Raw genomic sequence first — 69,278 nt, 5'->3', positions numbered from 1 at the left:
GGAGGTGCTGGGATCAGAGCTGTGGTGCGATGGGCATTGAGAAGACCCTCTCTGCTGGCAGCGGGGAGCATATAAGGAGGCCAATGAGCCCCATAGAATGTCAGTGTCAATTAACCTTCCCTTCCCTTCCCTCCCCAGGCCCACCCACACCTCACGGACAGCTCACAGCCTTTCCCTAGCCCTGGCGAAGGGCTGGGTCTGCCTTCTCCTCAGGGCAGGCGTCTGTTCAGTACCTCTCCATCCGCTGGATATGCGGGGGTGGGTCTCAGCCCAGTGGTAGGTTGGTGTCCGCAATGGAAGAGCCACCATTGGATCCCCTTGCCGACCATGCAGCAGTGAGGCCAAGGACTGACCGGGCTGTGATCCCAGTGCTGTCCCTTCCCAAGTCAGTCCAGGCCCATGGCTGGGGCGGGCTATGGATGTACTGCGCAGAAGGGCTGTTGCTCTCCAGCGCCGCTGACCGCATACTCTATGTTTGTTTCAGCCAGTGCTTCCCAACCTGTTCTGTCTCGGGGTCCCGCCCACACAAAGCCAGGATTCCCCTCCCACCTAGCAATATGGGGCAGGCAGGGGTAATGTGACCCTCAGGATGAGAACTCATGACTCAGGTCAGCTGGTGGTTTCCATCTCCAGGTGCCCAGCCTGAGATGGCTGGGGAGTGCTGGGCACCCAGGACCCCAGCTGGTGTCATTGGGCTCCGCGGCTGCTCACCATCTCTGAAAACGACACCCATGGGCTGATGTCCTGGCCCTGCAGAAGCCAGTGGGAGTTTTGCCATTGACTTCAATCGAGCCGGGATTTAGATTCATAGAGTTTAAAGCCAGAAGGGACCATTAGAACATCTTGTCTGACCTCATGTGTATCACAGGCCAGAGAATTGCACCCAGTTATCCCTGTATTGAGCCAAATCACTTGTGTTTGGCTAAAGCAGTGGTTTTCAACCTGGGGTCCGCGGGCCCCTGGAGATCCGCAGACGATGGGGGTCTGCACTTCCATTCGAAATACTTTAGGGGCCTGCAACTGAAAAAAAGTTGAAAACCCCTGCGTTAAAGCATCTTGCAGAAGGGCATTGAGTCTAGATTTGAAGACATCCAGAGGTGATTTCCACCTGGTAGCTTGCTCCAGTGGTTGATCACTAGGCTTCCCTAGGTGTCTGAAGTTGTGATAATAGAAGCCAACAGAATCAGGGGCTGCTTTGGCAAATTTGGGTCTAAAATGTTAGAGATTTTATTTCTAAATAGGAAAAAAAAACAAAAAAAAACAAAGACAGAAGAGATTTAAAGTCACAAATATGATTTTATATATTTCCTACTTCGCCCCTTCTATTTGATTTGGGATCATAGATTCAAGGCCAGTTGGGACCACTGTGGATCATCTAGTCTGACCTCGTGCATAACGAACTGCCCCAAAATAATTCCTAGAGCAAGTCTTGTAAAAAAACATCCAATCTTGGTTTGAAAACTGTCAGTGATGGAGAATCCACCATGACTCTTGGTAAATTGTTCCAATTGTTAATTACGCTCACCATTAAAAATGTGCGCCTTATTTCCAATCTGAATTTGTCTAGCTTCAACTTCCAGCCATTGGATCGTGTTAGACCTTTCTCTGTAGATTGAAGAGCCCATTATTATATCTTTGTTCCCTGTGAATAACATCTTAACACGTAGAGACCTAGATCTTTGCTGTCAACTCGCCTTGCAGGGCAGAATAATCCCGAGATGGAGGGCGTCTCAGATACTTAACTTACCTTCTACATGCCCAGGCTAGCAACTATTTGTCATGGGCAAGTGAAATATCACTAGTTCCCCATCTGCCCCCCATGATTCTGTGCTATTTAGGTTCTGATTCCTTACCCATCACCGTGGTATCTGAGCGCCTTTCTCCGGAGCGTGTTTATTATGTGTATTACACAGGAGCATCCAGAGGCTTTTATCTTCCTCCACTGCGCCTCCCTGCCCCCTCACCTATCTCACCTGCAGTTGATTTTGTGCCTGGGCTGGTACATTTTGCTAGGCTGCGTGGGGCTGAAATTGTGCCAATCTTATCCAAGGCTCCATGCTGCCCCCTGTAGGCTGGAGTGGGACTTGTCTGGCCCACTCCTAAACCTCTAAACATTTGTGGCGGCACCCGGCAGTGACAGCTGGGGAAGGGAGCAGCACCCAGACCGCCTCATGTTGTATGTGCCCTGCCCTAGAGACTGCTGTTCATCCTGCCTGCGGTTAGGGCTTGCAGGGGCATGGCTGAGTTTGGGAACCAGCAGCTGCTGCGTAAGCTCTCTGCACAGCCGGGAGCTTCGCAGCTGCCTTCGGAATTCCTGTGTCACTGCCTTTGTTCCTGACGGCTGACATGTAGTGTGATGCCTGTTGCCTGGGCCACCTTGGGCATTGGGTCTCTCAAACTGGGTCGCTCTTTGGATCGGAGATCTCCAGAGGTCAGTGACTCAGCAGGGGGCACTCTGCCCTCGGAGGCAGTGCTGCCTCACGCTGTATGGGTGGAAGTGGGTCTTTCTGTCCATGTTAGACCTGGCTCCTGGTCCTGGTTGAATCCTTGCTTAGGTGGTTACCTTCTTCTGAGGCCAATCCTCCCTGCAGGGTATTCCACACTTCCTGTCCTAAACGATTACATAGCGTGCCAGTACAGGGTTAAACAGCTGCCGTGTTCCCACTCCAGAGGTGGGTGCCTCTTAGTGGTGGGTGAAAAGGTCCCAATCGGTGTACAGTTCCTGCTTGTAATGAAACTTAATGAAAGGGCGTTTGTGAAGGGCTTTGACAGCGTTAACAGCATGAGACTAAGGCCATGTCTATGCCACTGCGCCACTGTAGCATTGTAGTGTAGATGTTTCCTATAGCAGTGGAAGTTAACCCAACTCGCTAGGTTGATGGAAAAATTCTTCTTCAAGTAGTGTCCCTGTGGCTGCTCTGCTATAGGTGCCTCTTGAGCCCTTGGTCGGAGACTTTTCCGCTAGCAGTGTCCGTTTGGGCCACGCGTGCACCCTGTGCCTCCTCCTGCCGAACACCGAGGCCTTATAGGGACAAGCGGGTGAACCGCCCTCAGTTCCTTCTCTAGCCTGAGACAGAGCCCTAGCGTCCTCTTGGGTCTCTCCTCGGCCCCAAGGGTGTTCTCCGAGGTCCTGGTGGTAGTGGCTGCTGATCCCCGACAGGAGGCAATCCTGGATTATCTGCGGGATTTGAAGAAATTGAGGTTATCAGTTAACTCCGTTAAGGTCCATTTGGCTGCCTTTCATCCAAATATAGAGGGATTTTCCATATTGGCTCATCCTGTATCTGGATTTTTTATGGGTTTGGGGAATCTCTATCCCCAGACTAGAGACTCAACCCGACCCCAACCCGGGACCTCAATCTGGTACTCAGTTATTTTATGAAACATTTGAACTTATGGTAACCTGTTCTCTACTCCATTTATCTATGAAGACAGCCTTTTTAGGAGCCATCACAATGCCTGTAGAGTTGAGGAGATTGGCACCTTGATGGCGGATCTCCCCTTTACAAGAATAAGGTTTCTTTACGCCCACGCCCCAAATTCTTACCTAAGGTTCTCTCAGAGTTCCACCTCAACCAATCTATTCATATGTCATTGGTTTTCCCAGAGCCATAGACCTGTTCTGTTTTCATACCCTGGATGTTTGAAGAGCACTGGCCTTCTACTTGGATGGGACCAAGTGATTTCAAAGGTCTCCCAGGCTGTTCATCTCCGCAGACATATCCAAGGGATCTGCGATTGCTGCTCGGAGACTGTCGAAGTGGATAGCTGGATGTATTGTCACTTGTTATGAGATCGCAAGCATTTATCATCCTCAAAGGTGACAGGACATTCTACCAAATCACAAGAAACATCCACAGCATTGCTTAAGAACATCCGATGTCTGAGTTACGTAGGGCTACCATGTGGGCTTCAGTACATACATTTTCGAAGCACTACACCTTGATACAGGCCATCCGATCTGATGCGGCTCAGGGTATAGAAATACTATTTTCAGTTCTGAAGCTCCCTCCTGCCTGTGGGGAAATTGCTCAGAAGTCCCCTGAAGAGGAGCACCCATAGGGACACTACTTGAAGAAGAGATTACTCACCTTGTGCAGTGACTACAGTTCTTCGAGATGTGTGTCCCTATGGGTGCTCCCCTACTTGTTCTCCTTCCCCTCTGCTTCGGACGGTTCTCTGCGGAGACATTTGAGTGGAGAAGGCACGGAGGGCGGTTTGCCGACGTACCCCTGTATAGCCTCAGTGTCCAGCAGGAAGCGTTTAAGGGTGCATGCGCGGGCCGAACGGGCATTGCTATCGGAAAATCTCCGATCAAGGGCCCGAGAAGCGCATGCACATCTGAAGTGGAGCACCCCTACGGACGCACATCCTGAAGAACTACAGTTACAGCTCAACGGGAGTAACTTCTTCAGTTGCCCTAGCCTCATCTATGCTGGGGGTTAGGTTGGCTTAACTACGGCACTCGGGTCTGAACTTTTCACCCCCCCAAGTGACGTGACTAAGTCGATCTAAATTGTAAGTGTATAGCAGGGCCAGCAAAGAATGCCAGATGATACTAGAAAGGTTTTCTCAGCCTGAGTTTGGAAAGCCCATTACACAAGTAAGGTATATAGAGTATCCAAATGAGTGCTAATAAAGCCTACACCCTGTTCCCAACTATCATGCAACCTGTGTATACCACGTGTCACAGGAGAAACTACAGTAGAACCTCAGAGTTCCAAACACCTCAGGAAGGGAGGTTGTTCGTAACTCTGAAATGTTTGTAATTGAGCAAAACGTTACAGTTGTTCTTTCAAAAGTTTACAACTGAACATTGACTTAATACAGCTTTGAAACTTTACTATGCAGAAGAAAAATGCTGCTTTCCCTTTATTTGTTTAGTAGTTTACGTTTAACACAGTACTGTACTGCATTTGCTTTTTTTTTTTTTTTTTTGGTCTCTGCTGCTGCCTGATCGCGTACTTCCGGTTCCAAATGAGGTGTGTGGTTGACTGATCTGTTCGTAACTCTGAGGTTCTACTGTATGCTAGAAATAGATTTAGACATTTTAATGGGACTTATTTTTTGGTATCCCTCCACCTGTAAATTCCGGCGCCCGAGGCCCGCTCTGCACACAGAAACTACAGTGATTTTAGCTAAACTAGATTCTGAATTTGGTAACAAACCAAATGAAGCTTTTCCCAAGAGGAGGCCCTCTTGAATATGATTTAAGAGTGTCCACATCATAGGGCTGTTTGATCTAAATTGATTTAGAAACCGATTGACTTAAATCAGCCCAGTTACTGTGTGTCTAGATTAAAAGCCCTTTGCTACCATGACCAAGATTTCTAAAAACAGCTCAGCTTCCCATTTAGGCTTTAGGACCTGACTTTAAATGCTGTGTCCCGTCCTCCCCCGTTCCCCCCTGAATCTTGGTCCTTGTGTCTTACTGCAGCACGGCTCAGAAGGGGCCAATCACACCCTCCCCCCCCCACACACACACCCACATCCCCTCACGCCCCAAAAATAACCTCACATAGTTTGTCTGTGCATAAGCATCTTGTGGCTTTCACGTGCATGATCTTAGGCCCTTCTGAAGCAAGAAGTGAGAACTGTGTTTTCAAGTAGTATAAACCACCTGCTGAAGCAACATTGCCTAGTGGGTAGAGCGCTATATTGGGCCTCAGGGGACCCGGGTGTTCCTGGCTCTGCCACTGATCAGTGGATGACCTTGGGCAAGTCCCTGCCCCTCCCACGGTTTGTCTGCCTCTCTGTTTAGGTTGCAAGTTTTTTGGCACAGGGACTGTCTCTTACTATGTGTCTGTGCAGTGCCTAGTACGATAGAGCCCTGATAGAGCTCCTGTAGTACAACTCATAAGTAATAACAGCAGTCAGACCTTAAACTTAAACTGGTGTAGGCCCAAGTTTACCCATCATGGGCATCTGGCCAGGGTAAATTGGGTATAGCAGTGGAATAATTTTTGGGATGGCTGCTCCAGAGGAATGAATAAACTTTGGGGCAGGTTGGTTAATAATCTCTAGTTTCTACATAGCACTTTCCATCAGGAGATCTCAAAGCGCTTTACAAAGGAGGTCAGTGTCATTCTTCCCATTTTACAGATGGGGAAACTGAGGCACAGAGAGGGGAAAGTGACTTGTCCAAGGACTCCTGTCAGGCCTAGTGGCAAAGCTGGGAGTTGAACTCAGGGCTCGATCCAGAGTGCAGGTGAGGAGGGCAAAGGGCAGCGATAAGTGCAGTGTATGTGGGGTGATGTGTATCGGTGTTGGCCTGATTGGCCAGGGTCTGCAGGGCCGGGGCGGCGAGCTGGAGCCTGCCCCTTGGCACCTGACTTTGGCTGTGGGAAAGTCAAGGGCTCTCCCGGCTGCCCAGCGGAAGACGGTGCCCACAGCTGTCGTTGAGAGGAGCAGGAGGCATCGTGGCCGAGGCACCTGGAGCACAACTGAATTCGGCTGGGCCGGCCTAAGCTGCCGGCGTGGGGTGGGGGGGGAACCAACCCAGGTGCTAGGGAGTGAGGCCTGGACCAGGGCAGGGGGCATGGGTGAGAGAGCCTGGAATCCAAAGGTCACCCAGCCAGACCGTACCAAGGGTCAGCTGGACCGTACCAAGGGTCAACCGGACCAGATCACACCAAGGGTCACACAGCCAGACCGTATCAAGGGTCACCCAGCCAGACCGTACCAAGGGTCAGCTGGACCGTACCAAGGGTCAACCAGACCAGATCACACCAAGGGTCACCCAGCCAGACTGTACCAAGGGTCAGCTGGACCGTACCAAGGGTCAACCGGACCAGATCACACCAAGGGTCACCCAGCCAGACCGTACCAAGGTTCAGCCAGATCACACCAAGTGTCCCCCATCCAGACTGTAACAAGGGTTAGCTGTACCATATCAAGGGTCAGCCAGACATTACCAAGATTCAGCTGGACCAGCCAGACTGTACAGGGGTCAGCCAGATTGTACCAATGGTCAGACAGATCATACCAAGGGTCAGCCAGAGCAGCTGGACCATACCAAGACAGCAGCGGGGGGAGGGGGAGGGGGACAAGAATTGAGCTGAGCAAAGCAGAAGTGGGAGGTTTTCGTGTCGTCCATTTCTGATGGTTTGAAGCCGTGGGAGAGGTCTGGGGTTGGATGCTGCCCTGGGGGCCGCACTCCCAGCCAGGCCACCTGCCGCCTGGCCCCCTTCCCGTCCCATCCTCCGGCACGGTTGGCGCCGATGGGCGGCTCAGACTCTCCGTGGCCGGCGTGAGGTCACACTGCCGTCTGTCAGAGACACCCGCTCTGGTCAGGGTTCGTTCCACCTCGCATCCAGGCCCACAAGCCCCGGACTTTGGGATGTGTCCGCTGGGACCCTGGTGCCGCCCGTCTGTCCTGTGGGGCTGTGCTCCTGCAGGCAGCGCTGGGACCTGGTGGCGGAGCAGGCAGGGCGAGGGGGGACCGGGGTTAGCAAAGAGGAACTGGCTGCCCAGGAGTGCCATAAAGAGCTGATCTAAGCACAGACCTGCCCCCGCCTTTCTCTGCAGGCTCCTGGGTTTAGCGCACCGTTAGGACAGGCCGGGATTGCAGGGGATTTCTTTGCCTCTAAGCCGACGAAGTGTGTTAGCACCTGGTCCGGCTGCAGATGCCGCCGGCCAAGCCTCTCTGCCTTGTCAATGTTGGTGGCGTCATAGACGCCGGCCCCGTCTGGCTGCCAGGTGCTCGGTCTCTGATCTTCTCTCTGGCTGCTGGGATCCAAGGAGCTTGTGGCTCCCTGCCCCTCCCTTCCCCTGGGCTGTGGACTACTTCGGAGCTGATTTTCCCTGGTGCATTTTGAAGATCTGCTCTCCCCTCAGAGTAAGGCCAAGTCACGTCCCCCGTCCTTGCTCTGAGCAGCATTCACACTTTGATGCTCACAACACGCCGAAGGGGGAGGAGTGCCCCCCATCTTACGAAGGCACTGAAAGGCCCCCACACCCCGCAGCACAACACTCCTAAGCATGGAACTGAGGTTAACTCTGCCCCAGTGGAAAGAGAGACAAGGTGGGCAAGGTAATGCTTCTTATTGGACCAACTTCGTTGGTGAGAGAGACAAGCTTTCCCCTCTTCTTCAGGTCTGGGAAAGGTCCTCCCAGCAAAATGCAAGGTGGAACAGTTTGATTAGCATATATTGTAAGTAAGGGGCCATTTAAGGCAGAGTTGTCCGTTAACACCTCCGCAGTCATAAGACAAAAAGAGGCGGTTAGTGGGTTACAGATTGTTGTAATAGCCATAAATCCAGTGTCTCTGCACTTTGTGATTTTTAGTGTCTAGCAAAGTTATGAATTTAAGCTCCCAGGCTCGTCTTTTGAAAGCGTTGTGCAGGTTTCCTTTGAGGACGAGGACTGACAGGTCAGGTACAGAGTGATCGCTTTGTGAAAAGTGTCCACCCACGGAGTGATAGGGCGTGTTTGGCTTTTATCATTTCCCTGTGTGAGTTCATTCGAGAGCTTAGTGATTGTCTGGTTTCACCCACACAGCTGTTATTGTGGCATTTCGTGCGCTGGATGAGGTACACCACATGCTGTGACAGGCATGTGTAGGACCCGTGGATCTGGAAAAGTGCGTTGGGGTGGGGGTGTTGATCGTTGTAGTGGTGGAGATCTCTCTGCAGATTTTGCATCTGTTGTTCTGGCAGGGTCTGGGGCCGCTTTGCGCTGGTGTGTCCTGGTCTGTGGGGAGCTTGCTTCTGATGATCAGCTTGGAGAGGTTAAGGGTTGAAGGCCAGAAATGAGGGTTCAGGAATTATTTCTTTCAGGATGGGGTCCCCATTGAGTATGGGTTATAGTTGTTTGATGACACCCCGTATGGATTCCAGTGTGGGATTGTAGGTGAAAACTAGAGGTGTGCAGTTGGAGGGGGTTTTATTTCTGGCCTGAAGCAGGTTCTCTTGGGGTTTTTGGGTGGTCCGTTCCATGATGCGATCTACTTCTCTGGTGGCGTGTCCTAGTTTGGTGAAGGCGGGTTTAAATGTGTTAAGGTGTGTATCCCGGACTTTCCCCTCTGAGCATATTCTGTGGTGTCTGAGTGCCTGGCTGTAGAGAACAGATTTCTTGGCGTGTTTGGGGTGGTTACTGGATCTGTGAAGGTAGGTGGGGAGATCCTGGGGTGTCTTGTATATGGTTGTCTGTAGGGTTCCATTCTGGAAGCTGATCCTGGTGTCCAGGAAGTTGACGCTGATGTGGGAGTGTTCCAGTAAAAGCTGTTTCCTCCTCCCCCACCTTGTCTCTCTGGTATCCCGGGACCCACACGGCTACAACCAGTGGGAAGAGTCACCCACTCCCCTCCCTCTAATGTGGTGCTTCTTAGCCCACCCCATGGCTTCAGCCCAGTGTGAACTCAAAGGGGAGAGCGCCACCTAGTGACTCAGCACCACTGCCTGCAGGTCTTCCTTCAGAGCCCACACCAGGCGTGTCTTGCACTGGCCCGTGGGGCAGTAACGACGGAGCGGGGAAGGGGGCAGCGTCCGCTTGTGAGATGTCGCTGTTCATTTCAATGGAAGGTCATTGGTCTCTCTGGGCCCAGCCCCCTGCCCTCACTGGGTCTGCGCCGTCTGACGTGGGCAGCCTCTGGCCTCTTGCCCCTCCCACTAGGAGCATGCGGGGGGGGGGGGGGGGCTAGGATGGGGAGCTGGGCGTTGGGTTCGGTTCTGCTGGAGTTACCTTTCCATCTCCCGCCTCCTCCCATCCTGTTCTCCTCTGGAATGACATTGGCACCGGGCCTCCCCTGCACCCTGGGCTCCTTTGCCCCCCCCCCCCCGGCTCCTCCATGCCCCCTGATCTCCCCTGCATCCTCTTCCCTTCCAAAACTCCCCTCCCCCATACCCCCTCCTGTGGCTTCCCCTGCCCTTGGCTAGCAAGGCGCTCCAAGCGGCTCCCCAGCCCTGTGCTGGGTCCCTGTGGGGGGCAGGACAGTTGGCGGGAGGCTGCAGTGCCCAGCAATGTCCCAGGGCCTCTGGCCGCCCCTCCCTGTGTATTAACCCACAGCTCTGCCCCGGCAGGTTCACGGTGCTCTTCTCCCATGGCAACGCTGTGGACCTGGGCCAGATGAGCAGCTTCTACATCGGCCTGGGCACCCGCATCAATTGCAACATCTTCTCCTACGACTACTCGGGCTACGGCGTGAGCACGGGGAAGCCCTCGGAAAAGAATCTCTACGCCGACATCGACGCGGCCTGGCAGGCCCTGAGAACGAGGTGAGCTCCTCCCGGGGCCGGCTAGCCTCCCCAGTGGCTCCACAGGCCCAAGGCTGCTGGGGAGGGGGAGTAAAGGGAAATGGATACAGGAAGATCTGGCCTTCCCGGAGTCCTGCTCAGGCAGTCAGTGCCTGGGGACCCCAGGCCTGGCATAACAGGGGCTGTGGGTTGGGATTGAGGGCATCAGCAGAGCTGTGGACAGGAAGGACCCCCACAGCCAAGGTAGCAGGGGGCTGCAGGTCAGGACTGGGGGGCATTGGCAGAGCTAGGAGGGATCCCAGGGCTGGCATAGCATGGGAGCTGTGGGTCAGGTTTGAGGGGCCTGGGTGGAGCTCAGGGCCAGAAGCGCGTGGGAAGGGGAGGGCTGCAGGTTAGGGTTGAGAGAGGCACCATGGCCCAGTGGATAGGCCTTTGGAGAGCAGAGTCCCACTCTGTGACTTTGGGCATGTCTCCCCTCCATGCCTCAGTTTCCCCCTATGTAAAACAGGGAGAACGATACCGACCTGCCTCGTAGGAGATGTGATGAGGGGTTTTGCTTATTGTGCGTCAGATGGAAGGTCACGTGCTAGAGCAGGGCCAAGGGTTATTTATGATCTGGACGACTGTCACCTGGTGGGACAGATTGCTCCTTTGGGGCAGTAGGGTGAGATTTCTGGGGCTTCCAGCCGTGTGCACTGTATCGGAGGGCAGCTTTCCCTGCGATCGCAGAGCCCCTCTGCAGGGAGCCAGGGAGCACAGACGTGTCACCGAAATAATGGGGGTGATAAGAGGGAACCCACCACACCTTTGTGAGCCTGGAAAAAGGTTCAAGTTTCAAAGCCTGAGAGTTGGGCTAAAAACGGGGGAGTATTTTGAGGGGGATGGGCAGATTTCTCAGTTATCTACAGAGGAGAGACAGCCTTGTGGCTTAAACCTCAGAGAGCTAGGACTCCTGGGTTCTCTTTCTGTCTCTGCCACCGACTCAATGGATCATGTCACTTCCACCTTGCGGTGCCTCAGTTTCCCCATCTGTTCAACGGGGAGGACCCAGGCTTGGGTGGATGAATGTGCATGGGGAGCCATGTTCCAGGTGAAGGGAGGTGCCCAGGGACTCCTGACTCCCAGCTCTGGAGCGCTCCGCTGGGATGAACTGTCCAGTGTCACTGGGAGATCTCATGTTTCTGTGGAGTCCCACCAAGCTCCATCCTCTCACCCTGCAACATGAAACTGTTGGGGGATCTGGCAAAGCAACGCTGGCAGCAGCATGCGGCCGCCGCCTGGCTCTGCCCCTCCTTGGGGCAAGGAGCCCCGTCCCTCAGGTCTCTAGGTCAGCCAGCGTGAAAGGCCAGACAATGCAGGGTGAGGAGAGCTCTCCTCATCCCAGCATCCCCCAACCCAGGCTACAGGGGGGTTGTTGGATGCTCAAGCAGTGACACCTGGGAGTGCGTGTGTGACGCGCCCTCTCCGTGCCCAAGCCACAGATGGAACAAGGAGAGCTGGGGAAATGTTTCCACTGAAACTTTTTTCAGCAAAAGAGGCATTTTCGGGTTGACCAAAACATTTTGCGAATTCACCTTGAGTTCGGCAAATTGTTTTGGTCAGAAAAAAAAGTCTAAATCCCCCTCCAAAATCCAAACAAGCAGCAATGTTTTATGATGACGTTTTGGAAACCAAATCTTTTCATTTTACGATTGAGAAAGAGTTTTAATTGTACTTAAAAACCAAAAAACCAGGGGTGGGGGAGGGGATGGAGGCTGACGAAGCTCAAAATCAAAAAGTCTTGACTGATTTTTTCGACTTTGCGAGTTGCTGAAAACATCTGAACGGTTTGGGTTTGGGGCGACCCGCAACGATTTTTCCCCAGTGTTTTACAGCTAGCCAGCAACCCCCAAACTCCATTTCTCTCCCAGCTCTAGATCTGAGTCTGTTACAGCCCCAGCTGGGAGCTTCGGTCAAGCGGTAGCAGCCCTGGCACGCTTTTAGCTCTGGAAGTCCCCGGTTTGGCCCCTGGTGTGTTGGCCGAGATGGCAGCTGTGGCCATGGGGACATCCAGGACATCAAGCAGCCACTGCTGCTGCTCGCCAGGGCAGCCGCCCGCCCTGAGGAGGACCAGCTGGCATAGAAGGCAGCAATTTGGTGGCTCAGCATTTCAGGTGGCTGGGAACCCGTCACTCCCGATGAGATACAGACAGCCCAGCTCGAGGTCACTGCAGAGAGTGCCGTGGGGGCAGGGAGGGCCAGGAAAGCCCCGTGGCCTGTGCTGTGGAAAACAGGAAACCTCGCTGGGCGAGACAGCCGCTCGGAAGGGGCTCGCAGGGGAGACCGCTGGTGGGGTGGGGGCAGGGCTGAGCTAATGCACGGGGCAGCGGGGGCGGGCAGGCTCCGGGGGAACCGTAGGGACGGAGCCTTCCCCTTGGGGTGGCCAGTGTGACCGTGGTCCAGGGCTGGTGGGTCCCAGCTCAGCTCCCAGGGGGCAGGGCCAGTGGAGATGGTGGCTTTAACTGGCCTCAGCGAGGAGGACAAGGGCTGCCCAGGCCCCAGAGGCTGACCTCCTCCTTCCTGGGCAGGGTGTGGTCGGGGACAGGGGCAGCATCAGGCATGGGGAAAGCTCACCCCCCAAGCAGCCAGGGCTGCGGCTGGGCTGTGGCTGGAAGGACAGTGTGAGTGGCGCTCAGCTGGTGGAGGGCAAGGCACCTCCTGTGTCTCCCCAGCGCCTCCTGCAGGTGGTTTAATGAGCAGGCTCTGGAGGGCGTTCCCGTCCCACTCCCAGTGCAGGCTGGCAGCTCGCCATGGGAGTGCGTGGGGAGCAGGGGCAGGTGGGCGGGATGCTGGGGGACAGGTGGCAGAAGGAAGCATCCTGGAGAACCAACCTTGATACATGAGCCCTGCTGCCTCGGCACGAAGGGACGGGCCCGGATGCTTTCTCCTGCCGCGCACCGATCGGCACCAAGGGGGGAGCTGTGTGGATTAGATGCGGGGGGCTGGTGGGTGCGAGGCTGAGAGTCTCAGAGGCTGCTCTGGAAGGTGTCCAGCATGGGGCAGTGGGGAGGTTTGTGCCCTTTTTGATACGGTAGGAAGAGGGCCTGGAAGGTTTGGTTTGTTCCGCCTGGTTTTGTGTCTGGCGGGGGCGGCAGGTCTGGTTTAGCTGGAGGACTCCTGGGGTGACTCTGAGATGTGCAGCAGGAGCTTTGAACTGGATGGGCAGGATCGCTGAATCTTCTTTCCAGGAAGTGTTTCTCCTACAGGAAATAAGGCGATAAGGGAAGTGGTGTAAACAGCCTGCGTGGAAGTCCCTTGACCAGAACTCCCCTGGGCATGCTCTGCCCATGTCTAACCCTGTCGACTCTGCTGTTGCTCAGCGTCTAACTGGGGCCAGGACGGCTGAGTTCCCAATGTGACAAACCACACAAGGAAACAAATAAAGCTTCAGACCTTTTCTGCATGTCGTTAGAGGATGCCACACTCCCCTCCCCCCCCACAGGTTCCCTTTATTACTAGTTGTATTAAAGCCCAGCTAAACCTGGGTCCATTGTCCCAGGTGCTGCACAGACACAGAGTGAGATAGTCCCAGCCCCAAAGCGCTCACAGCCTAGCTAGACAACGGGCAGGCAGGGAAACTGAGGCACGGGGTAGGGACTTGCCCATGGCCATTCAGTGGCAGCACTAGGAACAGAACCCAGCTCTTCTGAGTTCCAATCTGCTGCGCTACCACTCGGCCACACTCCTGCTACTGAGCAGGGAGGCGGGTTCCTCCTGTGGTCTTTGGAGGAGGCCGCCTGTCCCTCCTCTGGCTGCCTAGTGCCTGTTCGGAGAGCAGCCTGCACTGCGCCTGGGGTGTCACAGCCGCCGGCCTGTCGTCCGGGCAGTCACAGGCAGGGGCCGGCGTCTCTGCAGAGGGGGAAGCAGGAGGGAGAGGCCGGAGGCCGCGATTTATATGGTGGCACTAGACAGTCCCAGCCCGCCCAGCAGCTCTGCTCTGGGGTGACTCATCGCCCGGTGCCGTGGGGAGCCTTCCGGTTTGCGTGAAGGCAGGACGTGGGCTGGGCTCTGTTAAAAGAGAGAAGCCCCAGAGTGGGGTTGGGCACGAGGAGCCAGCTTCCCTCTCCGGGTTCGAGCTCAGCCCCAGGGCAGAAATGACCGGAAACCTGGCCCACGACACTTTAGCAGGTTGGTCTGTGGCCCAGTCAAGGCTTCCCGCCCTGAGTGGGGGCTCGCTGGCCAGTCCCTCGGTACCAGTATCCCTCTCCAGAGCAGGCTGCACTGGCACCGAGAAAACCAACTGGCAATTCCGTTGTATTTCACCCAGAGGGAAGGCTCCAAACTGGGGGGAAAGACCAAGCCCCCCGTGCTGACTGGGCCTCCGCGATCCAACCGGAGAGGTGTGTCCTTCTGGAGCAGGGGACGTGGGGGGAGGTAGTTTGCCCGATTGTTGCCCAGGCTGTGGGTAAACAGAAGCCTCTATCCCCACGGCTGCCAACGTGGCATCTTTCCCCAGCACCGAACGCCCGGGGGAAATGTACACTGGAGCCGCTGACGTTGCTAAGTGCTCAGCGTCTGCCTGGGTCCCGCGTGCGGCCCTGCCTCCGCCCTCGGTGCTGTGCGGAAGTAGGTCACAGCCAGGCAGGTAACCGGTCCTCGCCCTACAGGGCTCGTAATCCAGAGGATCCCTGCGGCTTGGAGCAGGCCAGGGGGCTGGCGGGTTGCTGCAGCCGTCTGCTGGGGGCGAGGGCTGGGGAGCCTGGTGTTGGCTAGCGGGGAGGCTGTGCTGGGCAGTTCCAGCTACAGGGCTGGCCCCCCGCCCGGGCCTGCTCGATGCCTTGCTTAAATTGATCCTGGGTGGGAGACAGTGAGACACGGAGACCCCAGACCTGATGGCTCGTCCCAGCCATCAATGGCCCCTGCTTCTCCTGCACCCTGCAGTCCCTCTGCTGGCTCCTGGCTGGGCCGCCCTCCTGCCCAGGGCCCTCCCTGCCTTGCTGATGCCTCTGCTCCGGCTCCCAACACTTCCCCCCACCCCCCTGCCCTCAGCAGCTCCCTGGGCCCATGCCTCCAGCTTGAGCAGCCATCCCCTCCGTCTCCCCCAGCTTTCCCTGCCCTACATCAGCCCCACAGGCCTGCACGGGCAAAGGGTGTATACGGGACTCAGTCATGTTCACTGTCGGGAATGAGCCAGGGCCCAGGGCAGCCCAGCCCTGAGGATCTTAGCGTGCCCAGGACCGAGGGGGGGGGGGGCGCCTCAGGCTGGTCTGATTGAATCTGGGGGGCGGGAGGGAGCCAGCCACCTGTGGAAGGGGCGGGGCCGAAACCCAGCGGGGATAAGCTAGTCACCATGGCAACCTGTGCAGTGTGTGTGTGTAGGTTGGCCCGCCGATGGGTGTTTGTTTCCGTTGATAGCGTTGGGGGGAGAGGCTAGAAGAAGGGGGCCCTGCCCTTCGTGCCCTGAGCTCCGTGGCAGCAGCCAGGAGGAGTGGGATCAGGCCCGAGGGCAGGGGGCCTGTGTGTTGGGAGCTGGCCCCTTTCCCCCCCCCCCCCCGCCAGGAGGCAAATCAGTGCCACGAGCCTGAGTCGGCATTTTCGCTGCTGTGCAGGGTTCAGCTCCCTGCTGCGGCTCTCGGGGGGAGCCCAGAGCCCCCCAGCAACACCTCCTGGGGAAGGATGGAAACAGGCTGCTGCGTGGCTGGGACTCAGGAGTCCGGGGTACAAGGCGATGTGAGCGTGGGGGGGTCACTCGGTCTCTGTGGTTGGGGGTGGTTAACCTGCCTTTTGCCCAGGTGGCCTGCAGGGAGACGGCCAGCTCGGGCTGCCCTTTGCATTGCTCTGTACTGGGGTCCCCGATGGGCTGGGGGGAATCCCACCACCTAGTGTCTTCTGCCCAGGGACCCTCAATTTCAGGGAGTCATAGGAGCCGGGCCTATCGGACCTTCTCCTGGCCCGGGCGGGACAGTTCCTTGTTCGCCATCAGCCTGTTGTGTTGGGATCTCCCTTCGGGGCTGCAGGGAGAACGTTTCCCCCCGCTGGACAGCACCTGGGAATTAACCCCCCGAATTCCCTTCCTGCCCAGGTATGGGATCAGCCCGGAGAACATCATCCTGTACGGGCAGAGCATCGGCACGGTGCCCACCGTGGACCTGGCCTCCCGTTACGAGTGTGCCGCCGTGGTGCTTCACTCGCCCCTCACCTCGGGCATGAGGGTCGCCTTCCCCGACACTAAGAAGACGTACTGCTTCGACGCCTTCCCCAAGTGAGTGTGTGTCCCCCCCCCCCCCCAGCTGGGGAGAGAGCTCAGCTCAGGCTGCCAGGGGACAATGGCCCAGGGTCCACATGGGCTCCAACTGCACCCGGCCCTTGGAGGGGTGGGGGGCAGCACAAGGGATTGTGGGTAAAAGGTGAGCCTTGGGGCTGCTTTCTGTGTGGCTGCCTTGGAAGGACACCTGATTATCCCCCGTCTCCGCGGGGGTGCATGGATGTCCGTTGGTGCCAGATGGCAGGATGCAGACAAACTGGTAAAGTGCCTGGGTCTGAAAATTGGTGCCCATCTGGCTGCCAGCCGTCGCTCTGGAAATCCAGCCACCCCTGGAAGGGGGCAGGGAGGCACCGGTTTAATCCTACCCTCCCCCATTCTCGTGCCGCTGCCACACCTGCGGGGCCCCAGAGCCAGCCTGGGGACCGAAGGTAGATTCTCCTCTAGAAGCAGCCACGTGTCCCCCAAAACAGTGAGCTCCCGTGGTGCCTGCACAGCGCTGCTTTGTACCCACAGCACCCCGCTTGCATTGGCCCCTCAGCCTGGGGCCCTCAACCCGCCTTGCAGACATTAGTTGCCCAAGTGGGCGTGGGAGGTTTTTCCTGCTTTGCGCAGCATCAGCAGAACGGGTTGTTACGTTCCGGTCGGCGCCCCGTGTAATCACAGTGACAGCCTGGCTCTGGTTTGCCCTGCCGACCTCTAGGGTACGTCTACAGTGCAGGAAAACACTGGCCATGGTCCGCCGATTCAGGCTGTGGGTCTGTAAAATTGCAGAGTAGATGTTCGGGCTGGAGTCTGAGCTCTGAGACCCCGCAAAGGGGAGAGGGGCCCAGAGCTCCAGCTGGGAGCCGGAATATCTACAGCAAATTGCTGGCCCTGCGAGCCCGAGTCAGCTGACCCGGGCCAGCCACGGGTGTTCCGTAGCCGTGTACACATACGGTCAGTTACAGGCAACGTCGATCACAGAATCATGGAAGTGTCGGGCTGGAAGGGACCCGGGGAGGTTGTCTAGTCCAGCCCCCAGCGCTGAGCCAGGACTAAGTAAACCTAGACAGGTTTTTGTCCAACCTGTTCTTAAAACCCTCCAGGAACAGGGATGTACCGACAGGAAAATCCCTAGGGAACTACGCCAAGAGACATGGTGGATCCTCCACCACTTGGAATCTCTAACTGGCGATCAGTCGGCTCTTTCTAAAGGATGCGCTCAGGCTCCCCGAGTTCTGAGCTTGTTGCAAGAAGCACTGGGGGAAATTCTCTGGCCCGTGCGTGCAGGAGGTCGGAGCAGATGACCACACCAGTCTCTTCTGGCCCTGGAATCTAGGAGTGGACGGGGCTGGCTTGGAGAAGCCCCCTGTTTTTACTTGTAGTCGGAGCACGGCGGAGCCAGAGTCCCTGGGGTTCGTCTTCGCTGCAGAAGAGGTGCGTTCTGAACTCAGGTTAGCGAACCGGGTGAAAACAGTAGTGAGGGCGTGGCAGCTTGGCTTTGGACTGGCCTGGGCTGGATATGGAGCTGCCATGTGCTGTTTCAACCTGAGTTCAGAACACGCCTCCTTGGCAGTGAAGACGTACCCTGATGGCCAGTCCCTGTGGAGCCCCTGCCCCCGGTCTCCTGGCACTCCTAGCAAGCCCATTGTTGTGGCTAACACTGGTCTGTGGGGTGTTAGAGGATACCCAGCCCCTGTTGTGAGGGGTTGCAGTCTAGCTTAGAATTGGGGGGGCAGGAGGGGGGTTTGCTGCAAGTCCTTATTGTAATTCCTCAGGCCCTCCACCCCCAACAGATTGTGCACCGGGCTGTGAGCTAGTTGGTTGCTTCCCCTCCTCCACCCCAGAGGTGGCTGCATTTCAGTGGTGGGGTCTGGGCCTGTTCTGGGGCGCCCCTCGTGGCAGGAGGTGCTTGATGCAGGGCAGCGTTTGCTCAGGGGGTTGTTTGCTTCTCTCCTCCCTGCAGCATCGAGAAGGTGTCCAAGATCACTTCGCCCGTCCTCATCATCCACGGCACCGAAGACGAGGTCATCGACTTCTCGCACGGCCTGGCGCTGTACGAGCGCTGCCCCAAGGCCGTGGAGCCCCTGTGGGTGGAGGGGGCGGGCCACAATGACATTGAACTGTACAGCCAGTACCTCGAGCGCCTGCGGAAGTTCATCTCCCAGGAGCTGGCCAGCCAACGCAACTGAGCCCCAACCGCCACCCCTGACTCTGACCCGGAGGAGGGATCAGGCCATGATGCCCCCATGGAGGTGTAACAAACTTGGGTGGCCTCAGCTCCAGCCCACACTGAGGTTGGCGAGCTGGTGGGATGTGGCCAGTCCTCAAATGTACATTGTGTTTCCAGGCACGGTGCTCCCGGCTCGGCCCACCCTCCGCCTCCCAGCCAGACACTACAGGCGGGACATGCTGGTGGCAGCCCCAGCTAGAGGAGTCCCCGTACAGTGGGGAAAAGACCGGCTCCACCTTCCCGACTCCTGCTCCGAGTGCTGAGGCCACTTTCGATCCGTCTCCGGAGCTTGCCGTGGGTTCTGTCCCCCCATCCCACTGCAAACAGCTCGGGAGCTCTCTGAGTTCTTTTCCCATCATGCAGCTGTTCTGACACTAGCAATGAGATGTCTTGGAGTCCTGGCCTGGCCGCAGATTTGGGGGGGTTAATTATCCCTGCAGAGCCCCATGCCTTTTCCTATCTGGGATCTGATCACTGCATGATACACCCCCCCCCCCCCATCCCCCTTCTGCCTTACCCAGTTCAGTAGCATCAGAATGGAGAAGCAGGGCTCTCTTCTCTTGGATCTAACACCAGTGAGGACCGGGAGGGCAGGGATGGAGGGGACCGAGTGGCGTTTGATCTCCCTGCTGGGAAGGAATGGCCTCGACGTGCAGCCCCTGCTCTCTGAAAGGGGTCGGGCAAGCGTGGCTAGGAGACGTGCGCCGTCCCCGATCTCCGGCATCCGTCCTGTTTTCTCTTTCCGCAAGACTCCCCCTGTATTTGGGGCACCCCCTTTCTTTACTCCCGATATCTACAGACAGATCCCTCGCGTCACGCTGGAAGGAGGGAAAAGAAGAATAAAGATTTAAGATGTAAAATTTTACACGACTTCTCACCAGGTGCCCAGCTGGGGCTTTTTTACACCTCGGGGCGTCCCAGAGCGGGTGGTTTTAGAGCCCAGCACACGGGGCGATTTATGACGCTTCGCATAGTGATGTGTCGTGCCAGAGGCCTGATTTCCCCCTTCCTCTCGAGCTCACAACTGCAGGCCTGTGAGCACAGTACGAGTTCACCAGCAGGGCAGCCACCCTGTGCCCCTCCCCCCCACACACTATCATGCCCCCCTCTCTGAGGTGGATGGAAGCCACTGGGGCACCCCCCCCTTTGCCAGCTCCATTCTGGGCTGTGCTGCCAGGGCAAGGGGGCACAGGAGCTTTATGCCACTTCTGTTGCCCTCCAGATGCTGGGGACTGAACCTGCCCTCAGGCTAAGTCAGAGCCACCCCGGGCTGCTCGAAATCTCTGGCGATCTGTGCTCCTATTTCTGGCTCCCCTCCCCGCAGTATCCGAGCCCCTCACGATCGCGAATGTATTTATCCTAACCCCCCTGGGAGGCAGGGCAGAGCTCTTATCCCCATTGTACAGAGGGGAAACTGAGGCACGAAGCGACTGTCTCAGGCTGATTTTAGTGGGAGTTAGGCAAAGGTCCCCCAGCGAGTGTGTAGCCAAGCAGGGACATGAACTAGCTAGCACCCCAGCCTATCCTCTCCCCAGAAGGGTGGGCAGTGCAGAATCTCTGACACCGTGTGCACTGGGGCTAGTGAAGCAGGCATCGTGTGGCTGCTTACGGCAGCTCTGTGCTGGGCTCGTGCTAGGGAATTCCCCTCCAGAGCCTTGCAACGTAACGGCCCCTCTGTGGCCCCAGAGCAGCGTATGGGGACCAGCGGAGGCTGGGTGGGGAGGGGGCAGACTGGCCTGAGGGGTGCAAATTACCCCACTTTAGAACGTGTCCCCCTGACCTAGACTCCCCCCTTCGCCCCATTTCTTAGAGTCCCCAACAGACTCTCTGCCCCGGGTGAGTTCCTGACGTGCTGTGCGGGAGGTTTGGAGCCTCTCCAGAGCTCTGGCTGTGCTGGTGTTTTCTCCCCGGTGCTGGGCACGGGGCTGGCGCGAAGCAGCCACCGGCCTTTCGGGCAGCTGGGGCCCCGGCCGCATTCCTGCAGGTGAGAAACAGCGCAAGAGGAACAAAGACAGGCCAGGCCTCAGCCCCGCAATTCTGACCTGCATGTGCATCCCCCTACCCCCAGGGCTGAGTTTTAACCCCAAAGGCAGCCAGGACGGCACAGAAAAATAGCGGGATGAATGTGGCACTCGGGAGAACGAGGGATTAGTCAGGCTGGTGTTTGCAAGCGTTCGCCACACAGCTCTGCTGGTGCCCTTGTCCTGATCTGCTCTCCTCTGCCTGGGGTCTCCCCCGCCCCGGCTCTGCCAGTGCCCCACAGCCCCCTGCCATTGCAGCCCCAGCTCTTCTGGTGACCAGCAACCTTGGCCTGGCTATGGGGGCGGGTCAGTGCGACAGGACTGACATCTGTGCAGACATGCTGGGAGCTGGCGCATCCAGCCCTACAGGAGGGGGAGCTTGTAAAGGGGACCCGGTGCAGAGGAGTGGGGATGGGAGAGTTGGGGGAAGGGAACCCCACTAGCAGCCAGCGAAAGCCTTGTGCCCCAGGTGCCCTGACGCCTGGCTCTGTCTGGTGGGTCTGAGTCCCGGCAGGGCTGGGGGTGGCGGGAGGGGTGGGGTCTTCCTCTGTCTGGGGCGGCATGTGGGGGAGGGACGTGTGCAGGGGACGCGGCTACTGGAGTGACGTCCACCGCACACACCTGCATTCCCCCCCACCACAGGGTCACACCTGCCCCCCCCATGTGCCTACTTCCCACGTGCACTCACTCATACGTATACCTCCCTGTGTTCACACTCACCCGTGTGCACGCTTACATTGGCACACACGGGAGTACACACCCACCTGCACTCCCAGCCATAAATATAAGAGCCCACGTCCCCCACACACGTGCCCCCCCATATCCGTGTACTCACACCCACAACCATGTACGCACACACCCAGGAGCACCCATTCACGCTCCTCCTGAGGGGTGGGCTGGAAGCCCCAAGCCCTGAGACTGGTCAAAGCAACCGCAACTAGAGAGTGACCCAGGCCCTAAGGTCTGGCCCAGCCTTTTCCAGCTGCAGCAGCCCCAATTGCTAGGCCGAGGGCTGCTGAGTTAACCCCGCGCCCGGGGGAGGAGAAGGAACCTGATGTGTGTGTGTGGGGGGGGGTTTCTGAAATGGACCCACCCGGCTCTCTGGGATCACCCATCCCCCCCTTCCTGGCTGGCCTGCGAGGCGCCCCCGCCTGTCTGCAGCCCCCGCTCCCTTGAGCAGTTAGCAGCCGCGCCAGGGAAGCTGTGACCGAACTGTCTCTTCACATCGGGCTGTGGGCGAAACAGGGACAATCAGTGACTCCGCCCGGCCTGGCCCCTCTGCGCATCCCTGGCCCCTTTGCTTATGGCGGCGGTGCCAGCCAGTGGGGGCTCACTGTGCCCACCCTCCACCCCTCAGGATGGCCTGATGTGGGCCGTGGGGGGGAGCACCAGAGACCTGGCGCTGGAGTGTTGGGCACCAGCCTCTCACCCACTGGCAGGGCTGAGCTCGGGGGGGGGGGGGGGGGCACTGGGTTTGGGGCCTGGCATGAGAAATGATCCGACTCCCCGCCCCGCCGGGCAAGGGTGCCTGTGTGTCCCTAGCAGGGCGGGGGCACGGCCCATGTGGGGTGCGCTAGGGGGTCCCTTTTTACTCAAGCCTGCCCGTATCACAGTCGTCCATCCCCCTCCCCCCCCCGCACTGGGCGGGTCAGCCCCTGCCGGTGCGCTCAGTGGCCCTGTCGCCCAGGATGCGCTGGAGGGGCCCGGGGCTGGACTGGGGCGGGTCAGCCCCTGCCGGTGCGCTCAGTGGCCCCGTCGCCCAGGATGCGCTGGAGGGGCCCGGGGCCGGATTGGGGCGGGTCAGCCCCTGCTGGTGCGCTCAGTGGCCCCGTCGCCCGGGATGCGCTGGAGGGGCCCGGGACCGGACTGGGGCGGGTCAGCCCCTGCTGGTGCACTCAGTGGCCCCGTCGCCCGGGATGCGCTGGAGGGGCCCGGGACCGGACTGGGGCGGGTCAGCCCCTGCTGGTGCGCTCAGTGGCCCCGTCGCCCAGGATGCGCTGGAGGGGCCCGGGGCCGGACTGGGGCGGGTCAGCCCCTGCTGGTGCGCTCAGTGGCCCCGTCGCCCGGGATGCGCTGGAGGGGCCCGGGACCGGACTGGGGCGGGTCGCACGCAGGGCCGGGGGCTGAGCTCCAAGAGAGCTAATCAGACCCACTCGGGGGTGCTGCTCTAACCCCCCCACACACACACACCAAGCCCCATGGTCTGGCTGCTGCCTTCTCCAAGCAGCCCTGTCCCAGCATTGCCTGCTCCCCTCCCCGAGGCTGGTCTCAGAGTCCTGGTTCCCCCCCCGTCTGTGATTCCCTGTTGCCCCGCACGTCCCCTCCAAGGCCCGTGGCCTCCCGCGGGGTCAGGTGACGCACGCTAATCTCCTTAGGGGCCTGGCGGGGCTCCGGGGCAGTCATGTGCGTGGGCCACGCCACAGCTCGGCTGCCCCGGTCTCGGCTGGGAGGACTCAAAGGAGCTCATTGTTCGGGCCGGGAGGAGAAACTGAGGTGGCAACAGCAGCAGGAGGCCGAAAACGCCGGCCCAGGGCCTCCATCCCAGCCCCAGGGTCGCCCCTTGCCCCTCACTCGCCCCATGGACAAGGCAGCCCCCCTGGCTGGCCATTCGGCTCTGGGCTGCTGCCATGGAGGGGCAGGCAGGGGCACTGCCATTCATCACGGGCTGCCCCATTCTCTTGCCTGGCCCTGCCACCCGGCTGCCCTGGCCTGGCCCCCTTCAATGCTCTGCTCGCTCTCCTGTGCCTCTCTCAGCCTTCCGGGCGCCTACGATGCCCCGGGACGCTCGCCCTGCCTTGCTCCCCACGGTATCCACCCTCGGCGTCTCTCCCCAGCTTCCGGGGTGCGCCGGCGGGTGGAGACGGAGCCTGCCATCGGGAGCTCCCTGCATGTGGATGGGCTAGTACAACAGACCCTCTGTCAGAGCGAGGGACTGGGGCGTCCGGACTCCTGGGTTCTCTTCCCAGCTCTTGGAGGGGAGTAGGGTCTAGTAAATAGGGCAGGGGGGTGGGGGTGGGTGCTAGGAGTCAGGACTCCTGGGTTGTGTTACCAGCTCTTGGAGGGGAGTGGGAGGTCTAGTGGTTAGAGCAGGGGTGGGGTGTCTGTGTGTACAGGAGAGGGGGCTTGGAATTAGGACTCCTAGGGTCTAGCCTTGTAAATGTAACACGGGGCTACCTCCTCTGCTCTCCCCAGAGTCACACGGCTCCTGCCTGCCCAGCGCCCACCGGGCCTCATGCACACAGACACCTGTGTCATTTAGGGTCCTCCTTGGACTTGAACTCAAACATCCCTGATCCTATAGAAGCTCAGCCTCTGGGCCTGATCCCCCCTCGCTGCCCTCTGTCCACAGCCACCACCCTCCCTGGCTCCGACGAGCCAGACCTAATCCTGACACAGAAACATTCTGTTTGTGCCAAATGTATTTTTATCCTCTTACTGCTGCCTGTTTCCTGTTTATAAAGACCCCGGAGGCGCTGATGCGAGCCCGGCGGCCTGGAGGCTGGGTTCCAGGGCTGTGTGCAGGGCCTAGGCTTGGGGGTTTTACTTACTATGTCTCAGGAGAGGGAAGGTCCCGCTCACTAAACCGATCCCCAAAATAGAAAGAAAGGAGGGGGTCTAACCCTACAGCCAAGGAGCTCCTGTCTAGTCATCGAGTGCTTGGCACTTCATACATGTTATTGGGGACCCCCGGGGTCCACGGTGAGGGACAAGCCCTGCTCCGAAGGGTTAATGACCTATGTAGACCCACAGAGAAACAGAGAGGTGAAGCCACTTGCCCAAAGTCCTACTACGGATTAATGGTAAAACTGGCATAAGCATTTCCTGAGTCCCATCCTAGTACCCTGTCCGCTAGCCCATGAGCCTTTTGGTGCACACCCCTGGAATGGGGGCCATTAGGTGACTGATGAATTAGGTATTTGAGCTGAGCTGATTGCTGGATTATGACAAATGGTCTATATGAGATGATTGATATCTCGATTCTACAGCTCGATTAGAATACATTGGCTGTGAATATAGGGATTAGATGAGATGAGAGATTAAGTGGCAGCTAGCTAGATGGGAGTTTAGACTGAACGACAGACAGAACAGGGACAGATTAGATTAGCTAGAACGGCTGATGGATGACAGAGCAGACTAGATCAGAGCAGTAGATTAGATGGGTGATAGATGAGTCTGAATGATAGATGAAAGGCAGACTGATCGATTAGATAGAAGAGAGATTATATTAGTGTAGATGTCAGAGAGATAGATTAGAAGGATAACGGCTATAGCGGGGTGGCCAAACTGGCTCATAAGCCACATGCGGCTCTTTTACAGTTAAAGTGCCCCCCCATAACCCCCCTTTTCCACCTACCAGACTGGGGGGGAGCTCAGGACCTCTGCCTTGCCATGGGCTGGTGGGGCTAGGGGCTTCTGCCCAGAAGGGAGGGGAGTCTTGGGGCTTCAGCCCCATGAGGTGGGCCTGCTGGGGCGCAGAGCTTCAGCAGGAGCAGGGCTGGAGCCCCGGCAGGCGCCTCCCCAGGTGCTGAAGCCCCAAATCCCAGCAGGCGCGCCCCGGCTCGCAAACTTCTGGAGATTGTCGTATGCGGCTCGGCGGGTCAGTACGTTTGGCTACCCCGGGCTATAGTACGGTGCTGTAATTGGTAGAGTCAACTAAATTATTGATAGAGGAAAGTCATATTTAATATTTTAGATGATACATAACCAGATTTGATACAATGCTCGATTAGATGATTGAGAGACAATGATATTAGATGATAGATTCAATTTGATTATTATCTTGTCATGGTAGCTGTGAGCCGTGACCGAAACAGCTGTGTTGGCAGGAGCCCCTAGGCACAGGTTCTACTAGCAAAACAGGTGGAGGATGGAATAAATTACCCCGGTAAAAGCACAGCTTTGGCAGTATAAGATGCAGCCATAATGGGTACAGTTCACTGGCATATTGTACTGGGATAGCTGGATCGGTGAAGTGCTCCTAGCGTAAACATAGCCGTGGGCTTTGAGTTTTCAGACGGGACAGAAATAAGACTAGACTGGGAACATACAAGCAAAAGATCACCAGAGAAAGAGAAGAAGAAAGAGAAAGAGAAAGAGGTTCAGTAAACTGAGAGCAGGAGCTCCTCTGTGTCTTCTCTGCCTGGCCCCGAGTTTATAGGGTTTGCGCCCCCTGTTGTCCTGCTGCGTCATGACTGACGTCGTGTCGTGACCCCTGAAGAAGGCCCAGACCCCGGCCCAAGCAGTGAGCCGAATTTCCAGAGTTCGGCGCCCCAGGCGGGCTCGTCCCATCCAGGTTCCTGAGCAGCCTTTGGAACCACAAAGGAGCAGGCTGGTCCCTACCACACAACTCCACCCCAAGGTTTTGTTCCATGCCGAGCCCGGTGCATGCTGGGAGCAGGCTTGGCTGGGTTCTGCACACAGCTCAGCTGGGATTGGTGGAGCTCAGTGGGCCTGATTCTCCAGCCTGTGCAGCCCCTAACACCAGCGCAAAGTGGGTGTAAAAGGTGATGGGGATGCAGGCACACTCTGCCCTGCGGTACATGGCGACACAAGCGGGCAGCGGTGAATGGGGCCCATGGTCCAGGCCTCTCAGTCTGGTATCCCTGAAACCTGGGAGGTAACAGACACCCACACTTCCCTCTGCAGCTGAAAAGCCCAGGGGGACTTTTAATCAGGATCCTGCCTAGAGTCTGGGACCTTTGGGGCCAGGTTCTGAACAGTAATGAGGCGCCTAACTCCCATTGCAGTGGGATTTCGAGGGGAGTCGATCCCGGTGAGGAACTGGACCTTACCAGCCTGCCTCCAACTCCACACCGTGTTTATCGGTAAAGAGATGGAGTCTTCTGGTGAGGTCTGGACACGGGTGCAGGCACTGCCTCCCCCATCTCAGTCCCCTGCGGTCCCCTCCGGCCTCTGCTCTGCCTTGATTCAGCGAGCATGAGGACGGTATAACTTGCACGGCCTGGCTCCTGGTGAGCAGTGACAGCCCCGGTGCCTGCGTCAGAGGGGAGCACAGAGGCAGGATTTGGGATCAGCGTAGCCGGGCCCTTCCACCAACCACCTGATATTGCAGGCCCAAGGAAGCCAGAGCTGTCGGGAATCTCGCACCCAGCTCCCCCAGCCTCCTGGTGTTCCACTCACCCCCCACATGGCTGGGAGAAGCTGTCCCTCTGGAAAGCAGCCAGGTCTAAGCCATCAAGGGCCTGGTTTCAGACAGGTTGAGCAGCCCCAGCTCCCACTGGAGGGCGCTCAGCACCTCTGAAACGCCAGCCCATAAAGGCTTAGAGGTTGGTAGCACATGGGAGAAGATGGGAAGCCAGCGCAGTGCGTGGAGCTTGGCCTGGAAGTTCCCCCTCCGGCCCGTTCCATTGAGCAGGGGGAGCGGCCGCACTCCACCCCGGCTGAAGTGGTCTCCAGGAACGGCCCGCGGCTCAGCAGGGTGCAGGGGCCCAGCCTGGCGGCGAGAGCGCATCGGGTCCAAGAACAAGGGGACGCTCAATGACATGGCAAGGTGGCAAACTGAAACAGATCAAAGGAAAGGCTTTTACACACCGTGCCCACATAATCTGTGGGACTCACTGCCCTTCGCCGGCTTCAAAAAGGGATGGGACATTTCTGTGGAAAACGAGACCATCCAAGAGTAAATATTCAAAAATAACCAGGAGCTTTGGCAGGGAGATAAATCAAGAAGCTTCAGGGCGTGGGCGGACCTGTAACTATTGGGTCAGGAGGAAACATTCCCTGGGGGCTTCTTAACCCATCCACTCCAGTGTTTCTTCCAGCTGCCTTGGAAGCAGCTGGGGTGGGCCAGTGTTGGAGATGGGATACTGGGATAGATGGGCCCTTGGTCCAGTCCGGATTCCTCCGGATGACTGTGCTGAGATCTGCAGCAATTAGGAAAAGCCGCAAGCTCTCGGTTAGCCCCACGTGAGATGACAGGGGACCAGCCAGCTGCCCCGGGTCCCATCATAGCTGCCGAGACCAGCAGGACCAGGCATGCTGATCACCCCAGCTTGGAGCCCTGAGCTGGGGGAGATGGGCCTTTTCCATCAAGGGCCCGTACTCTGGGCCGCCAGGCGGTGATCCCAAGTGGCTGCCAGTGGAGGCTGAATACATCTCCTCCTCCCTGCCACTGCCACCCCCTGGACTCCTCGCTCCCCCGGGCTGACTCAGTTTCCCCATCCAGACCAGGGTCCCATTTACCCTGCCTCTGCCCACTGCTGGCGCGGATGGTTTATGCACGGGCCATTCCCAGCTCAGAGAGTGGATGTGCATGGCGTAGGCCTGGCCGGATGACAGGCATCAATCATCTCCTATCCACGGGGAATGCTCCCCAGGGGGCAATTGGGCCGGCGCCGGCCAGGGGGGGTGGTGCTGGAAGAGTGCAGCCTGCTTTGCCCGGGCCAGTAAATGATCCAGCAATGGGGGTTTAATTCCCAGTTAGGTTAGCACAGGGCATAAATGAGCCCTTTGATGGCTTGGGTCTGCATGGCACAGTCATGAGACCCCGTTCACAGGCCGAGCCTGGTCATGGGACCCAGGAAACTGAATTACGGCCTCTTAAGGAGCTTTCTTTCTTTCCCCGCTGTGGTTTTCACGTGCTTGTCATATGAACAAAGAAGGTATAAAAGGGCCAGGGCGGGGAGGGATTCCAGCAGGGACTCAGGCTGGTGAGAGGAGACCCAGCCAAAGGGAGGAGGGGGGACACCAGGGTGATGGGCCCTGCAAAGCGCCAAGGGAAGATGGAGAGAAAAGAGAAAATCCGCCTGGCCTCCCCTCTGCATGCTGGTGGACGAAGCTGGCGTGAGTCTGGCCTCCCCAGGGCTGTGGGTGAGGCCGTGGAGGGCAGGTTTCTGCGTGGCTCAGTAAGTCCCGGGAGTGCTGGCTGCAGTGACGGACAGTGATCAGGGCAGCGGCGTTGGTTGGGTTTCCCAAGCTAGAGGGCAGGGGGTCGGCGTGGGAAGGCCAGGGCTGGGTGGAATATAATTCAGGGTGAGTGCAGCCCCCGCATTTCTCCCCAGCCCCTGGCGCGACTCGCTCTCTGGATGTGTCCGACAGATGGGTCAAGAGAAGAAATGTTGGCGCTGGAGGGGAGGAAGGGGCTGCTCGTCTGTTCGCTCTCCCGGGCATGCAGCTGGGCACTCAAGGCACACGGCATTGCTCTTATCCTTCCATTGGCTGGCTGGCACTTCCCCAAACGGGAACCCAAAGGGCACAAGGCGGTGGAGCCGCCCAGCCGATCGGAATTCCCCCGGCTCTAATGCCACTGATATGCCTCAGCCGCCATCCCTTGCCCTCCCAGCTCCTGTCCTAGGAGAGGAGCCACTGGCTGAGGCTGGGGCTGGCTGGGATTGAGCCAAGCAATGGCTAGTAGCCCAGAGCTGATTCCTAGGTCTGCAGCCACACGGCCAGGGAGAGCAGCGGGTGGAAGAGGGCAGCAGCTGACTGATCCGGGGCGGAGAGTGGAGCAGCCAGCTGGCCCGGTATATTCTGCAGAGATGCTCCAGCCAGGTCAGTACCGTCGCCTGGCCCATGGGGGTGGGAATTATCTCCCGACGGGCTGCGGGGTGGTAGAGAGGGGGTAGAGGCAGCACCCGTGCCCTTATCACGCCCTGTCTCTGTGCTCGCCGGCTCAGCCGGGAGGAGATCAGCTGCCCCATGAGCTCTGCCCGTCCCCATGTGGGGGACGGGATGGTCCTGCAAAGGCAGGCGGATGGTCCCCCAGGGCTCACCGGCCACGCAGCAGCAGCCGGCTGCCCGTGAAGCCCGTGAGATGGGGCAGAGACTGGAAATAACTCGACATCTGCCCCTTCCTCAGCAGGTACCCCGTCCTCTGCCTCCCCGCCAAGGCCTGGAGACTAGGGCAGAGGGAGCTGCCAGAATCCCCCCAGCCCGGCTCATGGAGAGTCTCAGGGACGCGGCCCCACCCAGCCCCGCCGCCTGCGGGAGGCTCCAGGCAGATGTGCTCTGCACGGAAGGGGTGACTGAGGGAAGAGGCTGGGCCGCGCCCTTTCCCCGCTGCTGAGCCAGGCAGCAAGAGCTCCAGCTCCCGCCCTGCTGCCATTGGCCCCTTGGCACTGTATGCCAGGATCCTGGCGTAGTGCCGAGGCGGACCCGCTGTTCAGGCCCAGGTAGACGGCCTCGCCAGGAGAGCAGGGAGCCATTCCCAGCTGTGCTGCTGATTCGCTGGGAAGCAGCCCCCTGCTCCGTGCCTCAGTTTCCCCCATCTGGAACAAAGTTAGTGATCTTTAATGGTACCTCACTGGCGCTGCGGGGTCCACGAGACCCTCTGGAAGGGCCAGCTAGTCACATAGGCTAGAAGGGAACAGAGGGGTTACATTCCCCAGCTCAGTAATAAGGCTGATGAGAGGCTCTGTAGCACTTTGAACAGGTCACGGGTTCAAATCCAGCTCAGGTGAGACACTGTTGTTGCCAGCTGCTGGCTATTGCTGTGTGAAAGGCACCGGGAAGCGTTCCAGTCCCTTGGTTAGGGAGCTGCTGTTCACATCTCAACCTTTCCCTTCCTGGCAGCGTTAGCCAAGGAATAAATGAGTCAGAGAGGCCAGATTCCTTTGTCTCACCCGTGGAGAGGGCCCCCCCCCCCCCCCCCCCCCCCCCCCCCCCCCCCCCGGCAGGGCTGGGAAGCCTGCATAGCCCGGTGCAGTCCCTCTGCCCCTGAGGTTATGGGGCTGCCTGCTGGGGTGGGGGGTTTAATTCTTCAGCTCAAGATGGAGATCAGGGCTGGCCCAAACCAGGTACATAATTTCCATGGACAATGTTGAAAGTGGCGAACCATCGTTTTCATTTGAAACTTTTTGTAGAATTTCCCGCTTTTTCGACAAACCAAAATGACCCGAAACGAAATGAACATTTTCGCAGGTTGGTTTTTGCGGGGAGGGGGAGGTTTGGGGAGAGAAAGGGGGGAACCCCCCCAAAATACAAAAAGAGAAAACTAGAAAAAGGAAACATTGTTTTTTCCTTTCGAAAAACCGAAAGGAACAGAACATTTCCAGTTTGCACTGAGACTAAACAATCTGACGTGTTTAAGCCAAACAATGGAAAATTGACAAGGAACCCCAGAAAATTGCAGTCATTTTTGTTTCCTTCTAAAAACTTTTTTTTTACATCAAAATAACTCTTCTGTGACAAAATTTTGCCTGGCTCTGGATGCAATAACAGCCCTTACGTCTCTTGCTGCTTCTCTCTGCAAACCGTACTCAGGGTCCTCAATTCCAGCCTGGCACATTTTGCCAGCACTAAATTCACTCCATATGTTAAAAAAGTGAATAGCTGCTCCGCGGTTCCTTCTAGGTACCACTAGGGAGACCCGGCTTCTAGTCCTGATTCTGCCACAGCTTTGCTGGGTGAGCTGGGGCGAGTCGCTTCGCCTGCCTGTGCCTCGGTTTCCCCAGTTGTACAATGAGACTGGCCTTGGTAAAGTGCTTTGAGATCTAGGATGAAACGTTTTAAGAGCTAGAGATTGGGGTTAGTTACGTCTGAAGCTCAGCACAAGGTTGCCGGGGAGCAAGATGGGGAGCCAGACAAGAGACGAGTGGGGAGCAGAGCAGGGTTGCAGTGGGGGGGGGGGGGGGGGAGAGACAAGGCCGCACAGGAAACGCCAGGATTTGGACGGGGTGGGGGATGATTACTGAAGCCCAGCTCTGCCTCTGGGCCTTCCCCCCTTGCTCACCATACAAGGTGGTGGACTGGCACAATCTGGAGTGGGTGTAAACTGGTTGGTCACCATAGAAACCAGATAAACTCCTGATCTGTGATGGGAGAGTGGTGACCCGGGGGGAATTCCAGTGAGTCTGGACAATTTCCATCCCCTCCTTTGCTCCCCTGCCAGGACAGGCTCTGGGTCGGCAGCCTTGGGAATCTCACACCCAAGCCCAATCTTTGCAGAGACAGGACCCCCCACACACACACGCTGCTGGGCCCACCCAGGACGCTCAGACAGTTTGGATCTGTGCCCAGCTGGTGGCCGGAGACTCCCTGCTAGTCACTATGCACCGACGGAGCAGTAAGGACTAATGGGCATCACAGACAGGGTGACCTGATGTCCCGATATTAGGGACTTTGTTTTATTACACGACTATACCCCCCACCCCAAAAAAGTGTCCTGATTTTTCTCACTCACTCTCTGGCCACCCTAGATGTGCGGGGCCTGGGGAACCCTCTAGCGGTGGCTCTAATTACAGCACTACTGAGTACAGGAAAGTGCCCGCTGGGCAGCGCTCCGCAGGCCGCGGGGTGTCTCTGGGCTTGGCTAGGGGCTGGGGGTTTGGTAGCCAACCTCGAGGCCTCCAAGCCACTGTGCTACACCCCAGTCACAGGAACAAGAGCCAAGGGCCTGGAGTCGGGGGTCACTCGATCATGGCGCCCGGGTCGGCAGGGCCGGGCTCCTGCCCACACTGCACCGAACCGCGCGATGCCCAGCGGCCGGTGGAAATTCACCTGCATTTCAGCCCTCCGGTTTGCAGCCCTGCCCAGCCTGGGGGGTAGCCCCCCACCCAACCCACGAGGCTCGGGGGCCCCTTGAGAGCACTAGCCACATAATCTTTGCACGCCCACGCCTCTTTGCACACACACGTATAGTCACACACACAACCTGTCACTCTAACCTCCTCGCACTGGTGTTTTTTTAACCTGGCTCATTTCTAGGAAATAAGAGATTTATGGTCCTTTGTTTATTTTCTTTTGCAGCTGTGATGCTGAAGGGGCTTCCCCCCTTCCCCCTCGCTTCCCCTTCCCCCCTTGGGTCCTTTTCGTCTCCCCTTCTCCCACTGCCTTCCCACCTCTCTCCTCCCCCTTCTCCCTCCCCCCTGCCCCGACTTTTGCCTTCCCCTGGCTTGGGACTCTGAATCCCTTCACTGTCCCTGCCCCCCATCCCTGCCCCGCATCCGTGGAGCAAGCGAGGGCAATTTGAGGAAGGGCACCGAGTTCCCGCCGGCACCGCGAAAGGCCTCTCCGGTGCGCCCTGTGAGCTTCCCTTTGTCATCCTATGCCTGAGAGATGCCTGGAGGCTGGGACGGTGAAGGGAAGCCCACGTGGCTGCCAACAGCCCTCACCAGAACCGACCTGATATGAAGACACGGGAGCCTCCCTGCCAGCCAAGACCAGCCCTCCCGCGAAGGGCAGCATTAGGGGCCTCCCCTCCATCCTGGCCACTGGAGGGTTTGTCCTACCCAAGGGGGCTACCACAGGGAGATGGGGTAGGGGGAGCATTCGAGCCAGCCCATGACTGGGCATCAGGCGGCGCAGAGCTGTTCTGCTGACTCACCCTGGCGGCCAGATCAGGTGGGTCTTACTGGGCCCACTCAGGTGCAGAGAAGCCCGAGAGTTTCCCTGAGGCAAGAGAGGGCACATCTACATTGCAAACTGACCTGGGCACTGAGACTCAGCCCTGTGGATTTTTCTTTGAAGTCTAGACGTACCCAGAGAGACAGGAGGGGCAGGGGGTCCTGCTGAGTGAGCTTGGGAAAGAGCTAGGGTGCTACCGCTTCTGGTGGGAGTTTCAGAGGCGCGATGGGGAGTTATTTGTCCAGCTCCTTTTGGATTTGGTGGGAACCAGATGCTCCCTTCGAAGATCCCAGCCTGTGTTAGAAAAACAACAAGGAGTCTGGTGGCACCTTAAAGACTAACAGATTTATTTGCGCATAAGCTTTTGTGGGTAAAAACCTCACTTCTTCAGATGCAGGCCTGTGTTAGCACCGCCCTGCCCAGGAAATGGGTGAATTACTGGGCACCGTTCGATGGGGGGGAGGCTGCCCGATCACACAGCCGCTGCCAGGAAATGGCATCTCCGTGGGGTCTCTTCTGTCAGTACCCGCCCAGGGAGAGTGAGGCAAAGTCGGTGGCGTGGCGTGAGGTTGTTAGGCAGGCTGGTGTCCCCGGCGTGTCCCATCGGCGTGTAGGGATCCCCTGTCTGCAAGTCCCACAGTGGGGGGCCTAGGCAAGGCCTAGCTCAGAGCCAGACATTGGAAGGGCCTCAACAAGGGTGCAGGGGGGGATGGGTAAGAGGGATGCAGATGGGGAAGCAGCCTAAGGCAGCGAGCTGTCAGGCTGTGAGGCTGTCTCCCCTGGGGGCAGTTGCTATGGGCGGGGCACGGCCTGCCCCTGTGGGGCACAGAGTGCACGGAGCAGCCTTCCGCTGACCGGGCAGGGGGGATGATGTGATCCGCTGCTCTGGGAGAGGACGTCTCTGGGAGGATTTCCCTGCTCCACTGCATCAGGGGGATTTGACCCCATGCAAGAGGCAGTGAGGCCTTCTCCCAAGGGTCTGTGCAGATCCCGGGCACCAGCAATGCTCCAGGCTCATCCACACCAACTGTATCCTTGGCCTGAGCTGCCAGGAACACCCCTATGCTGGCTGCCTGGAAGGTGAGGGCTGCCTGGAGATAAAGCCCCAAGCCCCTGCCCAGTCTCCATCCTCTCCCCACTGGACTCCAGATCTGCAGCAAGGGGATTGGGGCGCCAGGGAAAACTATAGAACCAAGGAGACAGCTGGGCTCCACAAGCCAGGCAGGCCACAGCAGGCCTGCTCCCTGCCCCGATCGCCGGGCATGCTCTGAGGTCCAGGGCTTTAGAGCCGATGCTGGGAGAAGGGAAGGAAGGTGAGTTTTCCAGTATTTGGGGCAACACTGGAGGGAGGGGGGGGTTAATACTGATCCCCAGTGACGCCAAACCAATAAATGGTTTACAAAAGCCGGCTGCTTTCAGAGTAATTTTTAACCGCCTGAGCCGTTCAGGGTGTTGTCCTAGGCATGCCTGAGCTAGAGCCTACTGCTGGTCTGAGACCTCATCTTCTATCCCAAAATGCATCAGTTTAAGCCAAGGTAAAGTTTGATTTTTTTTTTTAAATCGGATTTAGTTCAGCAGGTGCCAGCCACAGTGTGAACGCTCTCAATCTGAATTAAACCTTATATCCATTCAGCCTAAATTGATCCTTAATCAGTGAAACAAAAAAAGTATATGCCTGGCTTGCAGCCAATTAAGGGTGTCCACTCAGTGGTTGACACCTCGTTAACTCAACTGGTTTTTAACCTGATTTAAAATTAAACTGATAGGACTTTGAATAGAGACCAGGCCTTGCTCCCATGGGATAGCACCTTGAAAGTAGTCCTGTTCATTTCACTGGAACAACGCTTAAGAGAAAGAGACTACTCAGGGTGAGTAAAGATGGTGGGATCTGGTCTTCAGACTTTGTGTTAAAGGGGCATTTTTTAACAAGTAAATGTGACTAGAAAACTTCTGTGCATTAAAAAAAAATAACCGTCTCTTGCACTATTTGGTGTTTTTTCTTAGAGTCCCAGCTCCTGGATCATGGGATCATGTTAGAATCTCAGATTTTGTTTAAAAACAAAGTAAATTGCTAGTCACAATTGCTGCAGAGAAAAGCCTGAACACTTGATCCCTAACCCTCAAAAACCCCAAAGCAAATACCCTCTCCCAGTAACATTTTTTAAAAAAATCATGATCTTTTTAAGTCAGTCTCATGCTTTTGAATGATGGGGTTGATATCCTGGCCCCATTTCCCCACAGCAGGGGACAGCTTTGCTGAAGTGCCAGAGAATCAGGGAGTGGAACTGACTATAAACAGAAAGGGAAACTGACCAGGCTGCTTTGGCTGAAATGCAGAAAGCAAACAAACTGCATTACTGGTGAAAATAACATTGACTTGTTACAGTTACTATTTGTACTCTGGTAGCACATATCCGAGATCAGGCCATCAGTGTATCAGGCACTGTAAATTAAAAAAGCCCTCGCCCCAACAAGTTTGGGTTTTTTGCAATTGTGGTATTAATACTCTAACGTAGGATAAGTAATGGCAATTCTAAAATATAATGTCAGTGTGAGAACGGCCCTTTAAACATCATTAAGCACATACCCTGGGAGGGCTACAGCACTCAAGATTGTTTGGTCAAAGTATATATTGTAATAAATCCATATCCACCAAAGCATGTCACAGCAACACTGGGGAAAGAACCCAGGATACGCCTACTCTAAAGGACCAATCCAGCACCCATTGACTTCAATCAGGCCCCAAGTGCACAAGCCTCTGCCACTTGAATTAAAGGAAAATCTCCATTTGCTGCTGTCCCTGCAGGGCCTATGACACACACCTGAGCAGTACAGAATCCATCCAGTAGAGGGCAGTCATTATGACTTTTCATGGGCACTCACGCTACCCTGCTGAGAGACAGAGTTATCGATATAACAGTGCACTGTTTCACCATTACATATATAGTATATCCTCATTAGGGTGGAGCATGAGGCGCTCAGCACCATGTGTCTATGCATTCCTGCTTCACCCCTAGGGGGCTGAGTTCAAATCCTGCCTCAGTGAATTGGGGCTTGCTGCTCCACACACCCACTGAGTCCTTGATCAAGAAAGGCTGAGGAGCGAATAAGCAGTGAGTGCTGCAGGTCAGGACAGAGGTGACTAGGGAGAAGCTGGTACAACTCCAGGCTGGCCATCGCCCCTTGCTGAATTCATTCTCAAGTTCTCCTTACCTAGCACCTTTCACCCAGAGATCTCCAGGTGTTTTACAAAGCCGGTGCCTATTCTACCGATGGAGAAACCGAGGCAAAGGGAGGGGACGTGCCCTGCGAGCAGCGTCAGGATCAGAGCCCAGGTATCCTGAGTCCAAGTGGGGTGCTCTGGTGAATAACACTGGCAGACCCGGCCTGGAGGATTCCCCATCTCTGTCGCTGCAGGGGGAGAACAAAGGTGACCAGCTGCAGGGTTTGTGGTGATCTTTGCATGAGGGCCAGGAATGCCTGGATTTCCCGGTGACGCTATTCCTTCACTCAGCCAGGCCGGAAGCTTGCTGCGGTTTGCAATTCCCTGGCAGCCCTGCCTTCCAAGCTGGTGATAGCTACAGCCTCTCCCCACGTCCGTGAGGGTGGCTGACACACCAGGGATTGAACGGAGGGGGTCTAGAGCCAAAAGCAGGTGCTACCACAGCTTGGGTGAGAGGCGGGCTCAGATCCTCCAAGGCTCAGGCACAGAGCAGCAGCTAAAACACAGACAGTGGGCTACGCTTACACAGCCTCGAGCTGAGAGCCATGGATGTCTATCTGCTCATCCATCAGGGAAGAGAGGAGGGCAGGGCTGGGAGAGTTTATTTTTAATGCAAATTTATATGTAAATTAGGGTACAAGCCTCAGGCTCCCTGCAAGTTTCCAACACAGCAGCTGGGTGTGTGCAGATTCTTAGCCCCCATCGCCAGTGTAGGCTCTTGCTTAGGGTTTGGGCTCACCCTGGGGTGAGCGAAGTTGTGAAAGTCACAGGTGGGCAGGAGTCTGGGTCTCCACTGCAGCTTTACCTGCCCCAACGGTCCAAAAATCATGAGTTTTTTTTTCTTTTCTTTTTAAAAGCCATTTGGGGTTCATTTTATTTTCCTTTAGGCTGCGTGCCAATCCCATTGTCCACAGCCAGGAAGGCTAGAAACCTAGGGGCGGATCCTCATCTGTTGTAAACTATAATAGTGCCAAAATTCTCATGACTCCAGGAGCTGGGGCTTTAAGAAAAACCCCACATAGCACGAGGGCTGGTGATAGAATCATGAGGGTTGGTGATACCACCATTGCCCTGCTCCCTGTGCAGTCAGTGACCCCAGGGCAACATGAGTGCAGGAGGCAACACTTCTGATCTGACGGTGTTTGACACTTGCTTTGCCCTGGGGTCAATGGCTGACAAGGTGAAACTAGCCACTCAAATCTGGTTTGGATTAAAGAATTGTCCTGGCTCTTTCCCTCTCCGTCCTAAACTGGAACCATGGTGTGCGTTTCCTCCAGATCCCCACAGCCACGGGCAAGGAAGACCTATGTTCTCCTTCATGGCATGGGGCTTTGTTGGTGGGCTCCTGTCAGTAGCCTCATAGGTCCTGCTGCAGGGGAGAGCTAACACTGCGGCCATAACCTGCAGCTGCTAAACTGACAAGGCAGCCACACCCTGTCCTAGTGCTCGATACGCAGGGCTTGGATCGACGGGTCCCGTCCCTGAACACCCACGAAGCTCCAACGGACGCATCAGAGCCTGTTTAGAAAACCAGCACCATCCAGCTCTCCGCTTTGCCTTCTTGTGCCCTTGGTATACAGCCCCTCTCATAGAATCATAGAATATCAGGGTTGGAAGGGACCTCAGGAGGTCATCTAGTCCAACCCCCTGCTCAAAGCAGGACCAATTCACAACTAAATCATCCCAGCCGGGGCTTTGTCAAGCCGGGCCTCTCTCTCTCTCTCTGCTTTCTGGACAAAGAGAGGATGCAAGTCTAGTGGTTAGAGCAGTGGCCTGGGAGTCCGGGGTTCTGGCTATGGGTGGAGATGCGGGGGCTAGCAGTTAGAGGAGTGGGCTGGGCGTCGGGACTCCTGGGTTCTAGTCCTGACTCTGAACCACCATGGGACCTTGAGAAAAATCAATGTGCCTCAGTTTATCCATCTGGAAAATGGGGGGCAATGATATTTACTGACCGCTCGGGTGTTGTCAAACTGCTGCTCCAGAAAAGCAGAGTCCCGCTCTCCTTTCCTGGCTCCTTATCTTTCGAGGGAGTTAGTGACGTCTCGGAGACGTTCACATCTTGGGCCCTGGGACCTGCCTGAACTCTGCTTCCGGAGGCAGCCAGCCCTGACGAAAGCAGAGCGAGTGACTTCCCCTCCCAGCCGCAGCCTTTCCTGCCTGTGGGAGGGTGAAGCGCCTGGAGTGTGTGGGCTAGCAGGACATCCCTGTGGGGGATCATGGTGCTGGGGGCCCTGCCGCTTCTCAGCTCACGGCAACTGCACCCAAGCTACAAACAGGGACTTGTCTGCAGCCACCAACATGGAAACTGAGGCAGGCTGGGGCCATGCTAAAACTTTTGCCAGCAAAGCAATGCCGGTTGGGGGAGGGGGAATTTTTAATGACATGTTTATACCAGCAAAAGCCCGAGTGTAGACACAATTATGCCAGCAAAATAGTCCTTTTACTAGTACAGCTAATTTCTACAGCTGGCTGGCAAAGGGAATCTCCCTGCTGCAGAAAATGCCGTTTCCAAATTTGTTTTCGAAAATGCCGTTTCCAAAATTTTTCCATGGGATGAAAATTCCCCAAAATGTCAATTCTGACCCATTTCGTGCCGTTGAAACGTTTCATTTCCATGGGGGTAAGAGCATTTCCTTTCGATAATGTGACTACAAACACTGTAAGAGAAAATATTAAATAGCATGTCGAGGGCATAAAAGACAATACCATGTCATCATTAGTAAGCCACTGGGTCAGCGGTGAGATCGTGAACATTAATATTAACAGTTCATATCAGAACTGAAACAAAATGAAGCCAGACAATAAAGTTGAAACGAAACCTTTTTGCCGCATAGAAACAAAACGTTTTGACGTTATCGAAACGAGAAACTCTAAAGGGTTTGTTTAGTCCTTTTCACGTGGAAAATGTCTTCAAAATTGACACATTCCCGCAAAACATTTAGATTTTCATGGAATCGTAGGACTGGAAGGGACCCCGAGAGGTTGGCTAGTCCAGTCCCCTGCACTCAAGGCAGGACTCAGTATTATCTAGACCATCCCTGACAGGTGTTTGTCTTAAAAATCCCCAATGATGGAGATTCCACAACCTCCCTAGGCAATTTATTCCAGTGCTTAACCACCCTGACAGTTAGGAAGTTTTTCCTAATGTCCAACCTAGACCTCCCTTGCTGCAATTTAAGCCCATTGCTTCTTGTCCTATCCTCAGAGGTTAAGAAGAACCATTTTTCTCCCTCCTCGTTGTAACAACCTTTTTATGTCCTTTTGACCAAACTCCATTTTCCGATGGCAGAATGGTCCGTCAAAAATTTTTCAACCAGCGCTAGTTATTTTTTCTGGGACACTGGTGTAAGCTACATGAGCAAAAGGACTCTCTTGCTTGGCTGCATGTCCACTAGGGGGGGTTGTTCCAATACTGCCTCTACCAAACCTTCTCCGGCAGCACCTAGGCCTGACTGGAAGCTATTTGATGGGAGATCCCGGAGCCGTAGCCAGCAGGGCTCATGCCGAATGAGTTCTCCTCTGTAGCAGCTATCCATGCTTGCGGGATTAGTCATGCTCCGTGGTCCCTTTGCAGCTCGAAGCCCCCACCTCGGGAATGCCCTCGGGGTTAGGGGCGGCTCTGAGCAACATGTCCTGGAGGCCTGAGGACGCATGGCCAGCCTGTGACACTTTGGCTGTTTGTCCATGCTGCACGGGACCACTGAGGCAGGGCACAAGTTAGGAGGAAGCTTGGGGTTGCTCTAACTTGCCCTGGGTCGGAGCCAGCAGCCTCAGGAAAGGAGAGGACCCTTCGATCCTTGAGCCTTCTGTCAGGCTCTACGTCGTCTGGCTAACACCCATCCCCAATCAGGCTACCACCTCCCAACACCTTTTACGGGTGTCACCCAGCCGGGGGGTGGGGAGCTTGCTACCAGCTTCCCCAGCAAGGCTCTCTGTCCCCTTCTCGCTGGCCTGGCCTTGTCTACACGGGGCACTCAGGCAAGTCCATTCGAATTAACATTTAAAACGGGTTAGTTAAACCACATTACATCCCGGTGTGGATGCTCTTAGGCCTGGTCAACACTTAAAATGTGGGTCGCCGTAGTTATGTCCCCAGGGATGTGAAAATCCCCAACCCGGCGTGCTGTGGCCGTGCGGACCCAACCCCCCCAGCGAAGACGCAGGTGGGTTGACAGAAGACCGGTTCCCGTTTCAAAGCGCACTACGTCCAAGCGCACGAGGGACCGGCTGCTGGGTCCGCATGGAAGCTATTGTGCGGGAGACTCACACCCCAGCTGGCTGTGCGCTGACTCCTTGTCTGGCCAAGTCCTCCGACTGACGTGTGTGCAAACGCCGCACAAGCGTGGAGGCTCCCTCACTCCGAGGGGATCGCTCACTGTGCAGGAGCTAAGGGTCGGCTCCTGCACCCATTCAAGCGAACCCTTTGACGGCAGTGGCACAAGATCAGCTCCTAAGGCCTTGCCCGCATACAGAATCAGTCCCACTTTAATTAGAGCAGGTGCATTAAACAGCACAACCCATCTTGCGCGGACAGTTATAGCGGTGTATGCTGGTATAGCCACTCCCCTACGGGAAGAGGAATAAGGCACTTTTATAGCAATATAACTGTGTCCACACTAGAGATGATACCAGTAGAATGATACTGGGGCTTGTCTAACATGGGGCAATTGACCAGAAGAGCTATTGCAGGATAGATGGAAGTGGATTGAGCGAAACCAGAGAAGGGAACTCTTATTCTGGGATGAGAGCGTCCGCACCGGGAGCTGGTCGCCGTCGGGTGAGGAGGGCAAGGAACGATTCCTAGCGAGGCTGATGCTCTAGGAAATTCCACATCCAGGGATCTGACTTGTGGGCCCCTCCTCCGCCACTGGTTTGCACCACTGCCAATCCTCTCCTGTGGCAGCCACACGCCCACATGTCTGCCCCGCCCTCCCTCGTTGCCTAGCAGCCGCCTTCCCGCCCCTTGCATACAGAGTCCCATTGTTTCATCCATGGACTCTCACAGCATCCCCCCCCCCTTCCGAGCGTGACAAGATTTTTTCACCGCACTCAAAGCCTGGTTGTGAGAGGAGTAGCTCCCCTTGCACCCTCGGCGCGTCTGAAAACCAGGCCTTACGGTTATTCTGGCTATAAAGATGAGCTGCAAAGCAAGCCCCTGGGTTGTCGGTCCCCTTTCCCGGGCGCTTTAGGAGCCACAAAGATGGCTTCAAAGTTTGTTTTGTTTCCTTTAAGGTTGGGGGCGCACTAAAGTTTATTTGGGGTATGAAGCGTCAGGTCCAGTTGAACTTTCTCGGGCAGGCCTTTGGCAGGCAGTGGAGGACTAAGGAAGTGACCAAGCAGAAGGAGAGGAAGGAAGGTCCAGTGGCTGGAGTCCTCAGCTCCCTGCTCTGCTGCGGACTTTCCCTGTGACCTTGGGCTAGTCAGTTAGGGTGGGACCCGCAAAGGGACTTAGGCTTTGCAACGCTGGGTGTCACAGCGCCTGGACAACCACAGCGACACTCTGGGATTCGCAAAGCCGAGCTAGACGCCGAGGCTCCCTAGCCTATGGATGGGGAGAGCCAGGTGCCCAGGAACGCAATCCACCAAACCAGGGTGCTCGGTGGGAAGCCTAAGCCAGCCGTGTGTGATAAGCCCTGCCCGCCCCTCTCTGGAAGATTGGCACCTAAGTCTGAGCAGCAAGGAGGTGCCTAGATCCATGAACGGGACCCCCTCTCCTGGGCTGTAATGGCGAAGGTGCCTTGTGTGCCTGTCTCGTGCCACACAAAATGGACAGAGGCGAAGGCCAGGGCCGTCCTTGGGCAGATGCAGCATATGTGGCTGCATAGGGCACCCGAAAATGTGGGGCACTACCGGGACTATAGGTGCCAACTTCTCACCTTGCCAGGGGGTGCTTGACCCTGCCTCCGCTCCAGGCCCCGCCCCCACTCCACCCCTTCCCTCCAGCCCCCACCCCGCCTCTTCCCTCCCCTGCTTCACCCCCACCCCGCCTCTTCCCCCGAGCGTGCCCCGTCCCTGCTCCTCCCCCTCCCGCACGGAGCTAGAACCCCGCAAATCAGCTGTTCGCGGTGCTCCGAAAGCGCTGGGAGGGAGCGGGAGGAGTTGGTAAGCGCAGGGCCGCTGGCACGCAAGAGGCGTGGGGGGAGCGGGGCAGAGGGAGGGAGCTTGGCACCGGTGGGTGCTCTGCACCCACTAAATATTCCCTGTGGGTGCTCCAGGCCCGGAGCACCCACCCACAGAGTCTGCGCCTATGGCCAGGACAGCAGGTAAGAGCGCATCGGCTCCTGCACACCCAGCACGCGCTGCAGTCTCCTTACTAGGCAGAAGGCAGGGGTCGTATTCACAGAGCCGAATGCACCGGCGTAGGGGCATAAGTTTAATGATACTGCGTAGGGCCCCGTAAATCCTAAGCACGGCCCTGGAGAAGGTGGTACCCCCCTTTAGCCCAGCGGTTAGAGCACTCCCCTGGGCTGTGGGAAACCCCGGTTCCATTCAAAAGATTCGAGCAGGGATCCGCCCTGGCTCAGCAGGGTGCTCCAACCCCTGAGTCCGGCCCAAAATATTTATCCACAGTGGGCCAGAGCGTGGGACTGACTCTAGCCCAGCGATTAGGGAACCCACCAGGCAAGTGGGAGACCCCAGGTCCACTTCCCCTGCTCCAATCACTCTTACCCACCATGGAACAGCTTCAACGGGAGTGTCCGAGGGAACCTCCCACAGGGGTGGCCCATCACCCAGTGGTTGGTGCATGCTCTGGTGAGGGGGGATTGAACCTGGGTCACACACATGCCCCAACCCCTGGGCTCACAGTTAGAAGGCCGGCACTAGGGTCTCCTCCTCGGGCCAGGATTGGAACAGGACCCGACTGGGGAAGCAGTGTCTAAGTGCACCTATCAGAGCGGGGCCTGCATGTGACTTAGGGGGCCGAACACCCATCTCCCCTTGGCTTGGGACCCGCTCTGGGGCTCAGGCAGGAGACGGGCGTCCGGGTGCCTAGAGAGAGGCAGCTGCGCACGTGCCCAGAGGCAGGAACGCAGGCGGGGCAGGAACATTTTATGCCAGACGCATAAGCGCAGAGGGAGTTTAGGTGGCTGCGGGGCTCGGTGGGAGTTTTGTGGATTTCGGGGGAGCCCAAGCTGGGCCCTATCTTGCATTATTATTACTTGTACTTGCCCCAGCTGAGACCATGGCCCGAGAACGTGCATGTGTAAGCGGGGGAATGGTCACGCTATTGTGGGGAACTTTCCTGGGCTTATACATGCCTCAGTGGAATTGGCTAGTGAAAGGATCAGAGTCCCCGCTCCCACTCCCTTTACCCAGAGGCCGGCCTGACCTCGAGGGCTCCCCTTCCTCCCTCCCATGCGGCAGAGCCCTCGTAACTCCGACAAGGCTGGGCCCAGGATTCCAGGGGTGCTCGACCCCCAAACCTTGTCGTGGTCACTTTGGGCAGGGGCTAGGGTGTCCCCACGCCGGGGGGCTCTCTCTGCACTGGACGCTTCCCTGACCCACTGATCATTGCATACAGCTCAAAGCAAATACAATGTATTAAACAGCAACCAATTAAAAAAATAAGGAAAACATGGGAAAGGTGAAAGGAAAACACGTCACCCGCTCTGTGGCCCGGGGACGTCACAACCAGCGTCTCTGGGATGTCCGGGCAGGTCACCGTCCGTTCCTCACGTCCCAGGCCCCTGCCCAGGTCCTGGCTGTGCGGCAGGGACGCTGCGGGTCGGACACTTGCTCTGGCGGTGGCCACACGCCCTCAGGCAGGTGGCAGGATCCTTCTTCCCAGCATTGCTCCCGCCCCATCGGGGTTACGATCCCCCTCCCAAGTCTGGCCTGCAGGGCCTCTTGGCTGGGGGCGTCTCCCTGCGCTGGGCCCGCTGCCCAGGGTCCCCCTCACTCTCCCCAGCTGCTCACCGCACCCGGCTCCGGACTGCTCCAGCCCCAGCTCCAGCTCCACCCGGCCTCAGCACGGCTGCTGCTGCTGCTCTGCCTTCAGCTCCCTGGGCTGCTTCTCTGGCCCCTCTGGCTGGCCTGGCTCTGCTCCCCAGCTCAGCTCGGGCCCCTGCTCTCTCCTTAGCTCGGCCCCACTCTGACTGACCCAGGCCATTCCAGCTCACCTGGACCGGACCCACCCTGGCCTCCTGACTGTCTGATTAGCCTGCCCGCCCTGTCCATCAGGCTGACCTGGAGCATTGGCCTCTCCCCATTGTTCCTGGGGACTGTCAGTCTCAGGGTCCTGATTTCCCGTCGACCCTCCCCTTTTCTTTTGGTGCTGGGAGCTAGCCACCAAAACACCCCCCCTGAGTTGTAGTAAGGGGACTGTTGTCCCCTTACACATGGATTAAGTTGGAACTAAACTTGGGCAGCTCAACGTTTCTCAGGCTTAGCGGCGGGGGCTGGCTTTTCCTGGCTGCACCAGCACCTTGCCCCATGCTGTCTAGGGTGCTGGAAAGCCGGGGCTGGGCCGTGAGGCTGCAGTCTGGGGAGATGGTTATCGGGGGTGGCCGGAGCCCGACACTCCAGTTGCTCACCCAGAACATTGTCCCTGTTTCCCCCTGTGATGCCAAGGCCTGCACTACAGATTGAGTTTCCCAGTGTCTGGATGAGGCTACGTTACTGCCTGAGGGGCTGTACAGAATCCCCGTCCAGCCATGGGGCCGAGGGTGGCTGCCCTGGGAAGGAAGGCTAAAATGCAGCCCACCCTTCCGCTCAGGGAACAGACCTTGTCACTTTCACTTCCTGATTCCCTTCACCTGTTTCCATGGCAGCTGTTAATGCTCTGTGCCATCACCAGCTCTGGCTTGCTCATATTCTGTCCCTGGCTCGTCCTAGGGGAGCGCTAGTCACCCCGCAGGAGAGGAGTAGCCAGCTGCTGCCACTGCCGGGCTCTGCTTAGGGGACTTTGTACAAGGCGTGTAAGAAACGGGCCGGCTTTCTGGTGCACGACTGCCTGAGTCAGTGGCTTTCAACCTTTGCCATACCAGGGCCATTCCGTACCCTGTCACAAGAGGAAAACGACCTGGGAGCCCCCCCCCCATCTCGTTATAAACCGAGGGAGGGTGGTTGGGACCCCCTGATATCTGATTGTGCCCCCCAAGTTGAGAATACCTGGGCTGAATCACTGGTTCCCTTCCCCCAGAAAGTAAAACACCGGGGAACTATATGGGCAGGACCAAAGCCCCAGATCCAAACCCAGATGGGGGGACGGGGGCGGTTGGAACGTAGCAGCTCATCCTTTAAGCCCAGATCTGAACACCCCCTGGGATGGTTCTGGATCCGGGCTTTACGACTCAGGCCCATCCTTCTCCTAGCGCGAGCAGTGCTTGTGAGCTGGTGTGCTAGGGAGCAGGTGGATGTAAAATGAGCCGTCACCCGTCACTCACAGAAGACTGTCTAGATCCGGGACTCCTTTCTCCTTTCTTACATGAGAAACACAACAGGTAACAGCACTGACATTTAAACAATCACTGGGCATCTGAGTCAGCCACCCCGGGAGATGAAGGGGGCAGCTCACACCTCTCAGGGCCAGTGTTCCAGGCTCTGTGCGGCCTCATCTCTGCATCAGTTCACCTCACCCACGGGAGCCGAGTGTTTCTCCACAACCGTGACAGCTCCAGCCTTGCTTGCGATATTCAAGCGAAAGCGGAGATTCTGGAGAGCCAGGCCTTGCCAGCGTGAGCGCACAGCGGCTGTTCTCGAGCGCTGAGGAGAGGGGGCGTTTGTAATGCCGTTTCAATTGACAGCGGCCCTTTCAACTTAGCTGGCGGCTTGTCACTAATTTGTCGCTTGCATTTCTCTGGCCTTGGACAATGAGAATTGGCAAAATCTGTTTCACTTTCAGGTTCTTGTTTGGGCCGCAAATGCTGTTGGGGGATTGTGACGTTCCCCTCTGGTGTTATTGGGACCGGGGATCTGCTAGGTCACTCCACTCCTCGACTCTGGGAATCAGGCTTACCCTGCTCTGCTGTGAGCACCCCCACTCCTGGGCTGGTCACGCACAGCCTCTGGCATGGAAGCTGCTCCTTGGATTGTGCAACCGAATGACACAAAACCCCTGCTGTCTGAGACACCCTGCAGAGACTGTTCCATGCTGCCTGCTGCAGTTTACTATAAATCTGCCTTGGAATCGCTGCTCTCTCGTCCCAGAACCCAGGGGCTGCTGCCAATGAACCAGTAGGGCGTGCTAAAGTGCAATGAGCTGAGAACAGCTTGGTGGTGACCTTGTTAACCTTGGATTATGGCAGCACCCAACTGACCCTATAGGAATTGAGGGGCCCCATTCTACAGATCCATGCAGAGCACGGCCAGCATTCTGCTGCCCCTTAGCTAATCTCTGCCTGATGCCTATCGCTAGCTTTTCTGTCTGGCTCTTCTACCCTAGAAACCAGTGATCCACAAACCCGAGGGATTGTGTGTATAGTAAAGGAGACACTGAATAACTGCTAAGGGGACAGGTGAGCAGAAAGGGACAAGGACACCACGGTCCCTGAATACAGCACCCAAATGAGGTGCCAAAGGGGACTCCCAGTGGGGGCAAGCTTGGCCTGGATCCTATTGGCCAGAGCACGGGAATTCCGACTCAGCGTCCCTCTACAGATGGCAACGAGTCTCTGGGACTGTCACCCGCAGGACGGTCCCACCTTTGGCTATGGGATCGGGACGCCGGCTCTAACAAGCAGCCACCAAAGGGCCAGGCCCAGCTGTTAGTTATGACGGCCCTCTCCAGGATGGCTTAATAACTGCCCCAAGCCCTGTGTCGCTAAAGGGAGCTAAAAAAGGCAGCATGAATGTGATAGGACCTGTTCCCCTGCCCCATGTATATGAATGTTCCTGTCAAACCCTGAAGGATCTCTTAACCCAGGACTTGTATTGGGCTAGGTGAGTGGCCCTCTTTGGAGGCTGCCATCTTGTCCTCCGGAGGCATGGCCAGACCCATCAGACCATCCTGCCTTTCTCCAGCTGCCCGCCCCCCAATAGACAGAAGTTGGTTTCAGCCCAGAAGTAGGAGGGTTAGAATCCCAGCTTTCATTAGCGGGCGAAAAGCCCTCCAATCATAAGGGTCGCAGCGAAACGCATGAACGTGTGAGTGAGCAGTGAGGTCTGAGAGCCTGCAGCCCGCCAGCCCGAAACAGGGCCTCTAAGAAGTGTGATGTGCCCCGTTCCTGTTACTCCAAGTAATGAATCCTTGCACCTCAATGTTTTTAGCTGCTTCACTGATGAAAGCACATGGAAAAGAAGGGTCACAGATGTGCCCCGAGTGCGGTTTCGTTTTGGTGTCATGAGCTGGTGGCATTTAGGAGACACCCCCATGCTTCCCCCACTCCGACTCTGGGAGCCACAAGGCCAAAGTGGGGACTGGGCATGAGCCTCACCCGAGGGGCAACACCCCCTGAAGAGCTCAGGGGCATCCAAGCCTTTCCCCACGCAGCAGGAGCCTGGTCTGCTGCGGTGGGGAGTGTAGGGGCCAGGGGTCCCTTTCTCAGCCGGAAACTGTCTGCAGACTCAGGCATGCATCACTGCGGTGGTTCCACTTGGCTCACTTCCCCCACCACCACCAGGCTGTCTTTACAGCCACGAGGGCTAGACACAATTTGTTTTAAGTAACTGTTTAAACCTGGTCTGCAAACTCATCGAGTGGTGATATAACTATTTCAGTAAGGGGAGGTGGCTTTTGAACCAATCAGGTTATGCTGGTACAAGCCCTAGTGTGTTATGCTGGTATAAAGGTACCGTATATATAGCTCATTGCCCTTCCTGTAGCGGAATAAGCTGTACATAGAAGCACTGCGGTACCAGTATAACTGTATACGGCTTTACACCAGAACTGTATACACCAGAACAGTTGTGTGTGTAGACAAGGCTCTAGATTCCGACACCATTTGCGTGACTGGCAGGCAGGGCCCTGGGCGCATGCCCCTGCCTTGATTCAGCATAGCTGAGCATCACTTAGTGGGATCCCAGCAGAACACGCATGATCCTATGTTTTTTACAGTTTTCCCCACCTGATCTTAGTGGCATCCCGGGGCGGGGGGGGGGGGAGGCGGAGGCGGGTTGGTGAGCAGGTTTGTGGACACTATGACTACGCTCTCCAGTTCTAGCCCTGCCTCAGTTACTTCTGGAGCCACTTCCTGGATAGTGGCTAGAACAATCCTGGTTTGGTAGGAACGGTGAGCTGGGCCCAGGGGCTGTTTCTCCACTCTGCCTATGGCCGTTTGTGGCTGTCCATGCCCAGTGAGGGTGCTGCAAACACAGGGCCTTAGCAGGTGCTGAACTGGGTGCTTGATGAGCTGGCCTGGTACATACTAACTAGCCCAAGGGCTGATGGGGGGGACGCTGGGATCTCCCCCTGCGTGCAGGGTATCCTGGATAACGCTGGGGGATTGTGAATTTGTGACACGAGTTGTGGGAGAGGTCATGGGCCCCTTCGCTCTGGGGAACGAGGAAGGGAATGTGCCCTGTGGGCCTAGTCCAGAGGCCGCAGGGCTGGAGCACTGGGGACACACTCCCCATCATGGTGATCAGAGGAGAGGAGAGGAGAGGCATGTCAAAGCGTGGGGGGCAGGAGCTTGGCTGGTGTGATGGGAGCAGAGGCTGTGCTGGCTTTAGGGGAGGGAGGCCAGAGGCAGCATGGCACGGGTGGGAAGGGGCTCGCACCATGCCGCTTGTGCCCGGGGGAGGGGGCTGCCGCCCGCCCCGTGCTGAGACGCGCGGAGTTGGGGGCGAGCCAGCAGCAGCCGGCGGCCCCTCTCCTCACCGGGGGCCATTGCATCCCCCCCATGCGCTCCTCCCGCCGGCGTGTGGGCCGATGTGCCAAGAGGCGGAGCCCGGCGGAGAGTGGGGGGAGCCCTGGGCTGGGGGCGGGGCGGGCCCGTCCCCCCCCTTGCAGCCCACGCCCTGGGGCGGGCGGTGTGGTGCGTGCGCTCCCGGCGGGGCGGGGAAGGGTGTCCCCGTCTCTCTCCGTGCGCCAGGGCGCGGCGCAGCCACTCGGTGCGCTCGGAGGCGGAGCAGGGGCCACCCGAGCCTTAGCAGCCGCCGCTTTCTCGGCCGCCGGGAGACACAAAGGCTGCGGATCTCGCCCCGGAGCCGGGCGAGGCGAGTGGAGCAGCTCCGGGCCCCCCGTTCAGTCCCGCCGGGTCCCCCCTTGGAGAGCCATGTCCTGCCTGGATTACCTCGCTGCCGAGTGCCTGGTGTCCATCTCCAGCGGGGCTCTGATCCACCCCGCCGCCGCCTCCAGCCTCCCCAGCCCCGATCCCGCTAGCAGCGAGGACCGGGAGGTGCGGGACACCCTCCGGGGCGCAGCCCCGGCGGCGGCCGGCTGCAGGGCGCGCCCCGGTTCGGCGCACTCGGAGAGCAGTAACTCGTCCTCGTCGGCCGGAGGGGGGGACCTGGAGAGCGGCTACACCACCCTGTCCGACGGGGGTGGCGGACCCCAGCGCGCCCCGCTGCCCGGCCACAGCCCCAGCCTCTCCTCCCGGGGCAAGCGGCACCGCTGTCACTTCCAGGGCTGCTGCAAAGTTTATGGCAAATCGTCCCACCTGAAGGCGCATCTGAGGACGCACACAGGTGAGGCCGCCTCCCCCACTCTGCCCCTTCTCCCGGCGTGGGGACCCCACCTGCCCCCTCCTTGCGCGGGGACCCCGCCCACCTGCCTCCGCCGCCTCCGCTCTCACGCTCCTCCCCCAGCCCCACTTTCCTCCCCCCTGCTCCTGCGCGCGTGTTCTCCCTCCTCCCCCACCCACGAGGGGCCCCCGCCTTTACCCACCTCCCTTTGCTCTCCCTGCCCCCCCTTTCCCTCCTGGGGTCCCGCCATCCCCTCCAGCTCTCCAGTCCTTTCGCATCTCCCCAGTACCCCATGCCCATAGGTAGGAACAGCCCCCCCCCCGTCGCTTTTTCAGATGGTGACTTTATCTTGCACCGATCTCCCTCCCTCCCTCCTTCGCCCCGGGAGCTGTGACCCCTTCCCCCGCCCCCATGACCTACCCCGGAGGCCTCCCTGTGGCGGGTGGGCGGGGGTCAAGGGTGATGTCACTTATTTTTGCTGGGGGGGGGGTTGTTAAGCGATCTGAAGTTGTGTCCAACTCCCCCCACCCCCGCTGCGTGGAACAACGCGACTTCATTTCCATTGGCCTCAAATCCATCAGTTGCCAGGCCCAAAGGGGCAGGAGCCCAGTCTATTACCCCTCCCCCACCCTTCTGTGGGAAGGGCGGGGCTTGGACTGTCTGGGAGGCGTGGCCATGGCCTGTGACACGCTTCCCTTCCTTCTCTGCCATGCAACACGGCAGCTTTTCTTTTCGTGTGCGTGGTGGGGGACTGGCACTGAAGTGTGCGCACGTCAGGTCCTGGAGCCTGCTGCCCTGTGTGACTCTCCACCCACCCCCACGGATCTCTTCCTTGCCCCTGGTTTCCGGGAGTAGCACCCCATCCCTGGGGACCTCTGGAGGTGGCTGAAGCCCTTCGACTTTTGAAAGTGGCCTGTGTGGCTGGGAGGGGCTGGCCCGCCCCGCCCCCCCCCCCCGAATCCCGGGGCTGGCGCTTCCTGCACACTGAGTCTGTGGGGTGCAGCTGGCTCTGGGGGAGGGTACGGGGTGGGTCGCAGGAATCTGCATGGCAGCTCTCCACTGGGCACGAGGCTGCCTGGTGCCTCTCTGCCTAAGCTGGTGGGTGGGACTGGGGAGAGGCAGGAGGCAGAAATGGACGTGAAGGGGGAGGGGGCAAAATCCCAGGGCAGAAGCTGCCTGGTTTCCTGCTTCTCTGTCTCGCCCTGATGCACTGGGGAGGCCGCTGCACCTGCGTTGGTGCCAGGCAAGGAGGGTGGGGCATTGGCACTGAACAGAGCAGAGGAGATCCAGGCGGGAGTGTCATTAATTCCCCCCCTCCCACCTCTCTTGTTGTTTCTAATTGGGCAGGTTGGCAGTATGGGGGCGGAAAGATAAGAGGCCCTTAGTAAGCCTTGGTTCTAGCCACAGGGCAGGGGCTGAAGGAGTGTCTGGGATACTGTTCTTAAGGATTGGTTCAGTTGGCCTTACCTGCAAATTCTTGGGGAGACTGAGGCCAGGTACTGGCATGTACCCACAGACCACCCCCGCGATGTATGCTTAGCTTATATCTGCTGTGAGCTCCCTCACGTGAAACAAGCTGGCCTGATATAACTGCACTTTTTTGCTGCTATAACTGTGCCTGTACGAGGGGATTCTGCCAGCCCGGCTGAGTCGGTCAGAGATCGCACCCCTGACCCACGTGGGGATGCTGGCAGGAGTCTGTTGTGTCAATCTGGCCTGAATGACCCTGAGCCGTGAGTTGTGCATGCTGGGCTGTCAAACTGGCCCCTTTTGCAGTGTTAAGCTCACACTTAATGAAAACTACACTGAAATATATGGTAGGGGGTGGCTAATTGTTCGGATGATAGATATTGGCCCATTGTGGGTGCCTGGAGTCTTGCACCCCAGCGTTAGGAAGCATTTGGATCCAGGACTTATGTCTTGGCAGAGTTCGGATCTGGACTGCCACCAACCCAGAGGTCGTGAAAGTTTGGGGTTATACAGAGACCCAAAGCAATTGGGCCCAACTCTCCTGCCTCTCACCAGTGAATCGGTGCGGTTATGGGGGGTCGAGAGTGGGCCTGCGATGTGTCTGCCCAGAGGAGCAGAGGGTCTCATGGCGTCGGCAGCCTCTTCCCACAGTTGCTACCTTAGTTATCAGGCAGCAAGATGCCTAGCGTGAAACCTGGTGTCCCAGTGAGGCTGCGTGTGAAGCCATGGCTGGCTCCACTCCAAGTCCTCTTAGGCACCATAACATGATAGCACCAGTTGGGAGCAACTGTCTGGAAATTCTGCTATCCGACATGACCCATGAGCCCTGCCTTGATCAGTGGTGTGTATAGTCAGTCCTGTCGATGCGGGGGTTGGTTTGGCTTTGCTGAGAGCACATGGTTGTCCTTTGATTTCAGTGTGGAACTGCCATGCTGGTTCGCTGGCCCCCTGTCACCACGGGGGAGGGGGCGTGGGCTGGACCTTGGGAGTGGCCTGGCGAGAGACCTGATCAACAGGCCTCATCCTGATTGAGGTAGTTACACTGATGGTGCTGCACCAGTGCAGAGCACTACTGTCTCAGTGCGAATGCACTGATGTACGGTGATCTGCAACGGTTCACCATCCCTTGGCTTCAGATAAGGCCACAACTGCAGTGAGTTCTGAGGGCTGACCATATGCTGGATTAATTTAGGCAGGGTAGTAGCTGGCTAATGGTAATGTGCATATGTAAAGGGGGCCCTCCTGGGGTGTAATAGCCATCCCCAATGGGATAAAGCCTCTCCCAAATTAGAGCCTGGAAGAGATCTAGATTGAAAAATCCCCCTGCCCACGGTGGATAGGAAATTTGCCCTGCGGAGTCTGGAGCGGGGACGTGAAGCCATTGGTCCGTGCAGTATTTGAGGCCTGGACTATACAGTTTTTGCATTGGTATAACTATGGGGATTATGCCGGCATAGCCATGCCAGGATAACCCCATAGTATAGACGCAGCCTACAGAAGGGGTTCTTCTGTCAGTGTAGGGCCCCCACCTCTCCGAGTGACAGCAGCTTTCTTCCTTCAGCCTAGCTGTGTCTACACTGGGAGATAGGGCTGCTTCGTTCAAGGCTGTGGATTTTATGCACACCTCGAGAGACGTAGCTATATCGAGCTAGATTTTAGGTGTAGAACAGGCCCCGTAGAACTCCATCCACACTAAGGGGCGTTGTCCCCCTTTAACTATGCTGGTGTGGTTAAAGTGGTACAGCTTTTGTGATAGACAAGGCCAGAGTTTCCGTGCATTGTGGCAATGTGGAGAACCCTCCAAATGGGAAAGCCAGCGTGACCCGAGGCAACGTTATCTTCCTCAGCCTGCAAGCAGTTGGGTCCAGTGCTTCGGGTGCAGCTCATAGCTTTACCAAGTAGCAGCTTGCGAAGGGTGCTGCTGAGTTCTGTGGAACTGTCAGGAAGGCTGCCAAGGCCCTCGGGGAAAAGCTGTGAGGAGCCACTGTAGCAGCAGAGACGGGGACTGGAGTTATTCCTGGGGGTGGGGATGAAAGCTAAGGTAGAATTCGAGTAGCAGAAGTGCCATGCACACAACCCCCTGTGCCAGCTCCTCCCACCAGCTGATGTATGGAGTGGGGGGAAGGGTACCTTTTGCCCAGCTGCAACCAGAACATGCATGACTTCAGATGTCAGACCCCTTCTGTGTTTGTGCAGCGCCTGGCACAGTGGGGTCCTGGTCACGTGTGGGCTGAAATCCTTTGCAAATCAGGCCTGGATTGTGGATTCGGAGCCCTTGAAAACTTGAGCCTCAGCTCGTATGGGGAATCTGGCCCTGAACTGAAGATCTGCAAGGTGGCTGGGAGCCAATAACCTGAAAGCTGGAGCCAGACGGCGGCTAGCACCCGTGAAGTCACCTCATGGCTAGCCCCAGGCACTCACTCCACCTTGGGTAGAAAATAGTCCTGGGCAAGATCTCGCTGAGGTGGACTCGAGTTTCCCGCTGGGAGGGACGCCCCCAGCCCCTGTCGGCCGCCTACGCCTCACGGGGTTCTGTGTCAGGGCAGACTGTGTGTGTCTCGCTTACCCCAAGCCGGCATCCCGGTGGGCTTTGCTCACCCGGCAGATTGGCTCTGGCATGCCCGCGGAGAGGCAGCCGGACTCGGGCCCGTGGCATTGTGTGCGGGGCCTGCTGTCGCGTCGTTGGGGGATGAAAGGCCCCATTGTGGCGTGATGGCTGGACTCGGACGGTTTGAACTTGACGAGGCGGCGTGGCACTAGGAGCTGGGGCGCTTGGGGGGGGGGGCAGCTCAGGATATCAGCGGAGCCTCCCCCCCCTCTACAAAGGAGCGGCTAGAGCGTGGCTGGGCTAGAGGGTTCTTGTAACCTGAGCCGGTGGTGGGAGGGAGGTGGAGAGAAGCCAGGTCCCCTGCGGGCGGTGGGGGGCTGGAGCCAGGCTGCTGGGGGAGTTAGTTCGGCCTTTGCAGAGGGCTGGACCGAGAGGGTGAACTGCCAGGGATGGGGCAGCCTAGGCGTAGGCCCGCGGTGGCAGGAGGGGAAGGCTGAGACCTGTACGTGGATCAGTGTCAGAGCCAGCCCTTTGCTAAGGCCTCTCCTCGGTAGCACCCTAGTGAGTGGGAGATGCCCGGACACCGGCCTTCTGTGCTGGCGAGAACCTACAGAACAACTGTCCCCAGCGTGGAGGGGGACAGAGACCATCCAGCTGGAAGTCCTTGCGTTTGGTCCCTGGACACCACGGTGACTCCAGCTCTCCAGAGTCCCAGTCCACTAGGCTACCCTGCCCCCTGTTTTGAACGTCTCGTTTATCTCTCGGGGCGCCCGCAGCTGTACCCCCTCCCCAGAAGCACAGCGTGGTTGGGTGAATCACTGAAGAGCGTGCTGTGAGTCGGTGGCAGAGCCGGGAATCGAACGGAGGAGTTCTCGCTCCCAGCCCCCTGCCTTGTTGACTGTAGGTCCTGCAGGTAAACGAAGCTGCGCAGGAGATGCCTGGGATTTTCAAAGCCCCTGAGGGAGTTACTCTGAACTCCCCCGACCTTCAGTGCGATGTGGACACAACTCCTGTAGCTCCTTTGCACGCCCCAGCCGCTGTCCGCGGCAGGCGGGCAGCTGGTACTTCCATGGCCGGGGGGATGTAGGAAGCATGTGGCGATTGGTGTGTGCTTGTCTGGAGGTGGCCCGATTGGTACCGAGCAAGGAGGGTGCCTGATCGCAGCGTCCGAGGGGTGTGGAATCTGGGGTCTAAACTGCTTGACGACGTCCCCTTTAAATCCCTGGTGTTAGACTGGGCTGAACCGCGGGGGCTGGAGCTGCCCTGAGATGCCTGGGTGAGGCTCTGACAGAACCCGCCCCCGCCCCCGCTTCCTCTCCTCTGCCTTTTGACCATCCTGCGGGCACAGTCCCGGACGCCCTGGGTCTGGAGCAGGGTTTGAACCGCTGAATGAAAGCACAGGGCGTGGGGGAGGGGGCAGCCTCCGTGCACCGGGAGGGCTGGCTGTGCCGCAGAGCCGGAAGATCCCGCGCCGACGGAGCCGCTGTCCTCGTCTCACCCCGCTGCCGCCACTGAGCTCGCTCGGCGCTGGCAGCACAGATGGTGCGTGAGATTCCCCGGCTGCACGCGGCTGCAGGAGCCCATGTGCCTGTCTCTTCTGGAGCGCGGCTTGCGGGAGAGAGAGTTGCCTGCATGTGGCGTTAACCCATGGAGTTCCCAAAGCAGCTGCTGGCACTGCCCTGCCCACAAATCTCCTGCCAGGAACTAACCGTGCCTCTGTGAACCCAAAACCGGTGCTGCCACTGGGCTGGGACCTCTGCTACTGGCTCTCCCCCACCCCGGAGTCGGGGCCCTGCCCTCGCTGCAGTTCCTGCATTGAATTCTTGCCCTTTGGGCCTCCCCTTTCCACCCCTTCTAGAGAGGATCAGCCTGAGCTGCAGTGGCTGGCCTGGGGCTCGGCCCTTTGGCGCCTTGCGTGAGGCTTTTTGTTCCTGGCTTTAATGTTTGTTTTTGCTCCAAGACAAAAGGGTTTCCCAGCGCCTGCACCCAAACCGTGCTGAGCTGGGCTGGCGGGATGAGTCATGGGGCAGTCCCCGTGCTGCCTGCGTCAGCCTCTCAGCGGCCCCTGAGAGCTGCGGGGGAGGGAGGGGGGGCGTGCAATTACTCCTAGCGGGGAGGGTTGCATTGAATTAGCCGGGTGGGCTTGGTCTCACGCCCTCTGAAGTTCAAAGGTTAGGGCCTCCTCTCCGCCCCTCACCTGGGCCCCCTGGCACTGAATGACTCCCTGGCCGTAGCCAATGGGAAACCCAAGTGTTTAGCTTGGCAAACCGCGGGCAGCTTCGCTCCCGTGGCAGCAGAGGCAGGCCGGGAGTGCGCTCGGGGCAGCGAGCCACGACTCAAGATGCCTTGGTCCCAGAGCAGCTCTGCTGTGACCTTGAGCGGGTGACCTCTGGGCCGCCGTCCGGCCCGCCCCTGGCTAAGCGGCAGTGGCGTTTGCCCACCTTGGTGCAATTCAGCGTCTGTTCAACGCCTTGCAGAGAAAGTGCTGTGCGTATGCTCTGGATGCGCCGGGAGGGGCCGTGGGCTTTATGCGGGTAGGGATGGTGAAATGAACGTGGATCAGAGCAGATCTTCCTGGATTTAGCCCCTTGCACGCTGGTTCTAAAAACTGTCCAGGCCCAGCACCGCCGGGGAGCACCCCTGCAAGGAGACCAGCCCACCCTTCTCTCTGTTAGCGGCTACCCCAGCCTGTGTCCCCTTCGAGCCACAGCCCGCCGGCAAACCCAGCTGTAGCTGATTTCCCCCACCGCTTGCCTGTCCCCTGGCTTCCCCCTCCGTGCAGACAGCAGGCCCAGCGTGGGAGGCAGGGAAGGGGCGGGAGGTTACGCCTGACCTGAGGAGCTTTTGACGCTTATGCGGAGCGATGGGCCGGCTCCAACCCCGCGCGGCTCTCCGGCCTCTTGCGTGACACAAGCTGTTTTCCAGGGCGGGGGGCTGGGCTGCAAAGCCCGGGGCCTGAAGTGTGCTCTCCCATCCCCCGCTCTTGCCTCCTGCCCTGAGCGTCTGGCTTGCTCCAGTTCGAGGCAGGACAAGCGAAGCAGCTGACGCGTTGCGCTCGGGCGCCAGCCGGGGTCTGCCGGGAGGCGCGAGTGGGCATGGATTGGCAGTGGGCATTTCTCTTTGTGTGCTGGGGAGGGGCGGCAGGGCTCAGGCTCCCTAACAAAGGGCTTGCCGCTGGCGCTGGAGAGGCAGGGTCCAGGGCAGGATCTGAACTCAAAGGGACGCTGACCAGTTTCTTAGGGCTGGTCTGCACTGAAAACTTACATCGGCGTAGCTACGTCTCCCCCGGGAGACAGGTGTAGGCAGCGCTGGGGCGATGGAAGAATTCTGCTGGCCCCGCTACTGCCTCTCGGGGAGGGGGGTTAACCACAGCGACAGGAGAACCCCTCCCGTGTCTCCACTGTCACGGTGTAAGAGTAGGCATCCCCATTGATTCGCACCACGTGTTGCAGTCTTGGTGGGCGCAGAGCAGCCGAACGCCTTTCCCGTCGAGTTGCCGGGGTTTTCAAAGCCCGTCCCAGCCGTCAGGGAGCAAAGCTTTTCAAAACACAGGGGAAGTAGTGGTATCCCTGTTTCACAGATGGGGAAACTGAGGCACGGGAGGGCCGTGACTTGCCCTGGGTCACGCCGGGAGTTGGTGGTAGAGCCAGGAATTCTTACAGCCCCTCGCCCATCTAGCTGCTGCCCTGAGTCCCTCTTGTTTGGGCAGAATCTGAGCTGAGTAGAAGTATTTTCATGAGGAGGGCGAAGGAGCTGGGCCTTGAGAAGCGCAACGTGAAAGCGGTCAGTGGCTCGTGCAGGGATGCGAGCCTGGGAATACAGACGAGCAAACGAGACTCTCAAGGCATTCATTATTAATCCTCTGCGGTGGTGTTACCAATACAAAACTCCAGGCAGCAATAACAAGCCACATAATGCATCACAGGCGGGGCAGGGACCTTCTCTTTCTGTGGGGTGGGAGGGGTACCTACTGCAGTGGGGCCTGGCTAGGGTGACCGTATTTCCCAAAGTGAAAACAGGACACTGTGCAAGGCTGGCCCAAGTCCGCCCCCTCCCCCCCGCCCGTGTGGGACCAGCCCGAGCTGCCTGGTGTCGCCACTCGCCCCCCACAAAAGTTCCTCCGTGCCCCCGTAGCAGGGTGTGCTCCACTTTTTTTGGCAAGACTGGGCATTGGGTCTTCAGTGAGTCACCTTGCCAAAAAAGTCGGGACGCCTGGGATGGGGCTTAAAAAGGGGGACTGTCCCAGCCAAAACGGAACATAGGGTCACCCTAGCTCCTGGCCCCTGATCGGTGTCACCAGGTTCTATTGTAACGCTCATACACATATCTGTTAAATTCGGGTCAATGATGGCAAAAGATCTGTTAGACCTCCTAGGCCCAGCTGCTGCAACATGTGCTTAGCGTGTGAAGTCAAAGGGAGCCTGGTTAAGCTGCCAGGAGCGGTTTTCAGGGTCGGGGCTACAGGAGTAAGCAAAGACTTTGATTTCATTTTACCTTGAAAGGGTCCCCTGAACATCCCACGCTCCTCTGCCAAGCTTGGGCTGTGACTCACACTGGCGCTGGGGAAAAGCTCTTGAAATTGGAGCTGCGTCTGATTCCTTTACTCGCCTCGCTCCTTCGCCCTGGGCTTACGCAGTCAGGAGAAGCTATTTGTAACCAGTGACGGGGGCCACGTTTTCCTGTCGAAAACGGCTGCGTAAGATTGTGCCAACTGGTGATTGTGCAGTCAGGGGAAAGCCTCTCATGCGCGGGATTCACAGAGCAGGGTGACGTGGTTTAAAATGTTTCATAGTTGTAAGCGTGGGGGGGGGGTCTTGTCGCTTACCAGGGGCGAAGCTGTGAGTGGGGGAGGCTGGTCACCCCAAATCTATGCTGACTTTAAAACCTCCCATCATTCGACCAGTGACCGATGGGTGAAGTATCTTCTTTCTGACCTGTGGAACTCCTTGCCACAAGGGATCACCGGGGTCAAGAGTTTTGCAGGATTAAAAAAAAGATCACCGAGAGTTCATCCAAAGATACAAGAGTTTTGGCAGGGAGATAAACCCAACTCAGGGCATGAATTGGCCTCTAGCCATAGGGGTCAGGAGCCAGCTTTGCTGGGTGCAGATTACCCCGTCACTGCTGAGTTTCTTGCTCCTCCCGCTGAAGCAGCTGGTGCTAGCCACTGTTTGAGACCGGAGACTGGTCTAGAAGGGTCCCTGATCTGATCCAATCTGGCAATTCCTCTGCAGTCCACCTGTGTCATACGTTGTGGAAAAAAAATGTTTAAGGAAGTTTAACTTGGCCCTAGTTTCTGGCTCTGCAACTGTCCAACTGCACAGTGGTAACCCGCTGATACGTGGGATGGAGGGGTCAGGCAGGATCGGACCTGAACCAGCCACGGGTCCAGGACGTGATATTCCCCTCCTGGGCCTTGGGACCAGTCTGCTGGGGGCGAGGGGCTGGGTGGGTTAAACCGGAAGAAAGGCCAGAGATGCAAGTGGCAGATTGTGGTGGAATTTCGCTCACTACTGATCCGGTGACGATCCTGTCACGCTTGTGATTGCAAGCACCTGGAATGGAGCCCGGGCAGATCAAGCCCTGGGTTTCTCTCGGCACCTCATTGCAAGTGGCTCTCGGCTTTGTCAGCCCAATTGCCCCTTGCACGTGCCCCCAGGAGCACATGGCCCTTGTGTCTCTGGTACTGACGCTCCTGGCTCAGTGGGGTGTCGGCTCTCTTCGAAAGACCTTCAGTCCAGACAAGTTCAGGAGTCCAGGCATGCGGCATAGTCTGCACCTGAGCAGCAGGGGGCGCCGTAGTAAGAGAGGCAGCAGTCACTGCAGGTGAAGAGAGATTGATGAACTGGGGGCTAGATTGGAAGCCCTGTGCCGAGCATCTAATTAGTCTCTGGGGAGGCCGGAGCCGGCAGCATCTTAATCTGAGGTTTTAATTTTGCCTTCGTCCTCTCTGGGTCTGTTTTTATTCTTGCTCAGGTCAGTTGCTTTGTATCAGGATTAGGCAGATGGGGGCGGATTAGAACCAGAAAACAATCCCCAGGGGCTGGGTGGGCTTGGAGCCCTCGGCTGAGTCTGTCTGCTGGGCACTTCTCGTTCCCGGGCCTGGCATAGTCCTCACCGGAGCGGGCTGCCCGTGGACGGGGGAGGCACGGACCGTTTGTGTTTCCGGGGCCAGTGGGCATTGGACCTGTCCCAGCACAGCACCCCCTAGCTTCTCTCTATCGCACAAGCCCTGCTCCAGTGGCAGAGCCCAGAGCCGGGGAGGTGGGTCTGTTGCAGGAGAACTGAACTGCCTGTGACCCGCAGCCCCCGTGCTGTTCCGGTTCAGTGCCTCCCGGCGTCCCCAGTTCTACTGCAGGGCGGTTCGGGGACACCAGGAGCAGAGCGAGGCGCGTGCGGTCCCAGTCCCCTGGTAACGCAAGACGTGAGACGCTGATTGCAGCTGGCCGGGATCCGTGCTCTGATTCTGCTGGGGAAAAGGCTCACGTGGCAGAAATATCCCCAAACCCAGGGAACCGTGCTGTGTGTCACAGTCCATAATTAGCGTGCTGCCACCTAGCTGGGACACGGGAGATTGTTTTGGAGGGGTAGGAGTTGAAATGAATGATGAACTTTCCCTTTCTCTTTGCATCCTTCTCGAGCTCTGAGCCCTTCCCCAAGTCAGTCCAGGGACTCGGAGCTCACACAGTGCTCCATGAGTTCATGTCACTGGCCAGCCAAGCCAGCTGCCCCTGGCTAGAGCAAATGCCCAGTACTTGGAGCCCCCAACTCACAATGCACCTGGGTTGTTTGTCCAACACTGTTATTGGACTGCTGTGTGGAACACTGCCCTCCACTGGGTGGAATTGAAACTGCTCAGCTGTGTGTCATAGGCCCTATAGGGTGAATGGCTGGTGGAGATTCTCCTTGAGCTGAAGTGTTAAGAGCCTGTGCTGTTGGAGCAGGAGGACTGGGGGAGCCCAAAGGTGTCAGAGGCGGGGGGGCACAGGGACTGTCTGGGGGAGTCCAAAGGGGATAGGGGTGGGGGTGTGGGGACTCTCTGGGGGAGTCCAAAGGGGTCGGGGCAGGGGGCACGGGGACATCCCCCCCTGGGCTCCTTGCTGTGTCTCACGCTCTTCCCCCCTCCCCCCAGGTGAGAGGCCGTTCCCGTGCACCTGGCCTGACTGCTCCAAGAAGTTTGCGCGCTCGGACGAGCTGGCCCGGCACTACCGCACCCACACCGGGGAGAAGAAGTTCGCCTGCCCGCTCTGTGAGAAACGCTTCATGCGCAGCGACCACCTCACCAAGCATGCCCGCCGCCATCCCGCCTTCCACCCCTCCATGGTCAAGCGGCTGGGCTGCCCCAGCGACTCCGCGCCCGGCAGCCTGGCGGGGAGCCCCGTCGCCAGCCCTGCCCCCAGCCCGGCCAAGTTCCTGTAGGGGCTGGCGCTGCTCCAAGCGGGGACCATGTGGCACGGACCCCAAAAGGTGCCGCCTGGCCCAGGCCGGCCCAGGAAGCCACCGAGAGTGCCCGGTGTCAAGGCTGCCCTTGGATCTGTGGGGCGAGCGAACCGTCTGCTCCCCCCTGACGGGGTCCTGCTCATGGGGACCTTCCGCTCCATGTTCTGGGTGTCTTCGAGCAGCAGCCTCTCCCCACCTGGCTTCGTGGTGACGTCCAGCATCCCCCACCCCCGGCCTGTGTGGCACAGCGGTCGGGCGTCCAGTCCCGCGGGCCGTGCTGCTCCCCCTGGGCGGCTGTGGAAGGAGCTGGGCGGGGGGAAGGCTACGACCTCGCCCTCGCTGCCGCCAGCCCCTCTCCTGGGCAGGCTCCTGCATGGCGGTGAGAGGTGGCACCTCTCCGGGAATCCCCAGCTACCACGATGCCAGACTCTACCGGCTCGACTCGTGCGGGGCTGTTTCGCCCTGGAGATGCTGAGGGGCAAATCAAGGCCCTTGCCTCCTCTCTGGTTTACCCTCCTGGTGCTGGTGCAATGACACTTCCCCAGCAGGGGGCACCCTAGGGATGGTTCCAACTTGCACCTTGGGGACCCCTTGACGAAGGCAGCTTAAACCAGGCCAGTTCTGCCTCCCGTCCCCGGAGGCCGTGACTGCTTTGCTCTTGGGACAGAAGGCTGCTCAGGGAGGAGATGGCCGGTGGCTGAAGTCCCCTGCGTCTCCCACTTCCCCTCCCCTCTCCTTCTGGAAACCAGGACCTGCTCCCCTGAAATTCTCCCCTCTCCCTCCAGGGGAAGCCCAACCTAGATATAGATCTATCCCTCCCCCAGAGGGGAATTCTGAGTATTTATTTATACAGACTAACGCGCCTCCGGCTGCAACCTTCTGAGGTCTTTGCAAGTCGTGGGTATCTGGCCAGTGGACACAGACTGACTGACTGGGCCGTGGGGGGGGGGGGGGAAATGTACCTTTCGAGTGACTCTCCGTCCAGCCCCTGCCATGGGTTGGGGCTGGGCTTTTTAGGCAGGAATCTATTTATGGACAAAATCGGTTTTTATAGCTGTGGAATCGGGGTGAAGGGGTATAAGGGGGGGGTGACATGCGCCCCAGCCAGCCTCTTTGAAGCGGGTGCGGATTGAGTATTTGTCTACGCGGCATACTGCTGCTGGAACCCGGCCGTGTGCAGCTGTTTTAGGGGAAGCCTGGGCCTGCATTTCGGTTCTTGGTGATTTGGGGGGGCGCTGCGGATTTTCCTGAAAACTTGTAATTTAATTTTTTTCCCAGAGAGTTCTCAGCACTTTAAAGACACAGGGGGCCCCTTTGAGGTGGGTCAGGTGGGGCACCCAAAAAATCACTAGTCACTGCTGGAAATATAGGGCCAAGTGCCTTCAGTCCATCGAAAGCAGGCCTGTCCCAGAACTGCACTAGGATCAGAGTGGACTAGTTTATTGGTACAACGGCGGTTCCATAGCCGCCTTTCTCAGCCAAGTGGGCTGCTCCATTTGATTCTGCTGCAAGTCGCTGCACTGAAGTCACTAAGGGTGTGTCTACACTTAACCTGCTGGAGCACTTGGGTGTCGACTCCACCTAGGCCGGGGTTCTCCCATCGGCGTAGGCAATCCACCTTCCCGAGAGGCGGGAGCTAGGTCGACGGACAAATTCTTCCATCGCCCTCGCGCTGTCTGCACCAGGGGTTTGGTCGGCTTAACTACGCCGCTCAGGGGAGTGGATTTTTCACGCCCATCAGAGACGTAGCTGTGCTGGTGTAAGGTCCCAGTGTAGACCCAGCCCTGAGGTAGGTCAGGGTTGCGGTGCAGTAATGCCCCTGGTTCAGTCAGCTGCGGGGATTGAACCTGGGACCTCTGGCTCTAAAAGCAGTGAGTTTGTCGCCTGAGCTAAGAGCCCAGCTCCGTTAGTTCCGTCGCAGTAGCGGACTCTGGGGTCTGACCACTAGAGGGGGACAAGGCGCTACCCCGCGTTGGCATGGGTGATGGTGATTTTATAGACGCGGGTGTTCTGCCTGCTCTGGGGATAGGCCTGGCGGCTTGTGTGCAGTGCCGTGCCGCTGGCCAGAAGGCTGAACATCAGCTTTCCCCACGACGCGTGAGCCCAGGCCGATTGGCCTTGGTGGAACGAGTTTGATGGGTCACGGGCAGTTCCTGGGGTCCCGCTGCCTGCGTAACAAAGCCATTGGCGTGGCTGGCACGGCTCTCCCCTCCTGCGTTGGCCCTACCAATGCCCACACCACACCTGGTATGGGGATAGGCTGCTCCACGCCCATGCCTCTCTCAGTCCAGGCGCGCTTTCGATCAAGAAGCAACCCCCCTCCCCCAGTGCTTTCCCTGGGCTCTCCGGAGAGAACCTTGCCCCCTGGAACGCTTCAGAGACGTGTCTGGGATGGGTCTGCTGGGAGTTCCTCAAGCGTGGCATGGCTGGGAGTTGGCCTCCTTTGCCCCCTCTCCGTATTCCGCGTGGCCCCCGGGTCCCAGCGCTGCGGGATCAGTCTCCGTCGGACTGTCTCCAATGGCCCAGGCCATGGGACTGTCTCGAAGGAGCCGGCAGCTTGCTGGGATTGGGGCCCAATCTGGCAGCGGCCAGGATTCCGGCGTCGGAGCTTGAGGACTCTGTGAAGCTCCTCTGGCTGGACCTTGTCTCCGGCCTCCTGGACTGGGGCACAAGAGAGCTCAGAGCGGCCGGGAAGAGACGCCAGCCGGACCCCGGCTCCGGGAGCAGCGGCTGCCTCTCGGGGCGGCTCGCCAAAGGCCACCTTGGGTAGAATACACTGAAACGTACTGCATTAGCCAGCGGGTCCCTTCTCACGTCAGTGTCGTGCCAGGGGGCTCGGCGTCCTTTCCTGCCTGTGCCCATCACAAACTGACTGGCCTTTGGGAGTTGCCTGTCTCTCTCCTGCTTTCATGGCTGAAGCTCGAGGGAGATCTGTTTCCAGCAGGAACTGTTGAAGGAGCCCAACATTTTCCACCAGCTGGTTCATGCAAAGGTGTCGCTGGGTGACTATTCTCTGGGGCGGTCCCAGGGCCCTTGTGATGGGGATAGGGCCGGGGGGGGGGGGGTGGCTTACGAAATGGCTAAGTGGGTGGAGGAGGAGAAGAAAGGGGGGGTAGTTAATGGACCAGTGAGGAGAGGGCAAAAGCAGGTGATCTAGAAACAACCTTTCAGGAAGGGCTCCATGGCTGGGGCGTGAAGCGGTTAGTGGCCTGAGCTGGTGCGGGTGAGGCTGGCGCGTCTCCTCCCAAGATAAGCCTGGCACTGGAGCAGTTCGGACCCAGCCCGCCTTAGCTGTGCTGCCGCAGTGCATTCTGGGATCCCCGATGCTCCTGTCCTGTAGTACTTGGCATCATTGCTGGAGGGGGGCGGGTTCAGGGGTAACTTCCTGTGAGTGTGACGGGGAGGGGGGGGAGGGGAACCTGTAGTCTGGGCTGGTTTTGCTTAGTGTAGACGGCACCTGCGAAGACAGATGTTGGTGACCCCAGGAAGCATCGCTGAAGCCTGTGGGCTGCGCTGGGTCCCTGCTGGCCCATATGCAGCCAGGGACCAGCGTGACCTCAGTTTCCCCACCACGGTGAGGGGTGGCCAGAGCCCTGAGCAGGGCCACTTGGCCCCCACCGAAGCTAGATCAGGAAGGGCCCTGCTCTAACCTGGACAGCTGGTGTGTGGCCCCTTCCAAGGATGGGCTCTGGCAGAGCGCCGTGTTCTGGGGGCGGGGGAGGAGAGTCCAGCTGGGTGGGGGTGGGGGGAGGGGCCACTCTGCCTCCGCCAGCCGAAATTCACTTTGCACGTGTGGGGAGATTCTCTGTGGGGACTCAGCAGCTGGTTAAAGGCCGTTCGTGCAGCATGGAGCCACCAGTCCTCCCCTCCAGCTCCAAAGGCGGTCCTTCCCCCCCTGCTCCCCCCCAGCCTCCGTGCACTTATTTCCTCCTTATTTATTACTGATTTCTCCCTTTCCCCCAAGGAGTTGAACTGGAATGGGTCCTTCTCCTCCCCCGCCCCGCTGAACGGCTCCCGCTTTGGAGGCAAACGCGTTTCGGACTGGCTGCAGTGCGCTTGCCCCTCTGATACTGTAGGTTCTCTGTATTCTGCCTCCCGCCCCTGGCATTTCCTTGGGGGGGAGGGGCTGGTGGGTTTTCAATGTCTTTATTAATCCAGTCTCTTTATCCCTGAAGCTTCCTCAAGGCACCAGCGCCAGGGAGGGGAGAGGGGCGGGGAATGGGGCAAACTCCATTGTCACGGGGGCACAATCTCCTTGCAGCTGCTGTTCCTGGGAGCATCCCTCGCTAGGGGCCCACCCCTGCGGTCCTTACTCAGGCAAAGCTCCCATTCAGGTCTGGGCCCTAGATCTTCCCCTCCCGCAACTTTCCTTCCCCCCCCGTTTCTCTGCCTATGCAGTTGGATTCTGATCTTGATTACATGGGGAGTAAATCTAGAACGCCACTGGTTCCAGTGGAGTCACTCTGGATTTACAGGGGTGTCGGGGATCCTTATCCTGGGGGTTCTGCTCTCTCTCATACTGCTAAATGGGAAGGGGGGATGGGTCCCAGTTAAACTGGAGGGTAGTTCCCGTTTGGGAAAGACCAAATCCCTTCCCCTAGCCCAGTGGTTCTCAAACTTTTGTACTGGTGCCCCCTTTCCAATAGCAAGCCTCTGAGTGCGACCCCCCCCCCTTATAAATTAAAAACACTTTTTAATATATTTAACACCATTATCAATGCTGGAGGCAAAGCGGGGTTTGGGGTGGAGGCTGACAGCTCGCGACCCTCCATGTAATAACCTCGCAACCCCCTCAGGGGTCCCGACCCCCAGTTTGAGAACTCCATACCTAGTGTAGCCAAGATCCGTCTCCACCAAGAGCAGGTTTATATCTGGGCTCCCCAGATTCCATGCAAAGTGGGTATTTTTCTGGCTTGTGATTTTTAATAAGCGTGGCGAGATGGTTTCTTTTCTTACAAGAGGGGATAACGTTATTCTGTGTGCGTGTGATATTTATGCAGAGTCTCTTCTCTATCAGAGCTGGAGTTGTATAAATAGGTCTCTATACCGTAAAATAAAATGCTGCTGCTTTTTTGGGGGGGAAAAAACCTTACTTTTTTAGTGCGACTTTTATAGAGCGGTTCGGAACCACGACTGACTGGTTGACGAGGAGCCGGCTGGCGCCCGTGATTGGGAGCCCAAGCTTCGTGCTATCAGGGGGAGGGTGTTGGGGGTGTTTGGAAAGCAATTCTTTGTGCTTTGTATATTTCGGCTGGAGGTAAAGCTGTTGATTGGTTCTTTTGTCTCCTTCCTGTCTTTTTTAAAAAAAAATCTGTGTAGCCTCTGTTAAGTCAGATCGTCCTATCCTGACACCCCCCACCCCCAATCACAGGGGGAGAGGTCCGAAATCGGATCTGCTTGTCCCAGAGGCCCTTGCTAAGTAGATGTATCAAGAGGTGGCACCTTTTTATATGTGAAATTGACCCCTTAGGCAGAAGATCAACCATGTGGCTTAGGCTTAAACAGGACATAATTGGTGCCTAGGCCTTCGGAGTATTCAGTGGCTCGTAGACGCAGGATTACACACGGAAACTTCAAAGCTAGATCTTCCCCTGGCCCGGTCCACACTTAATTTGGAGCTTCCTCTGTTTGCACCCCATCTGCCAGCCTGTACAGCTCTACCTATTGCAGCACATGACTGGGAGTTGACGTCTATTCCCAGCTCCTCCCCTGGCTTGCCGTGAGATCTCAGGCAAGCAGTGTGTCTCTATGCCTCAGTTTCCCCTCAGTACGCTGGCAGCAGGGTGACGTTTAACCTCATGCTGGGGCTATGAGGTTTCTGTAGTGTTTCCTGACCTATCTGGTGGCAGAGAAGCACCAGATGTGTCCTTGGGCCTGACCTTTCAAATGCTTCTACTTACGGTGTGCAGATGTGGTCGCCCCGTCTCAAAAAAGATGTATTGGAATTGGAAAAGGTTCAGAAAAGGGCAACAAAAATGATTAGGGATATGGAACAGCTGCCCTCTGAGGAGAGATTAATAAGCTTGGGACTTTTGAGCTTGGAAAAGTGACGACTAAGGGGAGATATGATTGAGGTCTATAAAATCATGACTGGTGTGGAGAAAGTAAATAAGGAAGTGTTATTTACTCCTCATAACACAAGAACTAGGGGTCAATAAATAGGCAGCAGGTTTAAAACAAGGAAGTTTTTTTTTCACCCAACACACAGTCAACCTGTGGAACTCCTTGCCAGAGGATGTTGTGAAGGCCAAGGCTATAATAGAGTTCAAAAAAGAACAAGATAAGTTCATGGAGGATAAGTCCATCAATGGTTATTAGCCAGGATGGGCAGGGATGGTGTCCCTAGCCTCTGTTTGCCAGACGCTGGGAATGGGCGACAGGGGATGAATCACTTGATGATTCCCTGTTTTGTTCATTCCCTCTGGGGCACCTGGCACTGGCCACTGTCAGAAGACAGGATCCTGGGCTAGATGGACCTTTGGTCTGGCCTAGTCTGGCTGCTCTTCTGTTCTGCTGATGTGAAGGCCAGAAGGAATGATCTGGTCTGAGCGCCTGCGTCGCACAGGCCAGAGACCTGCTCCAAAATGATTCCTAGAGCAGATCCTTTAGAAAAAGAGCCAATCTTGATTTAAAATAGTCAGTGGCGGAGAAGCCACCACAACCCTTGGGGAGTTGTTCGAATAGTTAATTACTCTCACCGTTAAAAATGTGCATCTTATTTCCAGTCGGAATTTGTCTCGCTTCAACTTCCAGCCGTTGGGTCGTGTTCGACTTCCTCTGCTAGAGCGAAGAGCCCGTTATTCAATATTTGTTCCCTGTGCAGATACTTACCGGCTGTGACCAAGTCCCCCCTTAGCTTTCCCTTTGTTAAGCTAAACAGAGTCCGGGCTCAGTCACTCTGGCTTTCTAATCCTTCAATCAGCCTCGTGGCTCTTCTCTGACCCCTCTCCAGTGTATCGACATCCTCCCTGAATTGTGCACACCAGGCCTGGGCGCGCTATTCTAGCAGCGTTCGCACCAGTGCCAAAGACAAAGATAAAATGACCTCCCGTCTCTAGTGAACTGCAGAAATGCCATACAGCTTATACCCCACTTCCTACAGCCCAGCAGATCCTGGCCCACCTCCGGAACGTAGGGGGTCTCCTCTGCATCCCGTCCTATCCTCTGTCCAATCTCCTGGCCTGACCCACTGCTTGCTTTCAGGACGTGGCCCTTCCCCTTGTGCCCCGGGACACGGGGGGTGGAAGAGGAAGAGCATTCCAGACCCCCAAGCCACAAATGAATGGGTTGTCCCCTATCCCCTGGAATCTGGGGTTAAGTGCTTTGGGATCCTCAGCTGCAAAGGGCCATAAAGGGGCTGAGTACTAATGTCGACTGGCCTGGAGGACTGAAGGGGTTAGACTGGCCCTGGCCTAAGGGAGCCGTTCCCATGAGCCTCTCGGCCAACAAGCTAAGCAGTGTCGGCCTGGGGCCATTGGAGGACGGTGGGTCTCTAGGGAGTGCCGATACAACGGGTGGCGCCCTTCCCTCCGAGCCCACTGCAGGCCCGTTAAGGAGAACTATGCTGATGGAGGAGCCCTCTTTTGGGACGAGACCGAAAACCCAGGCCTGGCGCCTCATGCTCAGCAGAGAGCCCGTGGCCCCTTATGAGAATAATCCCCTAGCTCTTATCCTCCTAGATCTCAAAGCACTGTACCAAGGAGGGTCAGTATCATGACCATTTTATACATGGGGGAAACTGAGGCACAGAGGGGAGTGACTTGTCCAAGGTCAGCTGGGAATAGACCCCAGCTATCCCAAGTCCTAGTGGCTACTCTCCCTGTTAGAATGGGTCATGCTGCTTGGCGAGAGTCCAAAGTTTCATCTTGGCGTCCTGGCTACATTCCCACTGAGTCATTGCATTCGGCCCCCTTGAAGCTCCCCGAACGGCATTGTCAGGGAGAGGTAGTTTTCACTTCCCTTCCTAACCGGCTGCATAAGGCTGCTGGGCTGCTGCCCCATTCCTCTGTAGAGGAGGCGGGTGAAGGGATCCCTGAGCAGAATTTGCACCGCGCTCGGCCA

The 69,278-nt window shown here is 57.5% G+C and overlaps 2 protein-coding genes across 2 annotated transcripts in view; both read left to right on the top strand.

Moving 5' to 3' along the window:
* The window catches only part of ABHD17A (abhydrolase domain containing 17A, depalmitoylase), a 23,751-nt gene extending 4,239 nt beyond the window's left edge, over positions 1 to 19,512 (top strand). The window contains exons 3-5 of the mRNA XM_065422033.1: positions 10,020 to 10,214; positions 16,255 to 16,434; positions 18,383 to 19,512. Of these exons, the coding sequence (XP_065278105.1) occupies positions 10,020 to 10,214; positions 16,255 to 16,434; positions 18,383 to 18,608 (601 nt within the window). The 3' untranslated portion in view covers positions 18,609 to 19,512. The remainder of the gene's footprint in view (positions 1 to 10,019; positions 10,215 to 16,254; positions 16,435 to 18,382) is intronic.
* Positions 19,513 to 49,350: 29,838 nt separating this feature from the next.
* KLF16 (KLF transcription factor 16) lies at positions 49,351 to 61,196 on the top strand. Its single transcript, XM_065422291.1, has 2 exons — positions 49,351 to 49,762; positions 60,910 to 61,196. Exons 1-2 carry the CDS (start codon positions 49,351 to 49,353, stop codon positions 61,194 to 61,196), a joined length of 699 nt encoding a protein of 232 aa, XP_065278363.1.
* The last annotated feature ends 8,082 nt before the right edge of the window (positions 61,197 to 69,278 follow it).

This window comes from Emys orbicularis, chromosome 24 (assembly GCF_028017835.1).
Source record: "Emys orbicularis isolate rEmyOrb1 chromosome 24, rEmyOrb1.hap1, whole genome shotgun sequence".
Lineage (NCBI taxonomy): Eukaryota > Metazoa > Chordata > Testudines > Emydidae > Emys > Emys orbicularis.
Note: the sequence above shows the minus strand (reverse complement) of the source record. Positions and strands in the feature narration are given on the sequence as shown.

Coding starts and splice junctions, on each gene's coding strand:
- KLF16 (XM_065422291.1), top strand. CDS start 49,351: ATGTCCTGCCTGGATTACCTCGCTGCCGAGTGCCTGGTGTCCATCTCC. Junction 49,763..60,909: donor GCATCTGAGGACGCACACAG/GTGAGGCCGCCT, acceptor CCCTCCCCCCAG/GTGAGAGGCCGTTCCCGTGC.